This window comes from Ruditapes philippinarum, unplaced genomic scaffold (genome assembly GCF_026571515.1).
Source record: "Ruditapes philippinarum isolate M1 unplaced genomic scaffold, ASM2657151v2 ctg3456_1_1_1_1, whole genome shotgun sequence".
Classification (NCBI taxonomy): Eukaryota; Metazoa; Mollusca; class Bivalvia; order Venerida; family Veneridae; genus Ruditapes; species Ruditapes philippinarum.
This window is the reverse complement of record NW_026864329.1, coordinates 6,264-78,156: the sequence shown is the minus strand read 5'-3', so window position 1 is coordinate 78,156 and position 71,893 is coordinate 6,264. Positions and strand designations below refer to the sequence as shown.

At 33.4% G+C, this 71,893-nt stretch overlaps 3 protein-coding genes across 4 annotated transcripts in view; 1 reads left to right on the top strand and 2 right to left on the bottom strand.

The window, feature by feature from the left end:
* Positions 1 to 11,786: 11,786 nt before the first annotated feature.
* LOC132725231 (uncharacterized) lies at positions 11,787 to 23,004 on the bottom strand. Of its 2 annotated transcripts, none has more exons than XM_060710325.1 (6): positions 22,899 to 23,004; positions 17,196 to 17,286; positions 16,204 to 16,326; positions 15,174 to 15,297; positions 14,307 to 14,921; positions 11,787 to 12,016 (listed from the first exon to the last, which is right to left on the bottom strand). In XM_060710325.1, the coding sequence occupies exons 2-6, from the start codon at positions 17,253 to 17,255 to the stop codon at positions 11,802 to 11,804; spliced, it is 1,137 nt and encodes a 378-aa protein (XP_060566308.1). In that variant the 5' UTR covers positions 17,256 to 17,286; positions 22,899 to 23,004; the 3' UTR covers positions 11,787 to 11,801. The 2 variants fall into 2 exon arrangements, with proteins under 2 accessions (XP_060566308.1, XP_060566309.1); XM_060710326.1 differs by lacking the exon at positions 22,899 to 23,004 and adding an exon at positions 22,827 to 22,850.
* Positions 23,005 to 24,841: 1,837 nt separating this feature from the next.
* On the top strand, positions 24,842 to 68,647 carry LOC132725230 (nardilysin-like). The gene is made up of 33 exons (XM_060710324.1): positions 24,842 to 24,905; positions 27,483 to 27,698; positions 28,214 to 28,362; positions 28,974 to 29,044; positions 30,774 to 30,855; positions 31,215 to 31,315; positions 32,901 to 33,027; positions 34,302 to 34,397; positions 40,286 to 40,412; positions 40,987 to 41,049; positions 41,848 to 41,945; positions 43,273 to 43,342; positions 44,556 to 44,633; positions 45,249 to 45,369; positions 50,030 to 50,143; positions 50,781 to 50,885; positions 51,403 to 51,562; positions 52,390 to 52,440; positions 53,592 to 53,714; positions 54,165 to 54,433; positions 54,751 to 55,994; positions 56,937 to 57,029; positions 58,805 to 58,888; positions 60,217 to 60,289; positions 61,021 to 61,148; positions 62,050 to 62,209; positions 63,194 to 63,268; positions 63,874 to 64,017; positions 64,596 to 64,732; positions 65,646 to 65,736; positions 66,161 to 66,277; positions 66,834 to 66,926; positions 68,442 to 68,647. Exons 2-33 carry the CDS (start codon positions 27,514 to 27,516, stop codon positions 68,607 to 68,609), a joined length of 4,797 nt encoding a protein of 1,598 aa, XP_060566307.1. The 5' UTR covers positions 24,842 to 24,905; positions 27,483 to 27,513; the 3' UTR covers positions 68,610 to 68,647.
* A 2,203-nt stretch (positions 68,648 to 70,850) lies between these two features.
* LOC132725229 (uncharacterized) overlaps positions 70,851 to 71,893 on the bottom strand; it is a 3,941-nt gene continuing 2,898 nt past the window's right edge. The window contains exon 3 of the mRNA XM_060710323.1: positions 70,851 to 71,869. Coding sequence (XP_060566306.1) covers positions 70,884 to 71,636 — 753 coding nt within the window. The 5' untranslated portion in view covers positions 71,637 to 71,869 and the 3' untranslated portion in view covers positions 70,851 to 70,883. The remainder of the gene's footprint in view (positions 71,870 to 71,893) is intronic.

Genomic DNA, 71,893 nt, shown 5'->3' with positions numbered 1-71,893 from the left:
CACTTCACAATAATTTCCATTTAAATATATTTTCAAAATTTTCATGAAAATAAGCATAAATATGGAGGCATGCTGCTAATTAACAAAGATTATACCTGGGGAAAAAAATAAGATAGCATGATTTTATAATTTCAGCCTAGCATTTGTTGATATTCATGACATGAATATCTCAGATGTAATAAATTAATATACATGTACATTGTATATATGCCCAAGAGCAACATGTCGAGCCCCCAGTTTAGTGTCACATCTGACCTTGAGGTATGACCTTGAGCTTTGATCTAGTCAAACAGTTCTTGCGCACAACATGCCAACATTTGTGCCAGTAATTTCACCAGGTTAAAAGTGATAAAGTTATGGCTCGGACAAGGTGACAGATCATTTTTTTGCATTTGACCTTAAAGTAAGACCTTGAACTTTGACCTAACCACACAATTCTTTCATGTGACACGCTATCCCATGATACTGAACATTTGTGCCAGGTTATTTGAAATTCCTTCAGCTAGTGATAAAGTTATGGTTTGGACAAGCTATTTGAGACAATTTTTTTCTGCATTTTACCTTAAAGTATGACAGGCCATCTCATTGTTGTTAACATTTGAGCTAAATTATTTGAAATTCTGCCTACTAATGACAGAGTTATGACCCAGACAAGCATTATATCCAGACGGACGGACGGACGCACACACACATAACCGCCATTGTGACATCTATGTCAAGCTCTTGGCAAGCTGGCTCGACAAAAATATTCAACATGTCATGATGATATTTGTTAGTATGTCACATTCTGTAAATATGATTGAATCACAGACTGGAACCATTAAACATAATTATGTAAGTTTTGTTTTGGACTATCTAAGGATATATTTTGTGAAGTTTGGTCAAAATCTACCATCATTCTGGTTTTGGATGAGAAGATGTTTTAATAAAATAAAGAAATCCCAAATAGCACATGAGGAGATGCTGTCACAAAAACATAGTGCTCAGGGATCAAACTAAAAAAAGATGACCAATGCTTCTTTATTAGATACTTGTAAAAACCTTGAATCGTTGTCAGCCAGGTATTAATAAATCAGTTTTGCAGAAATATGATTTTATTTTATCTTTGTAAGATTTCATCATTAAAACAGAGGTTATTTAAGTCTAAAACCATTCTCCTATTAATGGTTCTGTTCCCCTGCTTGAAGCTCATTAGGGAGGGCATCAAATTAGAAATCCAGAGATCACTGGTTCTATATTTTGGTCATTTGTCTCTCTCACCACTGATTCAGAAATGTTCTGGGATATTAGTAACCATTCAGTTGCCTAGAAATTTGTAATTACTGATTAGTTATCCAGGAAAGTCAGAAGGATCGACTCAGCCAGAATGTGACCTTCAAAATCATGTGTTTAAATCATGGTTAAAAAAAACCAAAACAAACGAACAAACAAAAAAAAACCCAGAAAAACAGACAAGGTTCAGTTGTATATAAAGTAAAGGTTTTCTGAGCCTTGCTATCATAGAACATTCTTAAAAAGGAAGATAAAACATTACAAAAATAAAATCCTATTATTTGGAAAAATTAAAAAGTTTTAACTCTAAAGGCTCTTTAAAACTGCAAGTTTCTGTAAAATTTTTATTAAAGCAGTTTCAGTTAAAGTGTGGCATTTTTTCCTTGGGCTAAGGAAACCTCGACAGTGTTTCCCTAAGCATTTAATTTTTATTTCATTGATTTTTCATGCAAATATATGTTCCCCTTCATCGCACAGTAACCCCCAAAGGGGATTATTTTTTTTGTGGTTTAAATTAAAAAGCCAGTTCCATTCTTTTCAGAGCAATGATGGGGAAGCAGCTTACCGACAAAACAGGAAACCGGCATCATTTTATGTGAAAAAACTTGGCTTTTTTAAAAAGGGCTGACCTTTATCATCATAGTAGATTCGATGCTTGATGTTGCCGTCATATGTAACATACTGTACTTGCCAGTCTGGCAGAGAAAAGCTTGTTGGTAGAAACACAGAAATTGCCAAACCGTTGTCAAACTCCGCTACACCGTAACAAGCGCCGCTCGTTGAAAAAGCTTTGTAGTGAAGCCAATCATCTTCACTATAACATGCGTATTTCCAAACTGATGACACCTTTGGCATCGTTAAATAAATCGCATTCTTTACTTTGTTTTGTCTTTTATTTCTGGTGTCATTTGTAAATGAATTTGTTGTGCAAAAGTCATGGGCTGAATTGTCATATCCAGAATTGTGCATCATGTATGAAACCTCCATCTTTCCAGTCTTAATATCTTGGTATCTGCAAGTTAAATGTACCTTGATTTCTGTGCTCATAGCACGTTTACATGATTGAAGAATACATCCTATCTCTCGAGAATCTGGTATATTTCTAGACGACCCTTTACATATGTTCTCCCAAACAAGGAATATGTTTTGAAATTAAACAATTGTTTGACAGCCACAAATTAGTGTTTGAATTGGGAAATAGAATTTTACATCTTTGGGAAATTTCCCCTTTTAAAAATAACTTTCTTTTCTTTATACATGACTATGCTAAGTGGAATTCTTTTTATGATTTTTTGAGCATTAAGACAATAAATTTTTTACAAATTTTTTCAAAATTAAAGCTTTCCTTTTTAAGCAATGGTATTACATATTTACAAGAGTTGTAAAATAATTTCAGCAAGAGTCAATCTGTTCAGGTAATTTGTTTCATCTCTCTGTAAAACTTTAACTGCCCTGTTTGGATAGCTTTTCGATTTCTTTTGGGACAATTTTGTTTGAATACTTTTGATTTCTCTGAAAGTTTTAATTTTTCTGTTTGAAATGGCTTTTGATTCCTTTGGGCATTTTTGTTTGGAATAACTTTTGAAAATTCCGTTCATGAACAGTTTTTGCCAGTTTCTGTTTGAATGGCTTTTGATTCCTTTTGGGTAGTTCATTCTTTTGAATAATTTTTGATTCTTCTTTATTTGATTTCCATTCTTTTTATTTACTTAATTTCACTGATGACTTTTGCTAATTTTTCTGAAGTTATAGAATTATAAATTATTAGTTTAAAAACCTAAAAAATCCAATGTCAGTAATCCACTAGAACGTGAATACCTGTGTCGTTTCAACATTTTTGAGCTCTTAAAAGAGAGTTCCCCTATGTATAACATGCTCAAATTCCATTTAATTAAAACTTTCTGGGGCTAAACACTGAATTCAGAATTCACTTAAAAAATTTTTTAAAACTTCTTATCTTGTATTTCAATATTAAAATATAAGTACATTACATTATATATCAAATGGCAGTAAAAGTATTGATTGAAAAATCTGTTGTAAACATTCATGAATTACATTTACAATCGATCATATATTACCTCTTATCTATGTTATCTGTAAGTGAATAATTTATTTGAGAATTTTTTGTGTGTGTAAAATTAAGATTTATAATGCTTAAACATTAAATTTTTTGAAACAAATTGCTATTTCATTTTTTTTTATGAAAGCGAGTGGTTACTTGCATGAAATCATCGCCAATTTTTACCTACTAGAAACAGCAGTGGAATATTTTGTTCAAGAATTTTATTCCAGTTTTAACGTACATATTAAACGACACCATAATATTATGAAAACATAATATAATTTTACCATTTTTAAATGTTTACAAAATATTTCATCAGTTTTAACACATTTTAAATGGATTATTCCAAATTGGGCAAATTGACACCCCACAAATATTTTTATTTCCTAAAAACAAGAGTGACCACAAAAAGGGTTCTAACCTGACTAATTTGTTATCAAATGCAAAACTTTGATAGTGGTCTTGATAAGTAAAGGTCTGTCAGAGATCAGCAGTAAGGGGCAAGTGGTTTAAAGTCAACAACTTCAAGCCACATACAGCATACATGCCATGTTCATATAAAGGTTAGAGTTAAGTTTGACCAAGAACATATTGTTTTAACAAGGCTCACTGGTTATGTCCAAGAATGAATATAATACATCGATTTAATAACAAAAGCAACCCCCAAAGGCCATCAGCAAACTTTAATGGGAATTAACATTGAAAGGTCAAAGACAATTATGGGGTCAGTCATATCCTGAACATAGGTGCACGAGCATACACTCAAGCCATTATTTCCCCTGCAAGTTTTATTACACTGGTTGAGCAGTTTAAGAAAGAGCACACAGATGGATTGACTTCCAGCCTCAAACCTAGTTAAAACACTCCTTTGAAACTTTCGTTGGTGCGGGATATATAAATAACATACATATATCATCCTAATTGGGTTGCTCTATCCACACACCAAGTCTCAAAAAACCAGCTTTTGACTTTCTGTTATGACCAGATCAAGATTTCTTCAAACATGAAGTAAAACATATTTTATTTGACTGTAAAAAACTTCACAACAGAAAATCTAGACACTATGTACATAAGTAGGAATAGCTCTTCATGTAGCTATAAAAGATAAAAAGGACAACACTTCTGTCCAAACTTTTATTCTTAATATAAGCTAAATCAAACTGGTGAAAAAAAAAAACCATTCTAAACCCAATATTACTAACTACATGTATTAAACATTTAACTTTAATCCATAATGAAAATACATTCCAAACAGTGTTGAGATTGAGTAAATTTTTAGCACCACAGTTACTTATATTAAACATGAAAAACTAATTGCTGGCACAAACAATGTTAATGAATAATTTTTGTTGGAGAAAAAGCTAGCAATTAAGTAATTATGCTAGTAACTGACTAGAATCCCCAGTGTGATATATCAGAGTACAATGTAAATAAACAAGAAGATGAGCAACTCTGATAAAACTAACAATTTTTGTAGCTATGTGCCACAATTTAAATGACATGTAGAATTCACATACATTTTTCGTATGACGCTTATATAGATCAAGGTCATACTTAAGTTACATCAAATAAAGGTTAATATGTTTTTATATAAAAGTTTGAAGTATCTAAGATATGGGCCTTCTAGTTCTCTACATAAAACTTGACAGTGATTTCCTCGGAAAGATCATTTGAGCCCAGGACCATGACTTTTATAAGTTTTGTTGAGGCCCAACATCAGATAAGGCTACGTCCTAAATATTCAACATAACAAGTTCTATTATTAAGTTCTATATTGAAAATGCTACATGCTGGGTAATGGTGTCAGAATGAACTTTTAGTTATGCAAGGCTATTTCCACAAAGGGACCCAATTTTGACTTCCTAAAGTCATGATTTATGCACTTTTTTTAGGATGCCACTAGGAAATGCTGCATTTTCAAACATTTATACTTAAACCTTGCAGTTTCTAATATTTAATTTTTAAAATATGTTTATTTGGTTCCTGTGACCTACTTAATATGCATCAGACTGGGACCAGTAAGATCAACTTTGTAGAGATAATACTAATAATAATAATAATAATCAATTCAAAAGGATTTGCCACTATCCCACTATGAGGTTTAAGAGGAGATGCTAAGACCATTGTTGACAATGATGTTAAAAACACAGTGGACATGGCTTTGTACCTCTCAACACTTGGTGCTACTTATTATCAATAATTGTACTATTACACACGTATAGAGATAGATTTAAAATCTTAACCAAATTTTTATATCTATAAACTGCCAAGATGGAAAATATTTTCATTTAAGGATATAAAAGTGTGTAATTGATATACCAACAAAAAAAAAGAAAGCAATGTATATGCATTAATAAATTAATAATAATAAAATTAATAATAATAATAATAAACAAGCACATGCCTACTTTACAGTGGGAAAAAGTCTCATTCTCAACAAATTAAAACGAGTGATACTTTGTTAAACAAATTAACAAGATTACAAGAAGTGGTAAAGTCAAAGTTTCAAAGATTTTTTCCGTAATTATTGTTATATCAAACAGGGATTTTTCAGCGGCAAATCATCGATGTATTTATTTTCCATTTACAAACATGTTTTATAGGTTGTGGTTAAAGTTAAACATTCACAAATCATCAACACTTTACAGCAGATGTGTTAAAGTCTGCCGTAACATCTTAACATTCACATGTCCCAAAATATATATCATTTAACTATGGCCAGTCAAATTTTTCACATATCAACAAGAACTTCTTAGTATAGGTAAAAAGTAGATCCGTGTCCTGTTTGGGATGATCACCCTTGCAGATCTTTTGACGACTGTTGCATTTTGACGCTCAACTTCACAGAACCTTGTCTGCAGACACTATTGTAAAAGACACATTTGACGAAGTCGCTCATCATCCACTTTCCCACCTGAAAATATATAAATAATAACACTACACATATAATTACCACATTTCTTTTAGCTAATAATATTATGCTCATATTTTGATACTTGAAAAAAAACTTATATACAGTGTAAAATTATCATTTTTAACCATTTGTTTCCCTAAATGAATGTCTGAAATGAAAAAACTGCCTTAAAACAGAAGTAAAAGTTCTAGCTAGTATTTCTTCAAATTTTGAAAGGTTACATTGACGTAACCTCTTTTTTCTGCTTCTTTAACCAAGATATCAAACAAAGATCTGAAAGACAGCTTGCTTGACTTTCTCATTGCTTGACAATATAGAAAGGGGCATAACTCTGTAACAAGGTAATTCAAAAGTTTATGTGACATGTACCCATCATGTTAGATAATCTAAGTATTTTGGACATACCAATTTGCACACAAAAACTTAAGTTTGACAGTGATGTTGACGCCAACACCGGCACACAGGTAAGTACAATAGCTCACCCTTTTCTTTGAATAGTCTGGCTAAAAGTCATAATACAACAATTGATTTACATATTAAGTCCGAGTGAATAGATAGATTGTATGAAAACATAACTATTAATCAGAAATTAATTTCATTCTTCTTTCTTTCTGTGTGTAAAAACTAAAATAAAATAATATTCAATTAAAACTCACAGTCAAAACCAGAGCAAAGTCTGCAGCATCCTTTGGTCTGTCACATCTATCACTTATATATACTTGACCATTTTGTTTTCATTTCAAAGTAAATTTCATTGAGTGTTTTCTGTCCAAAATTAAAATTTACCACCGTAGAATGCCCATACAAACATGTCTTCAGGAGGACTGTGAGTAACACTCTAAAAAAGGTGGAAAAGTTGTCTAAATCCAAGAAAATAATGTTCCTCTTCTTCTTCAAGTTTTCTGTTGAGATCAGATTTACATCCTGGGTATTCAGAAATAACTCAGGATTCTTCAGCTAAAATAATATATAAATAAACATTTTGAAGGTATAACACATGTCAAACAAGAGGGCTATGACGGCCCTGAATCGCTCACCAGAAACAACTGTTTTCCAGTGTTAGAAATATTTTTCAAATGAATTTGTCGAAAATCAAGTCCAGCTGAACTTCAACTTGCCCCTGTAGTTAAATAGTTTTAGCTGCCCCTAAAAGGAGAATTCAATCAAATTAATATGAAAAAATTTGATAAAGACTACCTAAGAATGCTACAGACAAAGTTTGGTGACAATCCATCAATTAGTTTAGTAGAGGATGTTTTAAGGTTTTCCTTTTTTTAGCTCTGGTCACCCCTTAATGGGGCCAATTAAAATGTGACTGTCACAAAGATGATACAGACCAAATTTGAAGTAAATCTGCCATGCAGTTTTAGAGGAGATGAATATTGACACCATTTAGACGGACACCAGAGCATCCTCCTTTGATACAAGTAACTCACCCTGAACCTTCGGTTCTGGTGAGCCAAAAAAATAATTCACTATCAGTAAATTAGTTTAACTGCAATGGGCTATATTCATATACTTGATGAAAACAAAATTGCAATTATTTTTCAAGCCTGAGGATTGAATGTTAAACCATTGCAGCAGAATTAAATTGAGCAAGTAAAACCATAAAGGTTGAATTAAATTGAGCAAGTAAAACCATAAAGGTTAAGAATTAAATTTTGAGCAAAGTAACACAATAAAGGGGTAAGCGTCACTGCACAAGAATTAAATTATACAAGTACAAACATAAGGTCAATCGTGATTTATTTGACGCAGTCACAAATCAAGTAAAGAATTATAATTCTGGCACTTAAAATGTACAAGACCACTATATGCTACTTTGTCTAGGTGCAATCATTCACTGTCAGATACCAAAAATTAAGGGTCTCCCTCCAACTTAATCTCTTCTTCACTTTTATCATCTTTTTGTATATGAAAATGAGCCAAACTTCAAAGCCAGTTTCCACATAATAAGTGTAATATAACATTTTTCTAAAGTTGATTATTGTATATTTAGTTACTTTATTTTTTTTGAAATAGGAATAAAATTTATTTTTTACAAGTTTCCTAGATCTTTTCTTTACATTTTACAAAAAATCTCACAAAAACTTCTAATTCATACCAGGTACAGTTTTATACTCTAGGGTAGTAAATCTTCTTGATACTATCACTCAACCTTGGTATCTGCTATTATTTTCCATATAAAATCATACAAACAATTTTCTAAAAGGAATGTAATATAAAATTAAAAAAATCATGCTCTATTACTGCTTTTTGGAGAATTGGCCCACTGACAGGTTCCTTTAAAAGCACATTTGAAACATGTGCACCAACTTTTATAACTTTTAAGAATACTGTCATCCCTTAACGCAGAGCTCTTTCAAAGCAGCCCTCTTTTCTATTTCTTCCTGTCTAGCAGGCTTCTTTCTCTCTGCATTTTTTTTCTTTGCTGTTCTTCTTGGCTTCTATTCTCTCTGCATTTATTATTCGTTGCTGTTCTCTCTTAGCTTCTATTTCTCTTGCGATTTTTTTTTTGTTGCTGTTCTCTCCTCTGCTTTTTTATTTGTTGCTGTTTCTAACATACAAGTGCCCTTTTCTTTTTTCCTCTCTAGCATATTTATTAGCTGCAGCTTTTTGCTTGCCTCGTTGGCATTCTTCTGCACTCAGGGTCTCCATTTTTTTTTTCCTCCTCTTTATTTAAGAATTTCAAAAGTTTTTCACATGCTGATACTTTTGCTTCTTCTTTCCGCAAGTCTCCTCTGTTTTTTTTTGTCATTTTTTTGCCTTGTTTTCTCTTCTTTTTTTTTTTTTTCTTCGATGATGATTATAACATACCCAGACTGTGGTTTGGTATTTTTTCTGATCATCTTCGACCACTGAAATCACTATCACTAATAAGAATTCTATCTACACTGATCATCAGGATCACTGATTTCTATAAACTCAAGGTCTGAATCAGAAGTCGTTAAGGAGGTTCCAAAATTCTTGTGTCCCAGAAACTATACCAGTGCTTGTTGATGGTATTTCTTCCATAATATTAAACTGTTGTGCTCCTTTAACTTCTTGTTTTACTCTTTCAAGTGCAAGGTTTCTGTGGCACCCTCATTCTTAAAGTGACATCTGGGTCCTGTTTCTTTAACTTTTGATTTACTGGTTTCAGTTGTCCCTTCTTTTTTTTTACAGTGCACAGGTATTGTTTTTTGAACTTCTAGTTTAAAAAAATTTAATGAATGCATTGGTTTGTGGTCTCTCTTTTCTTAACATTGACACAGGTTTATAGTTTTCATGAATTCTTGTTTTAATTTTTCCCCCAAAAATTGGTGGGCAGTGGTACCCTTTTTTAGAGCTGGCACAAGGTAATTTTTTTAATTTTCTTTTTTTTATTTTTCATGGGCAGATTTCTTTTTGCCCTAAATTTCTTTATAATCAACACTGTTCTGTTTAATTTATCAAACTACAGATAATTCAGAATCAATATCAAGGGTCATGTAAAGAACAACTTATACTTGTCTAGACTATCATCGATAGCTACCTTTCAAAGGGCTTTTAAATTTTCACTTTACTAAAATTTCTACTTGGATTCCAGGGCTATAAAACCCAATTTTTTTTTTGGACTTTTTTTAAAACCATTTGGGGGGTTTGAGATTTATATTTGCCCCTTATTCATTTATTTTTACTATTTGTCTCTCTCGGGCTTGGTTTTTGGGCCCAAAAAAACCTCTTCATCTTTTAAATTTCAAATAATATCTTAGTTCTAAAAGCGTGCCCTTTTTAAATTTTTGTTAGGGAAATCAGGGTTTTATTTTTTTGTTTAAACTTTAAAAATTTGCTTTTAAGCCATTATGTCCCTTTTTTCCCTTTTTTACTGAAGGTAAAGACAGGGGCGAGTAAAAAATTACTGTGGTGGTTAAAAAGGGTTTGGGTTTAAATATTACCCAAAATCCCCCCAGCACAAAATGTTTTGGGAAACCCCTTTGCGGGTGTTTTTCAAAAAAACGAGACATCTGTACAAGAAAAGAATTTAGTGTATGTAGAAAAAATAATCACCTGAAAATTACAAAATATCAATGATCAATTCCTTTACAAAGTAAATACTTATGGAAAAAATTCATTTCAGACTGCCGATAAAGTTGATTAAAACCTTTCCTCCACTAAAATATTTCTATTTTATTTAATTTACTACGCTGAACAAATGAATTGACAAGGATTATAATGAATAAGGAATTGGACATAATTACAATTTTTTCAAGGACCATTATTGTTTCATTTTTCACAAATTGTCTTTGAACATTCTGAAATAATATTATTAGATTATTTGTGTTGATATCTTATAAAATGACGTAACATAAGCATAGCATTAATTTCTTAAATTGATATCCACATCACTTGATATTGAAACTTAAAGTGACATTTATGCCACCAAGTATAAACGATGGGAGTACTGGTCAAAGTCAAAATTGGTTTTAGACTTTGCCGCAGTTTCATTCAAATTTTAGTCTTTTCATGTGTATAATCAATAAACTCATGTTACTAGCAGAAAAGTTCTATATATGATAATATATATTGGAATGAATTGTAAACATTCAATTGATATAAAGGACAGTCTTTTTGATATTTAAGGCATCTGTTTTATTTAATCCTCAATATTTTTTCATTATCAATTTGTTGGTCAATTACCAAAGTAATAATAACATTATAATACTTAATCTTTTTAAATATTTAGCCTATTCTGCTCAACTTTATACAGGCATCGAAAAATATTTTCATAGTCACTGGTCCTTCAGGACAAGTAGCTTTTAAATCCAATGTGCAGGCAACATTTTGCTACTCATCCTGCAATGAGTTTTCTTAATTATGAGCGGACCAGCACAATTTTTTATCTCTGTTAGCCAGCACAATTTTTTATCTCTGTTTACAACGAAAACTAGAACTGTGTCCAAAGGACATGGATGCCCGCACTGAAAACAAAATCTGCCATCTGGTTTAAGAGGAGTTGCTTTCACAAAATTTCTACATAGTATATAGTGAAAAAATCAACAAAGGGCCATAATTCTGTTAAATTTGGTCGCAGCGAAAATTCCTTCCTTTACTACCATCTACACATTAAGGTTGTCCATCCCTGGAAGTTTAAGCAAAATCTGCCATCCGGTTGAAGAGGAGTTGCTTTCACAAGATTTCAGGACGTACGGACAGACAAGTGCAACGCTATATGCCCCCCGCTTTGTGGGAGCATAAAAATAAGCATGTCACTTTAAGATTGAATTTTTAAGAATTAATATTTTATTTAAAATCCATGTTAGATTTTTGGGTGGAAAACGTATGAATAGAAGTTGAATTGAATACCTTTCCATAATCCCCAACATAAAAGCTTTTATCAAGTGTTAAGCAGACACTAAGGTATAGGTCAGTATTTAGTACAGCTCAAGAATATATGTCTTCAAATAGGTAAGCGTTCAGGAGAGATCTATTTTCAGTACCCTACAATAAATTAGCAAGGGCATATCTCTTAAATGGGAAGGTAAAAAATATCTGATGCTTATGGCAACCATGACATCTGACTAAACATAATAGTCAAGCTAAAAATGTTCTTACCAAATCGTTATCAGTGAGCACACATACTCTATGGAAATTTGGGTGTTGCTTTAAATCAGCTGGCGACAAAATGAACATGCTACACTCTAAGCACTGCACTTGGAATGGTATCTTTTCACACTCTTTGATGTAATCTTGAACAAATTCCTCTGCTAATGCCACTGGTAGATTAAAATCACCATCTGTTACATCATCTGCAGTAAAAAAAAAGATTTACTAAATTTTTTTCCACAGGTTACATGTAACAACAAAAGAAAATTTTGGTTTTAAGCCATGCACTGTGCATTAATTTGATTTTACAAAATCTTTTTTCTTTGAGTCTTTGCAAATAATTTAAATAACTAATTTTCTTACCCAAGGGCAATGATAAAGCTAATATCTAAGCTTAGGACCTGATAGTTTCCGATAAAACTCATCTTTCAGCTCCTGTCACCTACTAATGCCATTATGATTATGTAAACCATTATACACTGATTTTTAGTGTCACTTTGATGCTGATATTGGGCCTTATTCCCCACCATCAAAAGTATATATTCAGTCCCAATTATAAAACAATTTTTCATCCTAAAACTTTTATAAAATAAAGAAAACCTTTAAATGTTTATGAGTGATTATATAAGGATAGCTGTATATATATGTGCAGGGTTACACTAATTTTCATCACTTTGAAAATCAAATTGATTAGCAAAGATTGTCCGAAAGCTTGCTGATTTTTCCCCCCCCTCTAAAATGCTGAAAATGACAAATGAAAATTTTTCTCACGCTGATGGACCCTGCTTGCAACTTTCCCAAAAATGTGAGAAACAAGAGGGCCATGATGCCCCTGAGGTCGCTCACCTGTATATAGGCCCCCAGAGCGGGGCCAGTTTAAACCCCAGGGCTTTTATTTGAGCAAATTTGGAAGACACCCATCACCCATTAGAAGATGTTTCATGATGTTAAGTTTTTACTACACACATATAATGAAAAACAATGACCTCCGCCCCCCTCCCTTTGGCAGGGCCAATTTAAACCCAAGGGCTTTTATTTGGACAAACTTGGTAGACTCCAACAAAAAGATGTTTCCTGTTTAAAATCTAACCTCTAGCTCATTGGGTTTTTTAAAAGAAGATTTTTTAAGTTTTTACTATACACATATAGTTAAAAACAATGACACCTCTGGGGCGGGGCCAGTTTTAACCCCAGGGCTTTTATTTGAACAAACTTTGTAGACACTTACTACAAGATGTTTCATTCTTAATATCTAAACTCTAGCTATTTGGGTTTTTTCAAAGAAGATTTTTTAAGTTTTTACTATATGCATATAGGGAAAATCAATGACCCCCTGGGGTGGGGCCAATTTTGACCCCAGGGCTTTTATTTGAACAAACTTGGTAGACACTCACTAGAAGATGTTTCATGCTTAATATCTAAACTCTAGCTATTTGGGTTTTTTCAAAGAAGATTTTTTAAGTTTTTGCTATACACATATAAGGAAAATCAATGACCCCCGGGGCGGGGCCAATTTTGACCCCAGAGCTTTTATTTGAACAAACTTTGTAGACACCCATTAGAAGATGTTTCATGCTAAATATCTTAGCTCTAGCTCTATGGGTTCTTTAAAAGAAGATTTTTTAAGTTTTACTATATGCATATAGGGAAAATCAATGACCCCCTGGGGCGGGGCCACTTTTGACCCCAGGGCTTTTATTTGAACAAACTTGGTAGACACTCACTAGAAGTTGTTTCATGCCAAATATCTAAGCTCTAGCTCTTTGGGTTTTTTAAAAGAAGATATTTAAAGTTTTTTCTTTTGGTTGCCATGGCAACCAGAGTTCTGCATGGAATTAAATTCTTTGAACAATTTTTAAAGGTGACCACCAAAGGAACATTCCTGTGAAGTTTGGATGAAATTGGCTTAGTGGTTTATGAGGAGATGTCATTTAAAGAAAAAGTTTACGGACGGACGCCGGACGAAAAGCGATTACAAAAGCTCACCCTGTCACTTTGTGACAGGTGAGCTAAAAAAACACTGATCAAGGCAGTGTAAGACTACCAAATGAAAATTCCTTTGCAGTTTGGCCAAAATCCACTGGAGGTTTTGGAGATATTTTCTAAACCTTCATACACTTTTTCATTGTGTGTTTAAGACATAATGGTCATTAAGTAACAGTTCAGATTTACTTATGAATGAAGAATTTTGCTTTAAAGCAGCAGGCATGAGTGGGCAGCGTGGTAAATATAGAACCATCAGCCTTCTGTAAACTACATGTAAATATAGATATTGATGTACAATAGCAGACAGACTATTATCCAAGCTCATATTTGAACACATATGTGCTTACCTAACCTTGTACTCCCTACAGGTGCCGAGCTAAATATGAATAAACTTTGTACATATGTAAACAAACTTAATATTTCAACTCTGTGCCAAATGGTTTCTTATATCTTTAGATTTATGCAATATGTACTCAAAAAAGCCAAAAATTATGCAATAGCACTTACCTTTGAATGGGAACTTGAAACTGTAATGCCTTGAACTTTCCATGTGACTTAAACATGACTGTAGGTTCTTGAACAAATAAAGGCAATCTGGACATTGATAAGCTGTTATAGCGAGTGGGGGATAAAACACCAAGTGATTTTCTCTGTCCATATGTTCCCTACACAAATCTTTGCTTTCAAATTCTAAGTCACAATCGGGACATTTGAAGCAAACTGGATCTGGTAGCAGCTTTGTGTCTTCAGCTAACCGTAAAGGGTTGCAAGGGGAATGTTTAAACAGATTCATATGCTGTCCTAGAGATCCTTCGGATGAGAATTCAGCATCACAGAACAAAACAGGACAAATATATTTCCCCTCAGATGATGCACTTGCAGCTGAACCAAGAACTTGCGCAGTCTCTCCAGCTTTGTTTCTCAAGCTTAACAAAGATACATTTTCTGGGGGAGAAAAGTCATTATCACTAGTATCAAGCCATGATCGACTATTAGCTGATGCATCAGTGTTGGTACTTGATGCTTTCTTCTTCTTCTTTTGCCTTTTCTTTGCTTCATTACCAGGTGGCCTACCACTTTGACTAGGCACAGTTGATAGTGTTGATGCTGTATCTTTTATACCTGAAGAAAAAACAAGAGATGTATACTTCAATATCTATAAACATAAAACTCCAAATTTACTTGCTCTACATAAATGTACTTTTGATGGACAAAATTTGTAAAAATCAAACACAAAGCTCTAATTTACTAATTACCGGTCTATATTGGTATAAATGGGCTTTATTCAATTACATTTTAGTGGCATTCAGTATAATATTTGTTCATAAAATTCATTTTTAAGTTATTTTAATTTGACAACTTTTATGAACTTACCATTTTTCTTAGCCCAGTAACTGGCAGCATAATTTGCTCTAGCTAACTCTTGATGATCTAGATTTTGTTTCAGATAATTGGAATGGACTTTTTCAATCTCACGTTTAGATCTCAGCAAGGCATTCTGCAATAAAAACATCATCACTTTATGATATATTTGTACAGTCAAACTTTTACTTATCAGTCGGACAGTTTTGTAATTTGCAGATCTATACTCAAACTTCAATTTCAAAGGGTCAAATGGAAAAAAAAGTGATAAATATGTTGACTTCTGAATATTTTTACGTCATAAGAAGTTGTAAATGTCTAAATACAGACATTTTGGGTGCAGAAATATTTTTAAAAGTACTATTTCCGGAACTCCCATCATATAAGCAGGCTTATGATAACAATTAGATAATTTAACACCACTATTTCATGTAACCAGTACAGAAATTGTATTCAACCAAGATTCTAAATTGTTTTAATAGTCATTGATTGTCACACAATTGCCTGTATGAAAGTTAAGTCTTTTGTTATAGGTGATGCCATTGGCATGTGTTATTCATACTTTTAACAGGTGTGACCAGCCAGCTTTTTTCCATGTATTCAAAGAAATATAATGTAAATGTTTAGTCTGATAACAGTTAAACTTATTGAGAATTTTTTCGTTATAATTTCATGTTGTGAAATATTAAATGAACATTAAATCATGTTATATGTTTGTTTGTATTCAGTGAGATGTAAATTTTAATGGGATCTATCTACACAATAACCGGTGTAATGGTAAAATGATGAATGGCCACTGAAGACTTTACCAAAGTTTATGTAACTTTTACGGCTCAATTATTTGCGACTTTTTGATTCGCAAAAATACAAATATTTCCACGCTGAAAAATTTACCATTTTACAAAGTATTTATTATATTTACATACAGGAACACATGAATTAACCTTAACAGTACCGGTATAATGAATTGAAAATTTCCTTCAGCGGCTGGCTGCATTCAGGTTTTAAAGTATAGTAAATAACATGTTGTATTCTTACTGACCTTTTCTTCTCTATCTGCTCTATTCTGTTCAAATCTGCTGGTGATTGAGTCTAAAAGAGGATGTTTTGGCGCTGCTCCGACATTATAGTCATTTTCTGAACTGTCACCATGATCACGTTTTCTCTATATCAAAAAGTATTGAATATAAATTACACATTTTCTCAATAATAACCACCAATTACATCATGGAAATATAAGCAAACAATCAGAAAACTTAGTCACAAAATATCATTCATCTTAAATCTTTTTGTTACTATTTATATAAGACAACATGAACCCTTTTGCTGCTTTTATGCATTATTTCAAGCATAGGCTCCCATCTGTGTAGAAACTATCTAGTTCTAGAACCATCAAACTCTGCAGGTTGAAACAAGCACTAAGTTCAAATGAATGCATGCCACCCCTGGTTGGTGACCTTAACCTTTGACCTGAAAGAAGACTAGTACTGAGGTATAACTTAAGGTGCATGCACCTGTGAAGTTTAGAGGCTGGAGATTAAAGGACTTTGACTGAGTTGGTGTCAAGAACAAATATTTGTGACAAACAGACCATAAACAGTTCTTTGGGCATGGTATGCATTAATCTTTTATTTACCAATAACAGACATTTTCTTTATGTCGTCCTCATCACTGAGTTTTAGGTCAAACTTAAACAATGAAGTAGTACATGTATGTCATGCAATTTCAGTACAAGTATTAATACTAACACTGCAAAGATCATATGGGGGCTTATCAGCATTACTAGTGGAGGAAGCTCTGAGGTCTACTTATATGTATTATTGTAAGTATGACAGGCACTTGAATGGTCACCAACTTTCCAAAATCTACGAGGACAGCTTCCTTACAACAATGAATTCAAATTCTTTGGTGAAATTCAAATTCATGAAAATGATTTTACTTTACAGACTTTTACAAAACAGGAAAATGGTACTCCCATAACTGTCAATATGTAAGGTTTTTAAAAAGTTGCACAAGTAATTATGATAAAAATACCTTTGTGCCTGTTACTTCAGGGGAATCTAGGATTTCTATCACTGAACGATTCCCATCCATACTGACAAATATTAAATTCTTTTTACATCACCTGAAAAAAACAGAGCAAAACACATAATGTTGTGAATTTTACACAATGATTTTTATCACTGAATGGTTTCCGTCCATGCTGACAAATATTAATTTTTTTACATCACCTGAAAAAAAAAGCAAAAACATATTATGTGGCTCTTAGTGTGATTTAATTTGAAAGCATTTAAACAATTTTCATTTCCATTTTTTTGTTTACCATTTTTAAGAATTAAAAATTTAAATGAAACAGAGTGAAGGAATAATCTGACATTTGCATGCACATCCAGATCACATCAAATTGTAAACAATGGCTTAAAAATCATTTCCTATGCCATCCTGTCAAAAACCTCAGTGGAGTCCTTTTAATTTGTTTTATAAATTTATTATAATTTATTTTATGTATAATTTATCAAAAGCTTAAGACTCTCTCAGTTAGGTTTGTGTTAGTTTCAGTGTTCACAAATGCATGCAATTTATAATTTGTAAGTATTCAAGTTTAAGTCTTTACTTCTGAAAAAAACAAAAACAAAACTGTTGGCATGGCATGACCATTGCTTGACAACGATAAAGCATTCTGCATTGTGAGAATTACAGTCAATTCAGCCCCAAGTTACCAGCTACCATTGGTGGCTCTTGGATGGTCTGTTAAACAAGGAAGTCAAAGACTACATCTGTATATTTAAAAGGAAATCAAATAAAAAGCAATAAAAAGAATATATAGAATTCTATACCTTTCAATGAAAATTTCACTGTTCTAGTTGGGGCAATAACTCAAAAAATAAGAAATGCAGAGCAGCAGTTTCTGTGCATGCCACTTCTTATCTATAACATCTATCAGCCTATGAAGTTTCAAGTCTATAGCTTTCATAATTTATGAGAAATGGCCTGGACAAAAATAAAGTATGAAAATTAACAAAGGGCAATAACTCAAAAAATAAAAAATGCAGAGTACCAGTTCTTGAGCAATGCACTTCTTCTTAATGAGATCTATCATCCTATGAAATTTCATGTCAATAGCTTTTATACTTTAGGAGAAATGGCCTGGACAAAAATAAAGTATGAAAATTAACAAAGGGCAATAACTCAAAAAAAAAGAAATGCAGAATACTGGTTCTTGTGCACTGCACTTCTACTTAATGAGATCTATCATCCTATGAAGCTTCAAGTCCATAGCTTTTATACTTTAGGGGAAATGGCCTGGACAAAAATAAAGTATGAAAATTAACAAAGGGCAATAACTCAAAAAATAAAAAGTGCAGAGCACCAATTCTTGTGCAGTCTGCACTTCTTCTTAATGAGATCTATTATCTTATGAAGTTTCAAGTCCATAGCTTTTATACATTAGGAGAAATGGCCCGGACAAAAATAAAGTATGAAAATTAACAAAGGGGCAATAACTAGAAAATTAAGAAGTGTAAAGTAACAGTTCTTGTGCACTGCACTTTGGGTCATTATAAGAAGCATGCATACCAAGGCTGAAGGACATGCTTAAATGGTGGCCGACACCGAGGCCGACACCGCCGACAAAAGTAACCCCTATATGTCGCCTTTTTCAATTGTTTTAACCAACTTCACTGTTCATAGGCTTTGCCTAATTTCATATTAGTACGGGGCTTGCCTGGCTATATACAACACGTGTATATTTAAAAGGAAATAAAATTTTTACAAAATATTAAAAATATATAGAATTCTATACCTATCAGTGAAATTTTCAGTATCATTTCTAATGTTGGGCGCCGTAACACAATGATAAAGGGCAGGGTATTTCGATAATGGAACAAGTGCAACTTTTTGACTTATGAAGGTAACAATAAAAGCCAAAGGATTCTGATTGAAAAAGGATGCATAGACTTGTTCCCCTGCGCACTTCTATAAGACAATAGTAGGACAGGGAATATGATTAAACGGAAGCAGACAGTGCATAAAAACCTAATGACACATTTAAAACACAAAATGAACTAGAACTGTGTCCAAAGGACACGGATGCCCCCACTGACAACATATATAAATTATGGTATATAGTGAAAAATCAACAAAGGGCCATAATTCTGTTAAATTTGGTCGCAGCAAAATTCCTTCCTTTACTTCCATCTACACATTAACGTTGTTCATCCCTGGAAGTTTAAACAAACTCTGCCATCCGGTTTAAGAGGAGTTGCGTTCACAAAATTTCTATATGGTATATAGTGGAAAAATCAACAAAGGGTCATAATTCTGTTAAATTTGGTCGCAGCAAAAATTCCTTCCTTTACTAACATCTACACATTAAGGCTGTACATCCCTGGAAGTTTAAGCAAAATCTGCCATCCGGTTGAAGAGGAGTTGCGTTCACAGAATTTCTACATAGAATACAGTAAAAAAAATCAACAAAGGGCCATAATTCTGTTAAATTTGGTCGCAGCAAAAATTCCTTCCTTTACTGCCATCTACACATTTATAAGGTTGTTCATCCCTGGAAGTTTAAGCAAAATCTGCCATCCGGTTGAAGAGGAGTTGCGTTCACAAGATTTCGGGAAGTACAGACGGATGGACGTATGGACAGACGTTCCGACATTTTGGCTTAAGGGGCTTTTTTCTTTGTTATTTTCTTTGTTTTCTTAAGGGCTACTAGCCCCTAAACCCTTTGATCACGGATTAAACCTATTGTTCTCTTTTGTTCTCTTTACTGTTATATAGCCCCTAAACCCAAAATGTTTGCTCGGACGGACGGACGGACGTTCCAACATTTTGGCTTTAGGGGCTGTTTTCTTTGTTATTTTCTTTGTTTTCTTAAGGGCTACTAGCCCCTTAACCCTTTGATCACGGAATGTACCTATTGTTCTCTTTTGTTCTCTTTACTGTTATATAGCCCCTAAACCCAAAATGTTTGCTCGGACGGATGGACAGACGGACGGCCGAGTGCAACGCTATATGCTCCCCACTTTGTGGGGGCATAAAAATAACAATATACAGATTTCTATACAATCAGTGAATTTTTCAGTGTCAATTCTAATTGTGGCGACTCCATTTTCAATGTAATTCAATGATCATATGCGGAGTATTCCGATAACGGAACAATTGCGACTTTTCGGCTTAACAATAATTGTCGAGGTATTCCAAGTGAAAATTGAAGCGCAGTATGAAATACAGAATGCCACCTATAAAACAGAAAATGTAAAGTAAAAAATGAACGACATCGATCCCCATTCATAGGCTTTGCCTAAATACATATTAATCATTGAGTGTTCTGGGTGAAAACTGAAGCAGTGCACAGCGACACGAAATACCCAAATATAGCAATATTCATTTTTGTTTGTATAAAATATAGATTATAATGAGAAAATGAATAAATATTTATAAAATTAAATTATCTTAGTGGAAGTGTAACTTGTATTCATAACAAAAACATTTATTTTTAGTAAGATTAGGCAATATTTGGATATATCTGGGAATATTTGGGTGTATTTGGGTATTTCCTGCTGCCCCCACGGTGCATGAAATTCTGAAGACACTAGGTCTTTAAAACGGAAAAATGTTCGCTTTTTTAATAGGCTTTATATAACTTCATATTAATTATAAAAAGACAACATTTAAATACCGAAAATGTTGATAATTTCTATTACTAGTCCTAGACAACGCGGGTTCATAATTACTTTTACTTCTGTATCAAATTATGGATAAAATTTAAAAAATGAAATTTAAGTTCGACTTGGCCAAGTTGGAGGGGGGCGTCTTAGTAAGACTATGCCAAAAATTTTAACACTAAATTATCCATATAATTCAATAAAGATAGGTATGGTAACTTAATTAAAGTGTAACAAGAGCTGTCGATAGGACAGCAACGCTCGACTATTCTTAGTGCTTGATAGTAAAAGAGCCTTGAAAATGTAAAATTTGCTAAGTTAACAAAAGGGCAAAAATTTTCTTTAATTATAGGCCATGCAGAAAGTCCTATTATGCTCTCAAAGAAGAGTATAAAATTTCAACTGGTTTCTAAGCCATATGTCACATACATGTGAACTCTCCCACTTTCTGCACCCATATTTTAAAAGATTTTTTCTTAAAATTAGGGGTATTTTCACAAATCAGGGCTTTTTTCCTTCTATAACAGGGGCGGATATAAGGCCCCTTCACAATTCAAAATTACACTTTTTTTTCACAATGTGGCAGAAAAAAATTCACAATTTCAAAAGGGATTTCACAAAAATAGGGTCTTTGTTTTCAAAATGCACTGTTTACCTTCCTGTAAAACTTGATTAACACCAATTGCAATAACACAGAAATAGTTAAATGGTTAACAACATGCAAATGTTAACCGGGTTAATGTACCGACTTGAAGCAGATTTTTCACAGGTCAGAAATTATAATCAGCCGTTTCTGAAATTTTTATGACATATTGCGCTTTTTTTCCCATAAAATGAACAGTAATGTAAATCTTTAATGTAAATTAAAGAAATCTCCCTATTTTCGATGTCAGAACTTTCTTCTTTGTTAATTGCAAATTCTGAAATCTCCCTCTTTTTGAAGAAAAACTCCCACTTGATCATCAAAAAAAGTTCACATGTATGATGTCAATAGAATATGAAAATATCTGAGGTGGTATGCAAACTTACATTGTAAATGCAAGTTCTAAGTTGAAAAAGGGGCATTATTCTGCCAAATGCTTGATAGGAAGCTGTCTACAGAATAGGGTCATGATGGTGAACAAGTGTGCAAATTTTCAAAGCCATATGTAAAAAGACTTTGAAAATATTTAAGGGATTACAAAAACTTTAATGTAAATTCTAAGTCGAAAAAGGGGCAAAATTCTGTCAAAATGCTTTATTCAGTTACCTCCCCCTGTCTACAGGTTAAGGTCATGATGGTGAACAAGTGTGCAAAGTTTCAAAGCCATATGTCAATGGACTTTGAAAATATTTGAGGTATTAAAAACACTTTAACGTAAATTCTATGTCAAAAAAGGAGCATAATTATGTTAAAATGCTTGATACAGTTACCTCCCCTGTCTACAGGTTGGGGTCATGATGGTGAACAAGTGTGCAAAGTTTCAAAGCCATATGTCAATGGACTTAGAAAATATTTGAGGTATTACAAAAAATTTAACGTAAATTCGAAGTCGAAAAAGAAGCATAATTCTGTCAAAATGCTTGATACAGTTACCTCCCCATGTCTACAGGTTGGGATCATGATGGTGAACAAGTGTGCAAAATATTTGAGGTATTACAAAAACTTTAACACAAGTGGTTACGGTGAGGCGGACGCCGACGCTTGGGTGACTACAATAGCTCTACTTATTCTTATCAAATAGTCGAAACATTTTTTTTTTTCCATTTAAATTTTAATACTACGAAAAGGTCACCTAGTCGCCGTAACGCTATTGTGCTTTACTAGCACACGCTGTGGAACAACAATCTTAATAATAACACTCAACCCCGAATCTAGTTGGTTTATTTTGTTTGTTTGTTTTTTTATCAAAAAAAATTGAAGTTGAAAAAAACAACAAAAAACAAAAAAAAAAATGTTTTTTGTTGTTTTTTTCAACTTCAGTTTTTTATATGGGCACCAAGACTGGACGAGCACCTGTGAATAGCTCTACTTATTCTTATCGAATAGTCGAGCTTAAAATTACATCATAAACGAATCCATAAATACCATAAAATCGCCAATTTTCCGAAACTCTACTTTCGGTCAAACCGGAAGTGGAAGCAGATGCAGATGCATTTCAATGAATTCGGTGATCCTTGAACCAAGATTTTCCGGTAATAGGACGTTTCGGACCATGGACGTTTCGGACCAGACATTTCGGACCAGATTTTGGGACACTTCGGACCAGATTTAGGGACATTTCGGACCAGATTTTTGGACATTTCGGACCATGTGTTGGACATTTCGGATCATGCGTTAGACACTTCGGACCATTGTTTTGGACATTTCGGACCATGTGTTGGACATTTGGGATCATGTGTTAGACACTTCGGACCATTATTTTGGACGTTTCGGACCAGAATAAATATTTTTTATATGTTATGCATCAATTATTCTATAAACTAAAGTGTAACTTTAGAATATATGAGACACCATAGAACGATTTTACACCTATCCCGATTTAGATTTAATATATTTTGCACTATAAATGAAGAAAATTAAAAAAAAACAAAAAACAAACAAACAACGTTTTAATGACACGTTTGCAAACAAATTTATTATAAAGTATATACAAAAGTACATTTTTATATATGTTATTTTTATATTTTTATTATGCGAAAATATAATATGATTAAGTATTGGAATAAGCTAATAACTCTAGACAATGATAGTATCGTAAAGAAAGTATATAATAATTTGAAACTAGATGATCAAAATAATTTAACATATAAAAACAGAAATTGGGTATCTCAAATAAAACAAATTTTGAATGAACATGGTTTTGGATACGTTTGGCTGTCACAAAAACTTGATAACACAACACTCCAATTGATAAAACAAAGAATATTTGATAACTATTACCAAAAATGGTATTCTGAAATAAACAACTCGAGCAAATTAAAAACATATGCAATTTTTAAACATGAATTCAAAAGAGAAAAATATCTAGATACTATTAAAGAAAATTACTTAAAAACAGCTTTAGCTAAATTCAGAGTCTCAGCACACCAATTAGCCATAGAAACGGGAAGATACACTAACATACCCCAAAATGAGCGTCTCTGTAAGTCTTGTAACATGCAATCTATTGAAACAGAATACCACTTTTTACTAGTTTGTCCAAAATATAGAACCATTAGAAGTAAATTTTTTAAAAGTTATTATTGTCACTGGCCTTCTTTAAACAAATTTGAAAATATCATGTGTTCATCATCAAAAAATACTTTATATAACCTAGCAAAATTCATTTTTTCTGCAAATAAAATTCGCATTGTTTAAGGTATCATATTTTGATAATATTGTATTGAACTTCTTCTCTTTGTATGTTTGTTAAGCTCTTGTTAATTGTTTACCTCATGTCTTATCCATTGAACATGTATATATGTTTATGTTGTTTATATGCTATACACATTGTATAATGTTTCAGGCAATAAAATTTGAAATTGGAAAAAAAAAATATTGCAGTCTGGACATCAATTATAATCAGTTTGTTTATTGTTAATTAAAACTGTACTTTAATCGCATTCCAATCAAATCCAATCAATTTAAATATTTGTTGTCAAATTAGGTGAAAATTGCATACATATACTTCTTTAATTGAGTGAAACGTAACTTAAACGAGTTCTATACAGCAATTAAAACGTGTGAAAAACTGCATTGTGAAAATCTCGTCGGACAGGTCATTACTGCATGCATTTTGAATATCATAAAAAATAACAATGTCAAATATTTGTTGCATTTATTATTAGAAAATATATTTAAATACATCCTGAAATAAGAAATAATTACATATAAAAAGGAATATATGTGCTGGTCCGAAGTGTCTCCATCATGGTCCGAAATGACCATCACATGGTCCGAAATGTCCCAAAATCTGGTCCGAAATGACCAAAAAATCTGGTCCGAAGTGTCTGGTCCGAAACGTCCGTGGTCCGAAATGTCCGTAATTCGATTTTCCTACAGATAGGATTTCATATCTTGGACAAATTGCAGACCATACTCATATTTTGGGTTGTAAGCACAATTTTCTTGTATATTTATCCATGACATAACGTGCAATTATTAAGCGTACTAAAATGACCCAGTTTAGATTCAAGTAGAAATTATCCTACTTAGATTCAGTTAAAATACCCTGATAATTTTGAATGTCATACGATTTCGCGATCAATTGATAGTGTTATAACGGTAGGCCTAGCAAGACACAGACACTTGGGGTTATGTGCGTGGCTCCCCTCCTTGATCCGCACTTGTATACACGTTGTGTATTTTTATCGTGCAAACCGTACGTCCAAATATTTTTGCATATTATTACGACCTGGTCACATGTCTTGAACATAAAACTTGTTTTCTGCTATTTTAACAACGTTTAAAAAAGTCCCTAAAATATCATAATTTCAGGAAATTGAAGCGTTGGTAAAAAAATTGACTTTTTTAAAACGTTATGAAATTCGGTTGAAACTTGTTCACATAGAAAGGGGTTCATAATTGTGTTGTTCGACATTTCTTGTTATTTGTAGAAGTGTTCATGAAACTAACAATGATTTATTTAAAATTATTTAGAAAACAATTCTAATCAAATAAACTATCACAATAATGTGACTAGTAATCTTATAAATCTGACTTTTTCTCAAACTCAAACAAGGCTTTTTAAACACATCAACATCAGTATACTTCTTTCTTTTTGTGTGTTGCACCACAGGTTGTAACTGAAGCCATGGTTACATGAAGTTACTTGTTATTACTAACTTTGGACATGACACTATCTTACATGTTGCTTTGTTTAATTCTGTACCCTCGCGAAACACAATGTGTTCCCACACCTTTCATTAGCTCACCAAAACCAAAGGTTCAGGGTGAGCTATAATTATCAAAGGGAGATACTCCGGTGTCCGTCGTCATGCGTCAACAATCGTCTTCTTCCCTGAAACTGCTGGCAGCTTTAATACTTAAAATTTGGTCTATAGCAGCCTTTTGACAGTCACACTTAAATTTACTCATTTCAATTGGCCCCTTTTTGGGGTCAACAGATCTAAAAATAGAAAAAACCTTTAAACATCTTCTACAGTACTATAGAACTAATAGATGGATGATCACCAAACTTTGTCTGTGCCATTCTTTGGTAGTCTTTTATCAAGTTTGCTCATATTAATTTGATTGGCCCCTCTTAGGGGTCTCTAGAGCTAAAGGTAGAAATACCTTTGAACATCATTTCCAATGAAATAATTCATATATGATCACCAAAATTAATTTTTGTCTGTAGCATTCTTCACAGGCTTGAATATCGGACCTGGGAAGAAAATATGACCACATTGTCTGATAAAAAAAACCCTCTTTTTTTTTCAGGTTAAATATGTGAAAAACCAAAAAAAACAAAAAACAAAACAAAAACCAAAACAAGTGAAATATGAGCCCCTTAAAAATGTACTGTAAGTAAAGAGAAGGCCGGAAACTATAGATTCGACTCTACAAGCAAGGAGTTCAATATATATGTATCATTTTTTTTATTTTTGTGTGGGGAATGTAGGAAATTGAATTAAAAGCATATATCAAATGTGAAAACATATTTCAAAATGAAAAATACAGCAGTTTACATGGTTTTGGAGAATTAGGATGGTTGTAAAGTGGGTTAAGGGGAGGGCCGGGGGGGGTGGGGGGGGGGGTTGGTGACCAATCAATGTGATCTGGGCTAGGTACTTTTTCCCAAAAAGGCAGCATGAAAAGGCCTGTTAAAAAAGTAAGTGCTTGAAAACATGCTAGAATAACTAATTATTCATAATCATAATGTTGCTCTGACAGTGAAATAGGTTAACCCAAGAAGATTTAAACTGAAAATAAAATCATACTTTAAAAATGAAATGCAAGAATAGATACAATTCCTAAACGAATGTATAATTTGTAAGGGAAACAATAAAAATTACTGACTCACTAAAAAAAGATGGATTAGACATGAAGAGAATATGAAACAGAATTATTTCATTTAATATTTTGGCACATTTGTATTGGATTGTCATTGATGATATAACATTTCTTAATTATTATAATCAAAATATTAAACTTGTTTGGAATCATAAAATTCATATTCTAACACCACCCGCATTTTTCCCTATTGAACATAGAAGAACCGAAAGTGTGTGTTATTATGCTATAAAAATCACTGTTTGACGTTCTATATTTAGACATGTGACGTAATCATTATACACGTAACGTAAACTGCTAAAAATATGACGCGCTGAAAATAAGTACGGAAACAAAATCAGGCGCAATTAAGCTAATTATAAGATACGGCAGCATTTATTTGTTGGTGTCGTGTTTAGAATCGAAATAATATATCCAAATCAGTGATTTTATTGCGTGATAACATCACTGTTTGTAGTTTAGATGCGCATCATTATATCACACGGGCTACGCCCTCATGATATAATTCCCCGCATCCGAACTCCAAACAGTGATGTTATTGAGCAATAAAATCACAGTTCTGGATATATTATTTTCTTAAGTATATTGATTTGATTATGCAAGCAATATATTATGAGGATATTATTCTTTAGAAAAATTTATACTAATATTTTTTCTTTATGTATATTTTTAAAGGCTAGACAACAAAGATGAAGTATCTTGGAGTATGATTATCGGGCATTTGTTACGCAGAACTAGAGTTATAGCACAGGTCATTAGTAAGGGAATAACTTCCAAAAAAGTAGAAGGCATAAGAATATCCAAATATCAAAGACTGTTCTACTCCAGAGAAATGGCAAGTCCATGTACCACAGACATTGTGAAATCTCTGAATGACAAGAGGGAGTACAGGTTGGTGTAACTTATTTTTTACACTTCAAAGCATTTTTAACAATAGAGTTATAATAAGAATATCTTGATGTTTATCTTGATGATCCTGTAACTCTATTTTTTATGGTTTTATATCATGAATACATTTGCTCAAATGAAGATTTATCAATATTGTAAGTTCAAAAAGCATTAAATTTGTATATGACCGAATTTACATTTCATGTTATTAAAGGGAGGTAATTAGATTTTTTTCCATCAAGTCTAAGTCAATTTTTTCAATTAGAAATTAATGCATATATTTTAACTATTACATATAATGTAGACAAATATTTGCAGCACATACTTTACATATTCTTTGATGTTTGAACATAATTATATACATATATATATGAAATTTCACTTATTAGGTACATGTAAGTGTGGTAACAACCTTAATTACAATATACAGGATGTTTAAAGCAGCATACCTCTAGATTCATACTAATTTTTGTAAAATTTTGAAAGTTAATAAAGTTTTGATTTTATGTTTTATGCAGATTATTATTCCTGGAGAATGGTTTACGAGCATTATTGATTTCTGACCTTGATGGTGAGGACCAGTCTAGTGTTGACGATGGGAACCAATCAGAATCAGACGATGAGTCAGCAGGGTCAGATAATTCTGGTAAAGGGTCAGATAATTCTGGTAACTACATGGAAATTTCTATTATTAAAGTAAAATCAGATTTAGAAGTACTAAAACCAGTTTAAGTGTTAAGTTGCATATTTTATTTAATTTTTTAACATCTCCCTTAGTCAGTACTAATTAGGGGTGTGGTTAAAGCGTCTTTTTCTCAACCCAGGGATTTGTAGCACCAGTACTGGTTTAAGTTCTTTACAACAGAGTCATAGGGATCAATTTGACTTGCAACAACTTGTTTCATTAAAGATTTTGGTAAATATGTTTCATATAAATTTATATATATGTCATTCACTTAATTTATCTCTCATTGTTAAAGAATTTTCATTTCATCACTACACACAAACGTATGTATAAGAAAATGTGAGTGTTAAATATATAAGTTATATATAGTCCATGTGTTGACAAAGAGAATACAGTGGAACCTCTAAAGAATGACCCTATGCAGAGGATTAACCTTTTTACAACAACAGTTAGATTTCTTCCCAACGTAAGATTTCACAATAGTTTCAACTTCTCTACAGTAACACCTCTCAGTAACAACCTGCAGAGGTTGTACTGTATGTTTGTTTTTGTGATCATTTTTTTTATCAAGTGAGTGTTGTTTTTTTTTATAGAAGATGAGGGAAGTGATATGGAAGTGGATGACATGTCTGATTCAGAAAATGATCTTGGCCAAGAAAAAAAGGTTTTATTTAATAATTAACACCTTAAAAAAATGAATTGAATTATATTTTAATATAAAAGGCACATTGTACGTTGGAAAAGAATAGAATAAATTTGTCCTATTGAAACTGCAAACATGAGTTTTAGAATGTTTAAACAATAGTTTTAGAGCATATTAGATGCACATCATTTGAATGTGAAATTATTTGCCATAATAGTTGCAAAATGTAAACTAAGTAGTACATGTATTTTACTACCATACAAAATTAGCCCTTTGACATGTTCTTTCCTTTATTCCTTTACATCCAAAATTTCTTAAATGGACTTGTCCACCTTCCATTTATGGATCTGTCCAATATAAATTTTGGGGGATTTACAGATGAAAATTTAGTCAACCAACTGGATAGAGCCTGGCCAGAAGCGGCATGGATATGCTGGCTGGTAAGGCTCTACACTTGTCGCAAAGACTAATCACTTTGGATGGTTAAGCTTCAGAGTTAACATGAGAAAACTTACTATCAGAGTCCTAATTTAAATTCATTGATTGACCTTTTGAAGAAATTCTCTAGTTCAGGAGCTCAACGTGTCTTCAGTATCCTTCAATATATTTAATGCAGAAAAATTTTGAACCTTCAGGACTATGTTTTTTTTTGTAGAAAAATTGTTGTGCTGCCTTTATTTACCATCAATTGAGAATGGACATAACACATTTAAAAAATCAGTACATATTACTTTTTAGCTCGACTTTTCTATGAAAAGGGGAGCTATCCTACTCGCCCCGGCGTCGGCGTCGGCGTTAGCGTTAGCGTCGGCGTTGGCGTCACACCTTGGTTAAGTTTTTCGTACCACCCCACTTTATTTCAGAAGTATTACAAGTATGGCTTTGAAACTTACCATACTTGTTCACCATCATAACCTCCATCTACAGACAGGAGTACATAACTCTGTCAAGGTTTTTGACAGAATTATGGCCCTTTTTTGACTTAGAAAGTGTATTGAGCTTGGTTAAGTTTTTTGTACCACCTCACTTTATTTCAAAACCATTGGAGGTATTGCTTTGAAACTGACCATACTTGTTTACCATCACGACCTTCATCAACAGACAAGAGGACATAACTCTGTCAAGGTTTTTTGACAGAATTATGCCCCTTTTTGACTTAGAAAATACATTGAATATGGGTAAAATCCACTTATTGCCTTAAACCCTTTGAGATATTGCTTTGAAACTTTTAATGCTATTTCACATCATTACCCCCATCTGTACGCAAGAGAAGGTAACTCTGTCAGGGATTTGTTTTAAAAATTAAGGCCTTTTATCGACTTAGAATCTTGGTTAACTTTTTTGTACCAGTCAACTTTTTGACTGAACTGGTTGAGATATTAAATTGAAAGTTGGAATACTTGTTTACCATCATGGTCCCAAAACATGGGCAGGAGAAGGTAATTCTGTTAAGGATTTTATTTGAATTATGGCCCTTTTTGACTTAGAAACTCAGTTAAAATTTTCATTCTTGTCCACTTGTTGACTTAACCATTTGAGATATTACTTTGGAAGTTGGAGTTCTTATGTGCCATCATGAGACCTATCTGTAAGCAAGAGAAGATAACTCTGTGAAAATGTTTCTTGATTTGTACTTAGAAATTCCTAGTTAAAGTCTTGTGTGCCCTTAACTGTCAAAGTTTTGTTTTATAGGCAAGCACTAAAAAAGTCGAGCGCGCTGTCCTTCTGACAGCTCTTGTTTATATTTTAGTCGGCAGCTGCTCTGTGCATTGGTGTGGGGAGTTTCTCTGACCCAGACAATATCCCTGGATTTGCTCACTTTCTTGAGCACAGTAAGTACAAAAGTTATCTCTGGTTAACACATCAGACTAGTAATCTAAGGATCTCAATCTGTGTGGGTTCAAACCCCATTATGATCAAGCCATTGTATCCTTGAGCAATAAACTTTAGTTTTATTGCTCAGTACTGGTTGGTTCCTTGAAGTGATTCAAGAGAGTGTCTATAAGCTTATAAACACAATTAAACTAACATAAATTCTGTATAAACTATAGAAAACAAATATTACCTTTTCAAACATAAAATTATTGGATGTTGATATAAATGAATTTCAATGAGCACCTATGACCCAGCATCTCTGCTTAATCTTTATTTAGAAACTTCAGTAAATGATTAGTTTATGACAATATTTCAGTGGTATTTATGGGAAGTGAAAAGTACCCAGAGGAGAATGCCCTTGATGATTATCTCTCAAAACATGGTGGTTATACAAATGCTTGGACTGATCATGAAAGGGTAAATGCTTGTTTAGTCTATTGGAATGAAGAAGATATATATTTTAGAAAATTTTGGTAAACATTTGCTGAAGCATTCACTGTAGTGTAAAGATTAAAGTTTCCTGTGAAAAATATGTTTGTTTCACCTCTAACTCTGTTGAATTGATAAAATGAACTTGCCTGCTTTGATTTGGAACAAATTCGAACAATCCATTTGAACTAATAAGGGGGACTTGTATCATACACGTATTAGTAAAATTGAACAGCCAACAGTGATTGAAATAAGATATTGTTTAAGTAATAGTTATAGTATATGAAACGAGTTAGTTATAAGGGTATAACACTGGCTGGGGCGACATCAAGGGGTGTTTCTGCTAAAAAATGGCGAGGCCGTTAGGCCGAGACATTTTTTTGCAGAAACATCCCGAGATGTCGCCCCAGCCAGTGTTATACCCCCGTAACTAACGAGTTTCATATACTATAACTGTTTTATCGCAATGGCATAATGTTTTCTTTTTTGTATAGAAACAAATAAATAAATTAATCGTTAGCTACATTACAGTTATTTATCATAAGGCAGTTTTTCAAGTTGTTTTCGCTGCCGCAAAAAAAAAATATACAAAAGACATCCAATATAAGAGGCGGATTGTATACTGTTACCAAGATTGATTTAAGATTAAAGGGCTTTTTTCATTTCGTTAACTATCTTTGTTTACATTTTTCATTGTATTTATATATTTATTTTATTTTATTTTATTGATTTCATTTTTTATTATCTTATGGTGTTTTTTTTTGCTACTGGGAATGGTCGTTACCACTGCCCCATTGGAGCCTCTATGAAAAAACTGTATTGATATATACAAGGTGCGAAAAAAACTAGACCGATATATAACAGTACAGTTTTTTTTCCTATATGAATCAATGAAAAAACTGTACTGTTATATATCAATACAGTTTTGAAATGCTCATTGAACTGTACTGAGTATAATGGGTTGGAAAGAACAAAGGAAAAGCTCACAGCCATGCGATAAAGTAAAGAATAAGATGAAATTATGAATGAAAGAAATGTTGCTGTGGCTATATCCTAGAATAGACACCAAAGTCTAACCGAAGGGTAGTATGTTATTCTTTTGATGTTATACTTAAGTTTTACTTCTGAAATATACAGCCGTGTCTTATCCAGAAGGTTGCTATTATTGCTATAATTTACAACTAAGGGATCATGTGTTGGAGCCCTATTTGCGCCATGACCTTGATTGCTCATATGGCACCTGTAGTGGTTAGGTCCGTTAAGTGGACTTGAAAGTGACTAAAATGAGTTGCAAGCCCTTGTTTCGCAATCCAGCTAAAATAAATATGTTTAAGCTAAACTGTTACGTTTACATACTCTTATCTGAAAACTGCTGTATATGCAGTGAACTGTAACTTTGTATGTAGGGTGTTAGATTTTCTACCTTTCATTATCCCTTCTAAAAAAAGACAGGTTTTTGTAGCACTGGTGTAAACAGTAGATAATCCTGTCTGATATGCCAGAATCATTTCTTAACTTTCACAGAAACTTCAGTGATAAATATCTTTGTTCAGATTTACCTATTATATTACAGACATGCTTCTATTTTGAAGTAGAGCAGGATGCCTTTCGTAAATCTTTGGACAAGTTTGCTCACTTCTTTGTTGGACCATTATTGCTGCAAGATAGTGTTGATAGAGAGATAGAAGCTGTCGACAGTGGTGAGATGCTATTTTTAGCCTGACTTGATGGGTCTATCCTTTTCTTTTGTGTTGACTTAACACTTAAGTTAAAAATTGCTGTATACAGTCTTCACGAAAAACTTTAAAAAGCACAGGACATTCGGGCCAGTAAAATTTCAAATCTTACTGGACCTGGTGATTTTTAGCCAGACCAAATACATAGATAGGTAATAAATTGATGGGTAAAGGAAAACACTTTATCATGCTTTCCTTGTTAATTTTGAGAGAAGCAAAATACTTCTTGTATTCTGGACCATAAGTTGATAGCTTTATAAATTTATAAGGACCAAATGTTAAGGCAAAACTGACTAGCATTGAACATGAACAACGCAGTTTGCTTCAAACAAATCACTTTCATACAAAATATTAACTTAACTCAATTATCACAAAATCATAGGTAAATAATGACCATTATAAACAATGGTTTAATTTCCGTAACTGTATGGTGCGGTACGGAAAATATCCAAGAAAAAAATGGCGGCCTCCATTACTCAATACAATTTAGACATCTCTCGCTGTGTTTTGAATTTTTAGGACAGAATTGATGGGTTTCATTTGCAAAAAAGGCAAAAATATCAATCTTTTAGAGAGCCCTGCTTCATTATTTTGTTGAATTTTTCTTATAATATTTTTTTCATGGCCAACATCTACTGGCCCGTCGGACCACCAACCTTGCAATAATCAACGGACCAATGCTAAATTTAGTGGCCTCGGGCCTTGGACTGTCGTTAATTTCGAAGACTGTGTATATCTTCATATTACCATCACATTAACCATGAAAAGTGTCATCAGCATCATAATCATCTTGATAAGTGTTTTTGTTTCACTACCATTTTGATGCACCCACCAAGGGGTTGGGGTATAAAAAAATTGTCATTGTCCATCTGTCCTGGTGTGGTGGCTGAACTGTGCTCTGGTAAATTCAATGTGGCTTATTGCAGTGATTCGAAACGAAAACTACTAATACCACCACCACCTCTGTCCTGTCAAATGTCATGCTGTCAGGCTGTAGACTGACCAAACAATGGAATGTGCATTTTTGTCCTATTAATGCCTATCTAGTTGGCCTTAATTCATAAAGGTATTGCTTAGAAGCTTGAAATTTACTTAATAATAATCATCAATTTAATTTAAAGGCAAGGGTACAAGAGACTATAATGGATTTTAATAGAATTATGTCCCTTTGTAGTTTGCTGTAATCTAATGTCTTGAAAATCATATGTGGTTATACTTTATGTTGTTTTTTTCCACAGAATTTCAAGAAACAGTTTCTAGTGATAGTGACAGACTTCACCACATCTTGATAGCTACAGCTAAACATGGAAACCCTATGTCCAAGTTTCTGCTAGGTAAAATCACTTCACATTTTATGTTATATAGGAAATATTTGTATGTCTGAGTGTCTGTTTCTAAAACTGAAATATATTGTATGATGTGAAAAACAAGTATTTAGGTGTAAATTTCTGTTGTATATAATTTCAGTTATATCGTTATATTCAGTTAAAGAATATAATTTGTAAAATTTTACTTTTTCAATAAGTCCAGTAAGTATGATTGATATTAACTAAAAACTTGGGAGTAATTGATCACTTGCAAAATTCTAAAAGCCATTTTCACTTTTGAAGACTTTATTGTAAGTTTACAGTTAGTCTGTGAGCTTAAAAGCAGCATGCCTCCAGATTCATACTGATTTTCATGGAAAGTTTGAAAATGTATTTAAAAGAAGTGAACAAAGAAAGTAATTTACGCATTACAAACATTGCTTTCAAACCACGTAAATTACCAAAAATAAGGTCAAAATTGCGAAAAAAAACAAAACCTTTCTGCATTAGTAACACAGTAGAAATATAGTGATAAATATACCAAAATCACTTATTGATTGTAAATAACATGTAAATTATTACATGTTGTACTTGGCTCTTGAATCTTTACATTTCTTAAAATCTTAGAAAATATATCTCAAGTTTCATTTTCTAAAAATATTTTGAATCATCTGGAGGCATGCTGCTTAAATGAGATTTTACAAACAGCCCAGCTCTAATACAAATTTTACAAACAATCCAGTTCTAATAAAAAAGAAGCATGATTTCAACAATTCGGTCTTTTTTAAAAAAAACAACACTTTTTTAGATATAGAGATAAATGCAAAAAAATGAATGTAATAAATGGTATTGTAATGGTTTTATATCAAATGAATTTAGGTCAATTTTGTTGTTGTAAGCTTGATACTATATTTGTTCTCACTAATGATGCCAGACCCAACAGAACTGACCAGTTTTAAAATATTACTCTGTCAGCATGTAACAGGCTTTTATATGTAATTATACCCCCAAAAACGAAGTTTGGGGGGGTATATAGGAGTCACCCGGTGGTCGGTCGGTCGGTCGGTCCAGACGTCCGTTGCATTTTCCTTGTCCGGAGCATAACTTGAAAACTAATGGTTGGAATTCAATATAACTACATACAATGGTCAAGCACATTGAGAGGAAGTGCAGTGCACAAGAACCATAACTCTATCTTGACTAATTACAGAGTTATTGCCCTTTGTTACTTTTCCTTGTCCGGAGCATAACTTGAAAACTACTGGTTGGAATTCAAAACAACTTCATACAATTGTCAAACACAATAAGGGGAAGTGCAGTGCACAAGAACCATAACTCTATCTAAAGTAATAAGAGAGTTATTGCCCTTTATTGCTTTTCCATTGCTTTTTTTTTTGTCCGTTGCATTTTCCTTGTCCGGAGCATATCTTGAAGACTAATGGTTGGAATTCAATATAACTACATACAATGGTCAAGCACATTGAGAGGAAGTGCAGTGCGTAAGAAACATAATCTTTTATTTTATGCTTTTCAGTGGATTACTGATTTATCCGTGTAAATTATATTTGATAATTTCACAGTGAAAATTATCAAAATATAATTTCACTTTTTTCAATGACGAAACTACTTTTTTAAGATTTTCCCCATGTAGTACCTCAATTTTATTTTTACTGACAATTCTGACAATGTCAGGCTATTTAAAGAAATAGCAAAGCTGAAATAGATAAATAACTTAAATGTCAAAAGTAGTAAAGAGAGAAAACTTACTTCTATTCCTTCAAATTCCAATCACAAAATTTCGTCTCTAAATTTTTTTTTGTTTCGTTTTTACAGTCTGAAAAATACATTCATTCCCCATGCAAAACTGCTCTTGATGACATTTGGGCATATTAAAGTATCCTACGAGCAATAACTGCAGTATGCTTTATGAAAAATTGAAAAGCATTGACAGCCATCACTCGTAAAATAAGTAAAAATACCCAGCGTTCCTTTGCAAGCTTCCAAGTTTTCCAATTTCCTAGCTCCTTTTCTGAATGTTTTCACTTCTGTCAACAGTTATTTGTTGTCTGTTACAATCCTCAAATAAGTTTTCTTTCTTTTAAAAAGGTGTATGACTAACAAATCCAAAACATATCCTTCTGAATCTTACACAATTATTTTCCTCCCATGAAATACACAACTTTAAAAAATGGCTGCCGCTTACATTTTACAAAGCCAGGTCTAATATAAATTCGCAGTAAGTAACAGAAATATGGATGGATGGTTGGACTTTTTCTCCTACAAGATTTGTTTCTTTTTATTATTAAAACAAGCGATCATTCATATTTTTTGATAAAATGAATAAATATCACCGTCATTTAACCTTGATTGGCGGACTTTTTTTCAGCTCAAGACTTCTTGTTTTAAATGAGAAATTCCGTCTAAATGGGGCTCTCAATGGGGGAAACAGATTTTAATATTAACGTTAAAATTATGGAAATTTCGTTTTAACTTGTTTTTAAGCATAAAATAAAAAGAAAATTTGTCTGTTTGTTGTGTAAGATGTAATTTTATTTCATCTCGTGAACTTTAAAAACAGTATTCTCACTCGTGGCTACGCCACTCGTGAGAATACTGTTTTTAAAGCCCACTCGATGAAATAAAATTTCATCTTACACACAAACAAACAAATATCCTCTATATCTTGACTAATTACAGAGTTATTGCCCTTTGTTACTTTTCCTTGTCCGTGGCATAACTTGAAAACTACTGGTTGGAATTCAAAACAACTTCATACAATTGTCAAACACAATAAGGGGAAGTGCAGTGCACAAGAACCATAACTCTATCTAAAGTAATTACAGAGTTATTGCCCTTTGTTGCTTTTCAATTGCCTTCTTTTTATTGTCTGGAGCATAACTTGAAGACTAATGGTTGGAATTCAATATAACTACATACAATGGTCAAGCACATTGAGAGGAAGTGCAGTGCATAAGAACCATAACTCTATCTAAAGTAATTACAGAGTTATTGCCCTTTATTACTTTTCCATTGCTTTCTTTTGTCCGGACCATAACTTGAAGACTAATTGTTGGAATTCATTTTAACTTCATACAATGGTCCAGCACATTGAGAGGAAGTGCAGTGCACAAGAACCATTACTCCATTTTGACTTATTACAGAGTTACTGCCCTTTGTTTCTTTTCCTTGTCCAGAGCATGACTTTAAAACTACTGGTTGGAATTCAAAACAATTTCATACAATGGTCAAGCAACAATAAGGGGAAGTGCATTGCACAAGAACCATAACTCCATCTTGACTAATAACAGAGTTATTGCCCTTTGTTACTTTTCCATTGCTTTCTTTTTGTCCGGACCATAACTTGAAGACTTATTGTTGGAATTCATTATAACTTCAATACAATGGTCAAGCACATTGAGAGGAAGTGCAGTGCATAAGAACCATAACTCCATCTTGACTAATTACAGAGTTTCTGCCCTTTGTTACTTTTCCTTGTCCAGAGCATGACTTGAAAACTACTGGCTGGAATTCAAAACAACTTCATACAATGGTCAAGCACATTAAGGGGAAGTGCAGTGCACACGAACCATAACTCCATCTTGACTAATTACAGAGTTATTGCCCTTTGTTACTTTTCCTTGTCCAGAGCATAACTTGAAAACTACTGTTTGGAATTCAGTACAACTTCATACAGTTGTCAAGGACATTCAAAGGAAGTGCAGTGCACAAGAGCCATAACTCCATTTTGACAAAATACAGAGTTACTGCCCTTTGATACTTTTCCTTGTCCGGAGCATAACTTAAAACATACTGGTTGGAATTCAAAACAACTTCATACAATGGTCAAGCACAATAAGAGGAAGTGCAGTGCACAAGAACTATAACTTTATTAACCAGGTTTTCAATTTTGAAAATCCTGGTTATTAGATTGGGGTATGGCGGGCGGATGGGCGGATGGGCGGCTGGGCGGATGGGCGGGCGGGCGTCAAACGAAATTGTGTCCGCTCTGTAACTCTTCAACCCTTTGAAGAATTTTGATGAAACTTCAGACAAATGTTTACCACATCAAGATGACGTGCAGAACGCATGTTCCGCATGGCTGGCTCCAAGGTCAAGGTCACAGTGACATTAACATTGAAAATCCTGTCCGCTCTGTAACTCTTCAACCCTTTGAAGAATTTTGATGAAACTTCAGACAAATGTTTACCACATCAAGATGACGTGCAGAACGCATTGTTCCGCATGGCTGGCTCCAAGGTCAAGGTCACAGTGACATTAACATTGAAAATCCTGTTTACATGATTTTAACTTGAAATTGTGTCCGCTCTGTAACTCTTCAACCCTTTGAAGAATTTTGATGAAACTTCAGACAAATGTTTACCACATCAAGATGACGTGCAGAACGCATGTTCCGCATGGCTGGCTCCAAGGTCAAGGTCACAGTGACATTAACATTGAAAATCCTGTCCGCTCTGTAACTCTTCAACCCTTTGAAGAATTTTGATGAAACTTCAGACAAATGTTTACCACATCAAGATGACGTGCAGAACGCATGTTCCGCATGGCTGGCTCCAAGGTCAAGGTCACAGTGACATTAACATTGAAAATCCTGTTTACATGATTTTAACTTGAAATTGTGTCCGCTCTGTAACTCTTCAACCCTTTGAAGAATTTTGATGAAACTTCAGACAAATGTTTACCACATCAAGATGACGTGCAGAACGCATGTTCCGCATGGCTGGCTCCAAGGTCAAGGTCACAGTGACATTAACATTGAAAAATCCTGTCCGCTCTGTAACTCTTCAACCCTTTGAAGAATTTTGATGAAACTTCAGACAAATGTTTACCACATCAAGATGACGTGCAGAACGCATGTTCCGCATGGCTGGCTCCAAGGTCAAGGTCACAGTGACATTAACATTGAAAATCCTGTTTACATGATTTTAACTTGATTTGGCAGTCAAAGGTCATATCATCTTTGGAGGTAATTTAAAAAAGATATGATATATTATTTCATGTCTACTTTGTAACTTGTTTTTCATTATACAGAATTATCAATATAATTATAGTGAACAAAATTCTTCTGTGCTGAACTCGTCCTACATTTCTCAACGGATTTTGTTCAAACTTTCACAGAAGCTTTGTCATCAAGCACCCTGGCACATATTGTCGGGGTTTTGTGATTGGATAGTTTTTGACCTAATTATGGCCCTTTGTTTTTTTCCTTATACATAATATTATAGTGAACACTTCTTCAGTGGCAATTCCTCCTACATTATTCATGTTTTACATTGCACATAGTTACATTGTTTGTTGCTTGTATTTGTATTTCAAATACAACATATTTATCTACAATGGTGATAATTGAAAACCTGGTTTCATGGCATTGCCATGTTTCTTGTCTTCAGTATTTATAGAGTTATTGCCCTTTGTTCTTTTTCTTTGTCTTTCTGGACTTATTACAGAGTAATTCAATTAAACATCATCAATGGCCAACCACATTGAAAGGAAATGCAACATACATGAACCACAATTATCTTTAATTGCCCACAACCATAACTCTATGTTTCAATTCTTTTACAAGGTATTCTGTTACTAGTAACATCCTCATTTCCGAAGCAGACTTGTGGGGGTATTAATCACATTTAGTGATAGTTCTAGTTTGTTTTAGTTTTTGTTGGAAGCTATAAGCTTATTGAAACACTTTCGAATCCATTCCTGGAACCAACCAATACTAAGTAATGAATGTTAAGTTTCTTGCTCAAGGAATAAAGGCTTGTCCCTGATTGTGTTTGGACCCATGCAGCCACCAAACCTAAGATTACTAGTCTGATGCATTATCCCCCAGCCAGGCCACCACTCATCTTATATTTTATTGTCTTAAAATCAACATAATTTGTTATCTTTATCTACAGGAAATTTGAAAAGTTTGAAGACTACGCCAGCAGAGAAAGGCATTGATGTATACGGGCAGCTTAGAGACTTCTTCAACAGATATTACACAGCACAGTATATGACTCTAGCTGTACATTCAAAACGTAGGTACCACCTCCGTGGCCAAGGGGTTAGAGTCGATGACTTCTAATTCAGTTACCTCTTTGGCGTGGGTTTGATCCACAAAAGGCAAAAGGCGTAAAATGAAACAAACTAACAAAATCAAAACATATGTCTTGTATCTGTTAAGACACTTTAATAAGGCTTTACCATCGTCAGATATTTGGCCTGCTTCCGGCAGCTTATTTTACCCATGCAACCAATGGAGACCTAGATCAGCAGAATGATCATTGTTTGCATTGCTTGCAATTTAATCAGTGAATGTGTTTTAAAATTTTCCCCTCAATTTTTTTTTTTTGAAAGGGAAAGTCAAATTTAGAATATTTATATGGCAATTCATTTTTTTTTTGGGGCAGACTTTTTAATGTAAGAGGAGGTTGAAAAGTACTTGTGAAGAAATAGAAAAAGCTCTTGGGGCAAAGTCTTTTGAATTTCAAAGTGGGGTATTTGCAAAACAAAGATATTAAATTAAATCCTCCCCAAAAACTTTTTAATGAAAAATTTAGATTAAAAAAAAATTAAAATTGAATTAATTTTAAAATTCCATTTTCTTTTTTTACAGACAGTCGGGGATACCCCTTGAAGCCTGGCGGAGAAGAGTTTTAGGGGGTTTAACAAAAAAAGGGTAAGTACTTTCCCACTCAAACAGCCAGGAACACCCTGTGGGAGACAAAGGTTTTAGTTGTTGCTTAGGGGTGTTGCTCTAGAGGGGTTAAATTTATTGTGTAGTCTTACTTTGGGAAGAATTGATGTGGTTGTTGTAAAGAGGTGATTGCTCTACAGAGGGTATGCCTACCGAAGTTGTACAGCACTTAAAAGTATTCCTTGTTAAATTTATTGGTAATAATGTAGTGCCATGTATGGAGGAATTGATAGTTTTAAATGCAAGAATTATGACTTTTTCCTTCTTTTGCAAAGTTAATGAACATATTCCTTTGTAATAATTTCTTTGCAAATTATGTTATAAATGTTAAAACACCATGCCTTTATGTAGAAGGTTATATTGTATTAAAATGTTAGTTAGAGGCCTACATGGAAGATTGGGAAACCAAATGTGTAGCATGTTACTTTACTTACTTTACTTTACTTTACTTTACTTTACTTTATACTTTACTTTACTTTATTTTACTTTATATTTTACTTTACTTTATACTTTACTTTACTTTATACTTTACTTTAACTTACTTTACTTTACTTTAACTTTACTTTACTTTACTTTACTTTCCGTCTCTTGACCGCATTGTTTATATTACGTTATGATAAGGTGATCTCATTCTTAAATATATACAAAGGTGACCTTTAAGAAGATTTTTTCCTGGGGTCAAATTTTAAGATGTTTTTGCGCAAAGGTAAGATATTTTATGAGATTAAAGGGCTAAGTTTTAAACTTTGTTATTCAATGACATGCATAAAACAATAAATGATACTATATTTCTTTTTTTTCCAGTAAGGAGGCCCCAGTTTCTTTTACCAAGTTCAAGGACCCATTTGATACTGATGGTTTTAGAAAATTATTTAAAGGTAATATGCATGCTGAAAGTTTATATTATTCAAGGTTTACAGTCCATTGTGACCCTTGATGCTGCATGCCTCAAGATGAACCAAATCTTTCCAGAAAATTTTCCCTAAGAAAACTGTACTCAGACTTTAAGAAAAGTAGAAATATTGACCATTCAAGTAATAATTTACATGATAAATGTAATGAACTACTGATTTTAGTATTTATCACTATTTTTGAGAGCTATTTGCATATATTGACATTTATGTGGTAAATGACGTGGATTGAAAGTGCCATTAACAATGTGTAAATTGCTTCCTTTGTTTACTTGAAAATATTTAACTTTTCAATATATTTTCAAAGTTTTAATGGAAAGTAGCATGAATCTAGAGGTATGCTGCTTTAATATACTTGCTTAGAATGTAATTAGCCTTTACCACCAGTATAGAGCCTGGTCAGCCTATACTGGCATGGAGCAGTTCCCGTACAGAAGCAGTACCCGTATTTTTCATTTAAACGCTTGATTTTTACTTGCATTCTTCAAAAATTCAATTCAAATCAAGCAGATACATAAACGAGACAAAATCTAAGTGACAGTTCGGCAGTACGTATAAAAAGTCTCATTTTAAATCACTTTCACCTGTGCGTCGTCAAAACGTGACCCTGTTTTCTTTGGGGGATTCCGTCCTTAGGCGCATGCGCAAAAATACTTACACGTGAGGCTTGTTAAAGGGTTTTCCACTAATACCACCTGTTTACAGATAAGTAGGCAATGTGATAAAAACTTGTTTAATTATCAGAATTTGGACCAATATTATTATATAAAATAATTTTATGGCTTTGATGCGTAAAATATCATGTATACAAGCATGCTATTGCATGTGAATGCGTTGGGGTAACGGTACCGGGTAATAGATACCCGCGTTTAGTCTACGCTCTATTTCCTGAATTACAGCTATTTATCTCTTAGATAATGGTCTGTTCAACAATTGTAAATGAAAAATAGGTCCGATATAATAAAATTGTATAATTATAATGGGTTAGATTTTATGTACGGGAACTACTTCTCTTAATACAAAATAATCGATAATTTCAGTACCCCATATGAGGCCTCATAAGTAAGGGTTATTCTATGTTTAGAACATGATGGAATTTCCATGATTTGTGTGACGAGCCGAATATTGATGTGTAAAATTCAAACTTTGGTGAGTGAGCGTAATAAAAAATAATGTTTAAATAACTTTGATTTTTGTACGGGAACTGCTCGCACGCCAGTACATCTGTGTAATATTTTGTATAACCTTTAGAATGATAAAATGAAAAATACTTCACTGTTTTTATTTATTTTAGTTGTGCCAATAGAAAAGACGCATAAATTGTATATCACTTGGCCATTGCCGCCCCAGCAGCGACACTACAGGTTTGTGGTTTATATGTGATATTTTAATGTTCTATTTTGTCAGTTCAATAGTAAAACCATACTGTCACCTTAGTGCAATAACTGATTAACTGCTATTAAATTTAGAAGGACTTATTCTGTTGTTGCACTAAGGCGACAATACAGTAAATGAATTGTAATTGGTATTCAATGTGTATATAAAACTTTGATCATGCGTTACACAAGCTACAGCTGAAGGAATGAGCCTTTAAGAGATGTCCAGAGGAGCATATAGTCTCAGTTTGTCTGTATAATTCTCTTAACTTTCATAATGCCTATAGTTGGTTTATACAAATTTATTTTAGTTTGATTGTGTTGGAAGCTATAAGCTTATTGAAACACTCTCGAATCCATTCCTGGAACCAACCAGTACTAAGCAATGAATGTAAAGTTTCTTGCTCAAGGAAACAACAGCTTGCCCCTGACAGGGTTTGAACCCACACGGTCAGCAATCCTTAGATTACTAGTCTGACGCGTTTACCACTCGGCCACGCCGCCACACTTTAGGCATTAATAACTATAGACAATAACTAATGCCTATAGTTATTGATGATATCTTTGTATATTTTATGTGTAGCTATCTTGAGTTAGGACTCCGGGGTGGTGTTTGAGGTTGAATGTGTTTGATGGTCAGGGCTGCTGGGGCTAAATAAATATTCGTACTCTCATGAGAGTATGGCAACATTTTATAAATGTGTCACAGAGACATCCATGAGAGCTCTCACAGATAACTGTATTTAAAGTACAGCTGCATTTAAGGTTCTTTGAAGCATGCTAAACGTTCCAAAATATTCTTAAACCACTGCTTTGTTCACATAAAATAAGGACTGAATATAGAAAATTGAGAAAATTCTTGAAAACTCCCAAAAATTAGATTTCACTATCTACCATGCTTAACAATCAGGCTTACATTGTTTGTGGCTATTTTTATGGTTAAATTTACCATTTAGACATGTCTATGTTAAGTATTGTCTATAAACAAGTGAGTGTTAGATTTTTTTATTTTTTTCTTCAAATTATCTCATGGTTAGTGCAAGTAAATTTCCCAATTTCAAAGGGATAAATTGTTGTGATAAAAACAAAACAAAAACATTATTAAAAAAAGAAAAAAAAAAACAAAAAAAACTGGATAGTTTAAAGTTTATGGTAACGGACATCCCTCTTATTTCAGGATTTTATGATTGATTTTTTACAGGACAAAGCCTATAGAGTATATTTCAAATCTGCTGAACTATGAAGGCGAAGGAAGTATTTACTCTTATCTTCAAAAAAGGTAAAAATTTATCTATGTAATTTGAATAGAGAAATATTTTTTAGGGTTTGGTTTTACGCCCCAACACAGTATGGGTCACATGGTGACTTTACAGTTGTATCTGATGGAGGAAGACCTTGGTGCCTTTCTGTGCATTATTTCAGACATGAACAGGCACCTGAGTATAAAAATACTGATGCTTGTAAGCTAGCTGGATATCCTCCTCACATGAAAGAATCCAAAGTCCCTGTCTGGATTCAAATCCACAGCAGTTGGGGGAAGTAATTTGAAGAACTGTCAAAAAATGCTATAACATGACAGCTCTGAATTTTGTATACATGTAGAACATATTATTGATCATGTGTTATAAAATAATGTATTTAATGACTTTAAGTGTAAGATATTTCCAAATAAAAAGATAAGCAAAATTTTTACAAATACATTGGGTTGACTGTAATTCACCTATATAAAATAGAAAAAACTTTTATAGATATTTAGAAAGAAAACAACGACAGAAGAACATTAGTAGGTTGAAGGGACTTATGTAAAAACTTTGAGACATCGGGACTTCGACTAATGTATGAGAACAGGTAAATAAATTGTGAGACACTTTTCACTGGGAGTGCTATATTTTAGAATGTGGGCAGTGGAGCTACTGGGAGGAAATACTGGAGAAGGATATGATATGAACCAGATTTGGACAGGACTTGACATCTGTATCACCTTAACTGATGAGGGTCTTAAACATTGGAGTGAGGTGAGTGGTAATTTTTTTCTTAACTTTTCAAATTTTGTGTTCTTTATGGTTGACACCTTTACTGATTTAGTTAAGGAAATTTTGTATCTTGGATTCACAGACATCAATCTGACATGAGTATAGTTTACTGTTTGTGCTGATATAAAACAAAAAGTAGATCACCTTTCGTCTAATTTTGTCATTTGTATTTTGTTGTCAGTGTCTTTAAGCTAACTCCCTTTTTCAGAATTTTATAATCAAAACAGCAGGTGTCAAGTGTTGAGAGGCAGCTGTCAAAAGTTTGTCCTGTAGTGTACTTCATCTCAGTGTTGTAATGTTTTCTATAGTCCTAATTGTTGTCAGTTATTCAGTGATCAAGATAGAATAGTGCTGAAGCCAGTGCAAGGGTAAATAGACAATACATGGTTGATGTTGGAGAGGAGTAGGTTTATCTGGTGAGCGAGAAAGTGTATCTTGGCGAGTTTTAGTAAGCCAAGATTCGCTTTTGCAGCGAACTGGATAAACCTTTTCCATCCTGACAACAACCTTGTATTCAATTTATTCTGCTTTTATCTAGTTTAACCATGTTCTAAGATTGTTATAATGTTTTCATTTCCCTGATAAAACAATGCCTATATGTAGTGTTTTTTATTTGTTGCTAACCATGTGAAGTCATCATAGGCTAACCATGTGACGTAATGACTGGAGATAGATCTATAAGTTTATTCGGCAAGGCTTTATCCAGCTGATAATATAGACAGTAGCAGGATAAATGTTGCACTTTTATCTCTTATGAATAGATTCTATCTTATAGACAGGACTGATTTTAAGAAAATATGAATGCTAGAGGCATTTTATAGTACAAGTAATATCTTGAGTTTTTAACCTAACATGGGTATGCTGAAGACGATGAGGGCGGATACCAAGAAAATAAAATTGACATTGACCTTCATAAGGTCAATTCAAAATGGCTGCTTAAAAATACGAAAATAGGTCATTAAAACTATGATACAATATGATGCAATTAATTATTCTTGTCAAAATCAAATGAATATTCAATATGATCAGATTTTAATGAGATTGGCCACCAAATATAGCGATTATAGCCCAATGGCTCAATAAACAGTATATACAGTACTGTTTTACTAGCGCGTTAAGGTATAAGACTAAGATTGAAAACAAAATCACTTTTAATGTTTTGTTTACTTGACTTATATCTAACAATAAACTTAGTTTATAAATATTACCAAAGAATAAATATTTCGTAATAACAAATTAATATTTCGTAATTACGAAATAATATTTCGTAATAACGAATTAATATTTCGTAATTACGAAATAATATTTCGTAATAACGAATCAATATTTTGTAATTAAGATTTTATACTTCGTTAAAACGAAATAATATTTCTAATAGGGAATTATTTATCTCGTAAAAACGAATTCAATTCAGGGAAAAAATGTGGAAAATGTCACTTCAGGTGTTCTGTCATTTTCAGTGTTTTAAAGAAAGTGTTTTAAAATATATACTGCGCCCCCCCCCCCCCCAAAAAAAAGAGACGATATTTGCTGATTGGTAATTTCTATTCTTCAAAATTACCAATCAGCAAATATCGTCTCTTAATTTTTTTGTTTCATTTTAACAGTCTGAAAAATACATTCCTTCCACATGCAAAACTGCTCTTGATGACATTTGGGCATATTTAAGTTTCCTACGAGCAATAACTGCCGTATGCTTTATGAAAACTTGAAAAGCAATGACAGCCATCAGCCCGAAGAATAAGTAAACAACCCAGCGTTCGTAAGGCAGCCTTTCAACAATTCCAAGTTTCCAATTTCCTAGCCACTTTTTAAATGTTTACACATCTGTCAACACTTATTTATTGTCTGTTACAATCCTCAAATAAGTTTTCTTTCTTTTAAAAAGGTGTATGACTAACAAATCCAAATGATATCCCTCTGAATCAAACACAATTATTTTCCTCCCGTGAAATACACAACTTTTAAAAATGGCGGCCGCTTACATTTAACAGAGCCAGGTCTAATATAAATTCGCAGTAAGTAACAGAAATATGGATGGATGGTTGGACTTTTTCTCCTACTAAAATTGTTGTTTTTATTATTAAAATAAGCGATCATTCATATTTTTTAATAAAATGAATAATATCATCCCAATTAAAGTAGATTGTCGAACTTTTTTTCGGCCCAAGAATTCTTGTATTTTACGAGAAATTCCACTTATACATGTAAATAATAAGATAATAACAGAATGACGGCATCGATAGAAACAAGAGAAGAAGACCTTAACGGAACAGGAAACAAGTACCTAAAGTACAAGACCGAAGACAACGACAGATAACAGAAGGAAGAACCGAGACAAGAACTGACAACAAGCGAACAGAGACGAGGACCGATAACAGAAGAACTCACAACAAGCGAATATATACGTCGACCGCTAACAGAAGAACAGAGACAGGGACCGATAACAAAAGAACTGGCAACAAGCCAACAGAGACGAGGACCGATAACAGAAGAACTGATAACAAGCGAACAGAGATGAGGACCGATAACAGAAAAACAGAGACGAGGTACGATAACAGAAGAACTGAGAACAAGACAACGCCGTTGAGACGAGGATTCATAACAGAAAAATAGAGAAAAGAACGATAACAGAATAATATAGACGAGGATTGATGACAGAAGAATGGAGACGAGGATCGATAACAGAGACTGGAACTGATGACAGCAGAATTGACAACATGAAAACGGAAACCAGGACTGATTACAGAAGAAAAGATACGAGAACCGATGACAAAAGAACGGAGACGAGAACCGATAACAGGACAGAGACCGATAAAAGAAGAACTGACAACAAGACAACGGAGACGAGGATTGATAACAGAAAAATACAGATGATGACCGATAACAGAATAACATAGACGAGAACTGATGACAGAAGAATTGAGACGGGGATCGATAACAGAGACGTGAACCGATGAAAGAAGAATTGACAACATGAAAACGGAGACCAGGACTGATAACAGAATAACAGAGACAAGGACTGATGACAGAAGAATGAAGATGTCCCTCGATACCGATGACAGAAGAATTGACAACAAGAAAACTGATTACAGAAGAATAGACATGAAAACGGAGAAGAACAAAGACGAGAACCGATAACAGTAGAACGAAGACGATGACCGATAACATTAAAACAGAGACGAGAACCGTTAACAGAACATCTAACAACAAAAAATCTTTAATACTTCATTGTTAGCTCGCCGAGCTTACACTGCTAGGAAATGTAGCATAAGGTTTTAATGTTGATTTATATTCAATTAGGTATTAACGTTTAGCCCGCTGGCCCGCCAGCCCGTCCAGTTCACAATGCTAGCTTGCTACACTGTCAGCCCGCCCACTTCACACTGCCAGGTAATGTATCATAACGTTTATATGTTCAATCAGTAAAGTTTTAGAGTTTAGTCTGCTGGCCCGCCAGCCCGCCCACTTCACACTGTTAGCCCGCCCACTTCACACTGCTAGTAAATGTATCATAACGTTTTAATGTGGATTGAATTAAGTATTAAAGTTTAATCCGCTGACCCGCCAGCCCGCTCAATTCACACTGCTAGCCCGCTACACTGTAAGCCCACCCACTTCACACTGCTAGGATATGTATCATAACGTTTTCATGTTGAATCAGTTAAGTTTTAGAGTTTAACCCACTGGCCCGCCAGCCCGCCCAGTTCACACTGCTAGACCGCTAGACTGCTGGCCCGCCCAGTTCACACTGTTATCCCGCTACACTGCTAGCCTGCCCATTTCATACTGTTAACCCGCTAGACCGCTCAGTTCACACTGTTAGCCCGCTAGACTGCTAGCCTGTTTCCCCGCGTACTTCACGGCCATAAACGAACACCAAAACCCAAGAGTACTCAGAGAAAGGTGCCTTTAATTAATGTATATTTTGCATGCACACGTTTTAACCCGCTCACACATAGCACGCTGTGTAAATATAAGTAGGCATCTGAGTAGCCACTCTATATGCTTGCATAGAGTGCCAGATAAAATACATGAAAGCTCTTTATCTAGCAGATAGGGCAGGAAAGAGTGTAGTGTAGTTCAATCTTATATTACTATATTACTATTATATTGGCCTATAGAAAAATGTCTGCCATCTTGGATTTTTCGGCCCTTTTGGATTGTTTTGTTTTTTTTTAATTCTGTTTTGGTGTCTAATTTTTTACCTAAACATGCTTTGTGACAAATTTCAGGCTTCTCCTTTCCTTAAAAGTTTTATTTGATCTATCATTCATTTATGATAAAGAAATTTGGCGGCCATTTTAGTGGTCATTTTAAATGGCCATTTCAGTGGTCAAGATCAAGTTTTTCAATTTGGTATCCACCTTTATCGGATTCAGCATACCTTAAATAGGTAAATTACACCAAGATACCATTTGTACTACAAAATGCCTCTAGCATCATATAGGGCGCCAAATTCTCAAAATCAGTCCTGTCTATTAATATAAGTCTGCAATTTTCATGTACTTGTTTTGATCTGCCCATTTTAAAATTTCCTAATGGTGAAATGTTATTCATTTTCATGTTGCATATATTCTGTGATGTATTCCAATAGTACAACTAGAACTGACAATATGCATTTTCTATTTTCTGTAAACAGGTTGTTAAAGTTATATTTCAATACCTCGACCTGATGCAACGAGAAGGACCGCAGGAGAGTTTCTATAATGAACTTAAAGTTATTGAAGAAACAAAGTTTAGGTGGAAAGAGAAGGTATATTACGTTTTATTAAAAGGATTTTTTTAAAATTATTATAAGATTCATTAACTTGATTTTTAAACTTGGTTATAGGAAGAACACTCTGGTTCCAACTAATCGTGGAGTCGTTATTTACTACACACTCAAATAAGATTTTAAGTGCAATTTTGTATTGAAGGAATTCTTTTGAAACTTCAAACTTGTCTTAAAGGTCATATATATGTTGTTGCTGAATACCATCTATGTCACTTATGTATGAAATTTTACTTAATTATTGCTTTTTAAATTTACAAATGACATGCAATTGTTTTGTCTGGATTGTTAGTGTCTATCTCCACAACAGCTTAAACATATTCATCTGGAACTTCACATCTGCCTTCTGGTATGTAAATGAAGGTCACTTCCTAAGAGACAGCATTGATTGTCACTGAAATAATCTCTATTGTGATCTTAGCAAATAAAAATGTAGCGCAATTTTATAGAATGGCATTAACAACTAGTCCTCAATACCTGGCCCAGTGTTAACAAAGTTTTAAGGATTAGGATCAAGATCTAAAACAAATTTTTAAAACTCAAATATTCTCCATTCTTTATCCTGGTGTCCATGATAAAAAGAATTGAAATTATCTAGCAGTTATGATTGTTATTTCAGGGAGATCCAGCTGAATATGTAGAAAAGGTTTCTGACAATATGCAGTTGTACCCTCCAGAAGATTATCTTACAGGACACAAATTCTTGTACAAGTTTGATGAAAAGGTTTGTCAGTTTCTGACAAATATTGTCAGATGTTTGTTGGTTTTAATGATGTTCATGGTCATTTTTTGACAGTTTTATACCAAGAATGTGAAACACTTTGTAATTTTTGGTGTCAGTTATACAATATTTACTGATTTAAATTTTTTATATCAGATTAACAGAAGATCAGTTACTGTAAAGTCAGAAAATATGTGCGAGAGGTTAAATTTTTGCTGATTTCATTAATTGAAGATTTTTGTGGAAAAGATGTTTGCTTAGTATCTACCTGTTCCATAAAAGTTTGCTGAACTGACAGTAGACATTTGAGAAATATTTAACCTCGCCAATTAAACTGACATATTGATTTGACAAATTTTAGGCCTCGAGAAAATATCTGTTTTGAAGGTAGTCTTTCTTCACTATAGTAAAGTTTAGTGATTTACCCATGGTTACCACTTTGTTCAGCTATAATAGTGCTTAAAATAGATTTGTGTTGCTGTGACATGTAGTATTAAGCTTTTATTTTATGTTATTTCAGGTTATAAACAATTGTATGGAACATCTAAGGGCAGACAACTGTAATGTAATGTTAACCTCTACAAACTTCACAGAGAGTGATTGCCCCTTGAAAGAACATTGGTTTGGCACTCATTATTCTGTTGAAGACATTACTAAAGAACAACTACAATCTTGGACTGGTAAAGAATTATTTTTAGACGGATTTCTGTGTAATGATTTATGGATACTACTGATTGTAGTACATTGTATTCAATTTTAGCCTGACTTTTTTTTGTAAAAAAAGGAAAGGTATTGTTACAGTCCTGGCAGCATTGCTGTTACCGTCCACAAACTTGTACCTTGATCATAACTTTTTAAGTCCTTGTTCATTCCTTGTATCAAAGCATTCTGAGTATAAAAAGCAAGTTAAGACTTTTTACATATTAAAGAAGAGTTGAGCTTTGTGAATATTATATTCAGTATAGAGAAAATTTAAACTGAGTCAAATGGTCATTTGTCTCTCACTGCTGATTCAGAAATCATATGGGATTACTAGTCACTTGTGGAGGAATAGGTAATTGTTAGTTATGGAGAAAGTGTTTTGTACTCATTTGGGGTCTGAAATTTAAAAAAAATAAGATTCTTTGAAATACATGTAGCATAAAAACTGGCAGTTTCATCAACGCTGATAAATTGATAAGATTTCAGCAGCGAAGTGGTTATGTTCTCTGACCCTTGTACATATGTATGATAATCTTTGAAACATACTATTCCTACCAAGGAACCAGCTCATGTTAATAATAAACAGCACTGGGAGACTGCCACTTTATTAAACAAGCAGTTTATGAATGACCTTCAACATTTTGATCATTGTTGTGTTGTTTTTATAACAAAAAGAACAGAAACTTGAGTAAATCAGGTTTACTGAGTCAACAATTTTCCCCTCGTTACCGAGTTTTTCAAATCTGTTAAGAGTCTACATAAACATTGGTGTAGTCGGTTCAAACTTATTTTCTTTCTATTGAAGATTTTGAGCAGAATGCTGAGCTGTTTTTGCCAAAGGAGAATCATTTTATTGGTAAGATGTTCAGAATATTTATTGCAAATTTTATTACTGCTATTTATTACTAATTCATTTAAGTGACATTGTACCTATTCAAGGGTATAAAGTGAGTGAACAGGTAAAAGTCATGGTAAAAGTTTATATTTTGCCACAATTGTTTTCAATGTTATATTTGACTTCGCATGAATGATAAATAACTCATTTAGGGTTAGGAAATTTATGTTAAAGTCAGTCAGAATTTAACTGTAATGTCCTAATTATAAAAAGAGTATATATTTTAGACAGATTTATATTTTATCATAAACATTTTTCCAATATCTGTTTTTTGTCAGTCATTGCGATAGCAGTCAATCTTTTGAAATGTGATGTCAATTCAGCTCAACTAGATGATAAAAATATGAGTATAATGTCACTTATAGAGTTACCTTATACTAAATCTTTTTCATAAACTTGTGTTTCCTATTCTTTATTTCAGTCTACTGATTTTTTTTTCTGTACCTTATTGATACAGGCTGGTTACATAGCATATAATTATGTAATTATGATAAAATAGGACATGATTATTTACTAGTCAGTTTTAAATTATATGTGTAGAATTTTTATAGATTTTTTGTAATCTTGTACAAATCAGGAACAATTTTCATCAAGAAATTTTATTTTAATCCATTCTAAAGTATCCAAATACAGTGGTTTTTTTCACCAAAATATTCGGCGAAATTCGGCCCCATTCCCCCCCTCAAAATGGTATGTTTTTTCCCCCCTCAAAGCTGAAATTTCCACTTATAATATGGGGGCCCAAATTTGCCAGCTATGAATATTAATTTTTTTGCAACTAACTGCCGAAAAATGCTTTATTTTATGTCTGTAAGACTTACTGTTAAGCAAGGTTGTTTACAAATCGTTCTCATATAAGTAAGGGGAGCTACTCCTGGTGTCCCAGCAAGTTTATCATGTGACACATCAATATTTTAGATCTGTATAAAAATCCCCCTCCTATTGCATTTTTCCCCCTCCAAAGGGCACCGACCCCCTTCCCCCAAAAGTGAAAAATAACACTGAAATAATAACTGGCTAGCTAGGGGATTGTCCCTAGTACCATTTTCATTTTGCTGCTTAAAGATGTTAAAGATGTTCATGATATTACAATTTGCTGATTCTATTTTTAGCAACAGATTTTACATTGAAAGACCTCCCAGCAGAAGATTTAAAGCCAGTGCCTATGATGGTGTCATCATCTAGTCAACATAAATTGTTCTTTAAGAAAGACACAAAGTTTAATGTACCAAAAGGTAAGATAAAACAGCTGATGTGTATATCATTTATAAATACAGTTAAACTTCGTTCGCTCGAACTCGGATCGCTTGAACACCTCCCTTCGCTCGAACTCATCGTCCGGTCCCGGCAAATTCCCTATATAACATATATTGTTCTACCTCGGATCGCTCGAACACTGATCGCTCGAACTCTCGAACAGGTTGTTCGGTCCCTCCAATAGAAATATAGTGAAAATCACACCTTTTCGGTCGAACACAAAAAAATTTCAAAAGCTGTGAACGACCCGCTAATTAGTGACAGTCGGCGTCTCGTGTTTTTAACACCTTGTGATAAAGGCAATTAAGGTTGAATTATACAAAATGACAGGTGATATTCGCTCATCGATTTGTTTGTTTTGTTTACCGACCGTCTTTAATTAAGATGCAAACAAAATGCATATTAATGGTAATTAATGAAATTAAAAGAAATGAGTGAAATGTGCCCAAGTTCTTTAGCTTGTATAAAGTGGTTTCGATTTAGTATCATTCTCATATCTCAAAACAGTATGTCAGAGAAAACAACTATGAATAAACAAAGTGAAGGACCCGGAAACGGGGGGATAGCTTTGTCGGCTACAGGAAAACAAGGCACTAAAAGAAAATTAGATCAAAAACCATTAGAGATCAAGTACAACGCTATTATTGAGTTTGAAAAGGGTCAGAAATCAAAAACTGAAATCGCTAAAATGTTCGATGTGCCGAAAAATACATTGTCAGGGTGGATAAAAAAAGCTGAGACAATTAAAGAAGGGTTTACCAAATAATGGACCAAAATGTCGAAATATGAGACAAGTAAGTTAATTTCCATATGAAAGAGTAATAATGTTCTTAAAATAAAGATTTCTATATGTAAGCTTATTTTGTAGAGCTATACGAAAGCATTTTGATTAATTCATGCAACATTAAAAAAATTCCATTTCGCATTAATGCATAAAATATATGTTTTTAACTTAATAACGCTATACATGAACGTTAATGCTTAAATTTTAATTATTTTTCATTCTTTTTCCAGGGATGCTACGAAGAATTAGAGACCGCGCTGTTACAATGGTTCAAACAAGCTCGTGACCAAGACATCGCCATTAGTGGCCCGATTCTTTTAGAGAAATCTAAATTTTTCGCAGATCAGTTGGGAATTGAAGAATTTAAACAGTCAACTGGATGGTTAGATCGTTTCAAAGAAAGACACGGAATAACATTTAAAACAATATGTGGTGAAGCTAAATCGGTAGATCGTAACTCGACAGATATGGACGCCTGGTTAGGACATCTAGAAACAATTCTGAGGAATTATTCTCCTATGAACATTTACAACGCCGACGAAACCGCGCTATTCTATAAACTTACACCAGAAAAAACACTTGAATTCAAAAATGTCAGTTGTCAGGGTGGAAAGAGAAGTAAAGAACGTTTAACTGTACTTGTGTGCTCCAATATGTCTGGTGATGATAAGGTTCCGTTGTTAGTGATAGGAAAGTCAGCGAATCCCAGGTGTTTCAAGAATGTTAAGACATTACCCGTAGAATATAAAAATAACACAAAAGCATGGATGACAGGGGAACTATTCACATCCTGGTTAATGAAACTGGATAAACAATTTCATCGTCAGAACAGAAAAGTGGCTATGGTGATTGATAATTGTCCGGCGCATCCGAAAATAAAAGGACTTAAATCTATTGAACTTGTGTTTTTACCACCAAATACCACCAGTCATACACAACCTATGGATCAAGGAATAATCAAAAACTTAAAAGTACATTACCGTCGTCAAGTGATCAAAAAACAACTGGAAGCTATAGATAATCGTGTAGATTTAGTGTTGAATGTGTTGGACGCGTTGCGTCTTTTAAGACAGTCATGGTCAATGGTTACTGCCCAAACAATCAGTAACTGCTACAGACACGCAGGCTTCAAATTTCAAGACCAACAGCCCGTTGAAGATAAATCGGACGACGAGGACGACAACATTCCTATCGCCAGACTTGTCGAATTATTCAAGATGGAAAAAAATGACGTTAACTCATTCATGAACATTGATTTAGATATCCCTGTGTGTGCGGAAACATGTGATAGAGACATTATTGAGGACTTAGTTTCGGCACGGAACTCAACCGAAAGTGACCCAACCGAAACGGAAGAAGATGATGAACCAATACCGCCAGCGCCACCATCGATTGGGGAAGCTATGAAAGCTTGTGAAACATTAAGAACTTTTTTTGAGAGCCAGAGCAACGCTGACTCTGAATTGACAATGATGTGCTCGATTTATAAATCACTTGCAAGGAAAGACTTTGATAAAAGCGCTGCGAAGCAGACATCTATAAATGACTTTTTCTGATAATTGTGTATTGACATGTGCTATAAAATCATGATCTATTAATAGATTGATACTTGTATGTGCTATTTTTAGATTGTGATCCATGATAAATGAACAGACTTGCCTGTGCTATTTTTAGATTGTGATTCACGATAAATGTTAACTCTGTATAATTTTGTGTATAATAAAATAAGATAAAGAAGACTGTATTATTTTTATTGAATTCTCCGATCATTGTTACAATGTAATAACAATACAGATGGATAAAAACAAAGGTAACATTCAAACAGGTATATGTACGATCTTATTATACATGCAAATATTTCAACCTCGGTTGGCTCGAACTACCGATCTCTCGAACAAATTTTCACGGGCCCTCCGAGTTCGAGCGAACGAAGTTCGACTGTAGGAGATATTTTCTTTGAGGGTGTAATAGGCCTTGTCATGTAGTTATACAAGATTGAAGTTCTGATATATTTTGATAAGATTACAAAGGCCATAAGCCTGAGCCCGTATAAACCATCTGAATGGATTTTAGTGCTATTCGTTAACCAAGATTTCCATTGGAAGGCGAGATCGCTGTTCTAATCAAGTGATCAAGTGTGTATGGTCCAAATTTTGTACATTTATTATTTTTGACAGCGTTGTAACCTTTTTGTTGTTTTTTTACCCTATGTGTTATATTAGGGGAAAATTTCACATAATTTTAAGTTATATTGGAAGAACAGCTGATTTTATCACATCTTCCAGTCATTAATTCAATATGTTGATAGCTATTTGCAAGAGTATCTGTCGGTTGGTAACCTGGTTGGTTAAACTAACTTCTCCTTCTTTCTAACCTATCAAGTATTTTCACTGTTTTAGAGTAGGTTTAAATGAAGGAATGTTTTATTAATATCTATTTTTTCATTATATCCTACAGGATACTTATATATGCATTTGAAAAGCCCTGTTGTTTGTGATTATCTGAAGAGGTAAGGCTGGTTTTACTCATTTATGCTTTACATATACATACAAGTTCCTTCACCCTTTGTGGGTGAGGGTTTGCCTTTAATGGTTGAGGCATAAGTATTGCATCCACCATTCATTCCTGCATGATCGTAAGAGACAACTAAAAAGGGTTCTAATAATTGGAGTTTATGCATCTCTTAGCTCCAAAGGGTGAGGAGTCTTTGCCTTTGCCATAATCATCTTTCCTGTTTTTGTACCATATGACCTATACTGTGTTGGTGCACTGTAAAACCAAACAGAGCCACCAGTTCCATACATTTATAGGTAGTCATTAGCATTGTTATGCCCCAACAAAGTGGGGAGCATATAGCTTTGCACTTGTCCGTCCGTCTGTCCTTACATCTGTCCGTACGTCCAGAAATCTTGTAAACGCAACTCCTCTTAAACCGGATGGCAGATTTTGCTTAAACTTCAGGGATTAACAACATTAATGTGTAGATGGTATTAAAGGAAGGAATTTTCGCTGCGACCAAATTTAAAAGAATTATGGCCTTTTGTTGATTTTTTCACTATATACTATGTAGAAATTTTGTTAACGCAACTCCTCTTAAACCGGATGGCAGATTTTGCTTAAACTTCCAAGGATGAACAACCTTAATGTTTAGATGGTAGTTAAGGAAGGAATTTTTGCTGCAACCAAATATAACAGAATTATGGCCCTGTGTTGATTTTTTCACTATATACCATATAGAAATTTTGTGAACGCAACTCCTCTTAAACTGGATGGCAGATTTTGCTTAAACTTCCAGGGATGAACAACCTTAATGTGTAGATGGTAGTAAAGGAAGGAATTTTTGCTGTGACCAAATTTAACAGAATTATGGCCCTTTGTTGATTTTTTCACTATATACCATATATATGTTGTCAGTCCTTTTGACACAGTTCTAGTTTCCCTTAAAATTAATTTCATAATTTTTCAGTGCCACAACTTGGATTGATAGTTCCAGGGCTTGTGTAAAAGAAAAAAAGTTTATATATATTATGCCTTACTGTTTCTGGACATCTTCAGTCCTTGTTCAGTTGTCAGTGTTTGTTTTTAATCTGTTATATGTACATCTAAATGAAAGCATCAATTTGACTTGCAAAATAACCTTGACTTTAAATTGACCTTATAATTCAAGGTCAAATTCAAGGTAAAGTTTTCAAAAGTAAAGTTAACCACAACACTGTCGTTTAATATGAGCACTGTGAGCAGCTTTGTGTTTTAGGATGATTGTTTGAGATAATGAAATGTAATGTAATGAGTGGATGATTGGTAATTATCTACAAAATAGATAAAAACGGAATCCTTAAAGACCGCCCAAAACAACAAAGGAAATGTTGCAGACTCGATTTGATTGAGCCTGTTAATGGATTAAACTGGAAAGTGCAAGTTACCTTCCATGCCCCAAACACTGGGTTAAGCATAATTCAACATTTAAACATGAATATGGTGAAATTTTGAATTTAGAAACAGCTGCAGATGTGATCATACAGGGGTTATCATGGAACCTTCAATGTGTCAATTCTGTGCCTTTCCATGAAAAGCGGTGTATGGTCCTTGTTTTAAAGTCTTGTTTTAAGTTTTTCATAATTGTTAGCCAGTTATCCTTTCAATCGAAGCCTTATAGTATGATATATGTCTAAATCATTCTTTTGTTTAAAAGAGAATGATAAAAAAGTCAAAGATGTTATAAATAAAGATTGCTGAATTTGTATTAGTTTTCATAGTCAATGAGCATATGTTGTTTTTTTTCAGCTCGGCTTTGTTTGATTTATTTATTGCAATACTGAATCAGAATATTTCTGAGCCGACGTACCCTGCTGTGGTAGCAGGTTACAAGTAAGTTAGCAACAAGTCTTATATATTATACTGTAAACACTTATTTTTTGCGAGAACCTTATTTCGCGAATTTGAGGCAAAATGTCCAAAATAATTATTTCGCGTCAACAAAATTTCGCGTCTTCCCGAAAAATGTGAAATATGAATTTGTGTCTTAGAAAACTCGCGAATATTAGCGAAAATAAATTTCTCACGAATAATAAGTGTTTTACAGTATATATTATAAACTAGAGCCTTGCAACTTCTGATGACTATTAACAATCTTTAGAGGCTTTATTTTATGTAAAAGATGAAAACATTTCTATATGAAAAAGGGAAGCTTAATAATCTATGCTTACTTTGATCTGCTGGAAATAAAAGATATTATACTTTGCCATAGGTATAGAGCCAGGCCAGCCTGCACATCACTACAGTATAACCAGGTTCTTTTGCAGTTGGTAGCTCAACTTTTGTATTATAATATTCAAGTCTCTCAGTGTTCAGATTGCTCCAGTTTTAAAGCTGGGCATTGCATAAATTCAGCATGTAAAGGGCTTAAGTGACCCATTTAAAAAAAAAAAACTTTAAGGTTCTTAGTCCATGACATGATAAAATTTAATGAGCTAAGCGTTATAGTAGACTGTTTATATGTCCCCAAAAAAATTGTGCATGTCCTTCCAAAAATCAAATAAGCTGAAATTAAACAATCAACAGTGTAGTAGGACATCACAGATAAACCTTTACTTTAATAATTACTTAACCAGGCATTATTATTGGGTTTTGTTAAAAATTTCTGGACAAAAAAAAAAATAACCGTCAAAATTGTCAGACTGCATTGGATCTCACTTTAGATTAATTTAGTAATACACTAATGTTTGGTATGATTTATCATACTAAGCTTCATTTTATCACACACCCATACCGCTTTTGAGACTACATCAAAATGGTTTTGCACAGCTGTGCATATATTTTGACATGACGTCATTTGAGTTAATATACAAATATAGAGTAAGGAAGCACTAAATGTTACCATTAAACTTTCGGTGTGTCAATGAAAAATGATTCTTTTTCACTTTAAACAGTCTTGATTTTGGGTATGTGATAAATATAATGTTATATTCGTATAGGTTCATTACTGAATTTAGTGAACTCGTTGAATAAAGTAATATTTTGCTTGCCAGAGACTCACATAATATAATTTTTATTCAACTTGTTCAAAAAATTTAGTATTAAATTTACACTCATTTAGTATCCTCTATATTATAATAACAATCTGACCGGTGCCATTGAATGTTGAAATTGTTCGAAAGAACAAATGAATGTGTTATAAATTATTTGATGGTATTCAGGATTGGATGTATGTGTGATCCAGTTCAGACAGGTATGGTGGTAGAAGTGGATGGCTTTAATCATAAGATACAGGTACGTAAAACACTGAGTCATCCAATTTGTGTTCATTGTTACAGAAATTTATGAATTGTTCTAACGAGTGAAAAATTGAAAATGTATTAAGTTATTTAAGATAGCCTGAGTTACTTACTATTCACAAAAATATCCTGTACCAGGTAACTTGTTGAAATATGCAGAAATTTCTCTTACTCCATAAGTAAAGGGAAAAATTGGAGGGGAAAATTAAATTTTGGTGATAAAAAAGTAAGTTATGGCATATTTTGCTGATACATTTTCTCCTGGGTTGTGAAAATTTACACTTGAATATATTTGTCTAAGATTTGATTTTTTGACGGTTTGTTTCATTAACTACATTTGTACATGTACTTTGAGATTTCATTGTGATGAAAAACCGTAACTCTCTTTTGTATAAATTTGGATTTCTTGCCCTTTGTAAATTTTCAAACTTTATTTTTATCTAGAGTCAACATGATAAATCTGCTCACTATCATCATATAGTACAAATGTGTTGTGCAGGGTTTCTTAGATAGAACATGACAGTACTAATTGATATTTTTGTCACATATTTTGACCCTTATGTTATTTAATAGATTAAGCCATAATGCATATATCTACATGTAGGTGACCTTCATGCATATTCTATTAGTTTGAGCCATAACTTCTATAAAATGTATAACTGTTTTTTCGAAATTTTGTCAATGAATTTGATGCTGAATTACAAATATTTGAATTCTTCTAAACAGGAAGTACTTCTGCTGACCTTTGACCTGATTAAAAATTTCTCCTGTGCTGATGACCTGTTTCATGCAATGAAAGCTGAAGTAAAGAAAACCTACCATAATGAGATTATGAAACCCTCGTCTGCTGCAAGGTATGCCCAGTTTTATTATTGTATGTTATAATACTAATACTTCACTTCCAAAATTTGCAGAAATGCTGTAATTTTATGACCAAATTTGTGTAAGCGTTTGAAAATTCATTATTTCAAAATCAGGATATAAATAAACTTGGAAAAAATACATCCTTTTCTTTTACTGTATAGAAAATAGTGTCAGTGTCTTGCTCATTCTTTAATTGCCATTGGTGTTACACTAGGTTAGGGTTTTACCTGCAACCACTGAAGATATTTACTTCAACTTTCACATATTGGGTTGAATGATGTGCCACTAGCCAAGGCCAATAACTAAAGAGATATTTACTGAAATATATCTAGATAAGAGTTCCCATACAATTTTTGTCTCCCCAACTGCTGTAATTGTTCATTTCTTGCCAAGTGATTAAGGTCTTTGATTTCAAACCACTTGCACCTCACCCCTGTGGGTTTGAATCTGGACAGGGACTTTCGATTTTTTTATGTCAGAAGGCTATCCTGCTACCTTATTAACCAGTAGTGGTTCTACTCAGGTGCCCGTTCATGCCTGAAATAATGCACAGAGGGGCACCTGAGATCTTTCTTCACCAGTAAAAGCTAGAAAAGTGGTCATTTGACCTATACTGTTTTGATGCTATCTAAAACCCAACAATAAAAGATAAATTAACAAAAACATCTTTACACATTTCTTCTTGTTACTGGACTTAAAACTTTAGTATTTCACTGAAGTTTTTGTGATGATTCCAGCCTCGCCTTATGGTTAATTCCTAAGAATAGTCATATGTACTTGAGTATGCAGTTAAGATTTTTAAACAGGAAAAATCTCATTGTCAACAAATAGCTAGCATGTAATGTACATATCAGATATATTTTATTTATTTTTGCGCTGGTGATATTCTAGAGTTCTACGTTGGATGGTGACAGAGAAGCGTTACTGGTCGCATGCTGATAAATACCGGATAGTAGATGAGCTTACCAAACCAGAACTCATGGATCTGGTGAACCGGTTCCTAAAACAAATTTTCTTAGAATCCCTAGTCATCGGAAACTTTACACAACAGGCGAGTATTTATATTTTACTTTAATGTCCATTCTTCATAAATCTTCATATGATTTATGTGACAGCACGCTGTATATTGGCTTTGAATGATTCGCACCAAATCAGAATTGTTGTGGGCTTTTAATTCTCTTATTTTGGGGAGATATTTAGCCTACTTATGAAATAATTCTGGTTTTTAACCCTTTGTTTGCATATACCTGATGTAACTCCAGAACAGAATTCTGGATTTTCCTCCACTCAGCTTTATTGTAGATGAGAAGTTAAGATTCTTGACATCAAGCTGTTAAAATATTTCTACTTTATTTTGTTCATTCCCCATATTTTTATCAAGTGCACCTATTTCATGTTCAAGTCCTGTTTTATATGTTCCAAGCTGATTTTGAAACTCTAGCCCCAATTTAATTTGGTCTGGAATCAGACGATGGACTTCAGATTCTCTCATGCAAGAAAGCTATTCAGCTAGCTAACAGAGTTTTTACTCTGGTGTCCACTGGTGCCTAGATTAAAATAAACGAGGGGCTCCTGAGGTTTTCCCTTCATCAGTACAATTTGAAAGTGACCAAATGACCTTAACAATGTCAGTGAAACTGGAATCAGATAATATGTTCAAATTGAAAATATGGAAAAAAATTGCCATGTAAAATTTAATGTGATTTAAATCAAAAGCTCTACCTTTACATCCACTGTTATGTAAATTTAAAGTACACGAGAAATGGATAGCAAAGTAGGATGATGAAAAAATGTCACTGAGTGCAAGATTAACGCGTATTAAATCATATAAGGAGTTAACCCATAACTGCACCAAGGTTGTGATATAACCGTGCTTTTTTTCCAGATTCACTGCTCCTTAATGGTGCATATATTTCCAGGAGAGTGTGTAGCAAAATAATTATTTTACAGAATTTCCTTAACATATATCTAAAATATTCATTTTACTGAAATGTATATTTTACAGAAATGTTTATTTATTTACTTCAACTTTCAGGAGGCTGTAAGCATAAATGATGAAGTCCTGTCAAAATTGAAAAGTCAGAAAGCTGTGGACCAGAAGGTGCTAGAGGTTTGTATTTGTGACCATTGTAACTTGAATTTTCTTCAAAGAATAGGGACAGCTATTGTACTCACCCGGTACACTTTTAAGATTTTGCACACAGGTATATCTGACCTTTTTAGCCGACTTTTCGAGAAAAGGGTAGAGGTATTGTACTCATCCATCACACTTTGATTAAGATTTTGCACACATTGGTATCTCCAAAACGACTGACGGGAATGGGTTGAAACTTCAAATACCTGTGATTGTCTAACACAATAGGCACAAGTTCCATAACTCTTTGAGTTACCTTTCTACAGATTTATGCTTTGAAACTGATCCACATTATTATTATTATATATTTTGTGGCTCATTTTCAAAGCACACTGATATTTTAAAAGTTGTTAGCTTTACTGATAAGACCTATAATGCTCCTCTTGTGCAGCACCATTCAAACCATGAACAGGCACATTTACCACCAGCCTCCTTTGGTAGGTAGATGTCTTCCTTGTGTAAAAAGTTGTGTGCCTTCAGCAATTTCTAGACTTGTCAAATGTTTTAGAAAGAGTCCTTTCTTCAACAAATCCTGGGGGTATTAAAATTAATAATAATAATATGATACATTTTCTTTCTAGAACAATCTGATTGCTATTCCACAAGAGAAGCTTTATTGTCAGATCAAGAGTTTCAACCCAGAAGATACGATGTCCTGTGTTCATAATTATTACCAGAGTCAGCCTGGTACCCTGCTGAAGTGTTGTCTCAATGAACTGCTTTGTGTAAGTTATGGGAACCAGTCATCATATTTTTATATAGGTTTTTGTTTTTGTGTATGAAAACTATAAAAAAGGAATAGCTGTAAATTTAAGCTGTATATTAAGAGTGGCTGTTAATTGGAGTAATTCATGAGGAACAGCTATTTACTTACATGTATATCATCAATTAGAAATTTGAAAAAATCGGGAGGAAGAGTGATCTTTCCAGAGCATTAATCACAAAAAAATTAAATGAAAATTGCAGACTCGCTTTGATTGAGTCTGTACTTAAGGGAAAATGAATGAAAAAGTGCAACATCCCTCACGTCCCCTAGCACTGGCTTGAGCGGTACTCAATTTGAACACTTAATACTGCAAATTGTACTCAACATAGTGCAAATTGGACTCAATATTTTGCAAATTGGACTCAGCATTGTGCAAATAGAACTCAATATAGTGCAAATTGGTCTCAATAATTATAGTGCAAATTGGACTCAGCATAGTGCATATTCAAATATCTTTTTAACATCTTGCAAATCATGAAACTTTCTCTTCAATAAATTTATAGTTTCTATAGATTGTTTATATACATTATATTGCAGACACGTATGACAGAGCCATGTTTTAACACATTACGTACCAAACAACAGCTGGGCTACAGTGTGAGTTGTATTAACCATATGACGTGTGGTGTCATTGCCCTGGGGATTTGTGTGGAATGTAAAGCTCAGAAATTCAGGTATTAGTGCCATATTGTTTCTTTAACAGTTAAAGTGATGAGGGTCTATAGAATTTAACCTGACTGTATGCCACTAGGTCTGTGAATCCAGTCTTGTTTGTACTTCATCTCTAATAGTCCTGGTGCAAACGTATGAAACTTTAAATGTTTTTATAAGAAAAAATAGCTGTTCACATTATTGGCTGACATGTATGGCTATGATAGTTTATTTCAGAGTTATGTCCCTTGGTTTTTAAGCAATATATGTACTGTTCAGTCATGACTACAAGTATTTCATCTAAAAATTGTTCACTTGTTTTTAGCTGGACTTTTCACAGAATAAGGAGAGCCGTTGTACATACCCAGGCACTGGCATCTGTGTCACACTTTGGTTAAGGTTTTGCATGAAATTGTTACTTCCAAAACTATTGAAAGGAATCGGTTAATACTTTACACACTTGTTATGTGTGATTATCTTACTTGAGTGACTCAGGTCCCATAACACTGAGTTTCCTTTTTACAGAGTTATGTCCCTGTTCTTACTGTCAGGCACTGTGAATAGTCGATACTTCTGTCTTATGGATAGCTCTTATTTCATCATATGTGTAACATTATTAGAATTCAAAATAAAATGCATTAATCAGCCAATAGAATAAAGTGTCTTCAACAATATTGACCGCTACTAAAACAAGTAGTTGTAATACAGCGCACACATTGTCATTATAACTAGTATCCCCATGCTTCTTATGACCAAGGTTGATATCTCACTAGCCATTTCATATCTGTTTCTACATGGATGTAAATATATTCATTTTTTTGGGTTTTTTTAGATTTCGCAAACAATTAACCTTGTGGAAATTTTTAAAATTCACTTTTTGCAAAATTCTGGTCTTGCCGTTATACCGTAATTTACAGTACGAGATAATTTTTTCAGTATGCAATATGTGGATGAACAGATAGAGAAATTCCTTCTGGAGATGAAAGATATCCTGCAAAGTATGACCCAGGAAGAATTTGAAACCTTGGTAATTTATGAAATTTTCTTCATTTTTGCCTTATGTATTTTTATAACCTTAGGGAGGGAGAGACAAGGTTTGAAATTGTTCAGGGAGTGTCAGCTTGATTGTTTGCCTGAAATAGTTCTCAGAGGGGCACCTTAGGTCATCCTCCCACCAGTAAAACTGGAAAACATTGAATGACCTTTTACTGTGTCAGTACAACTTTAAACCAGACTTAAAAAATATAAGATAAAGAAAGAAAAAAGGAAATCATTATTCAGGAGATAAAATTATGGAAAGTTGAAAAACGATCATACAGTATTGATAACTCTGAGTGTAAAGCTTTAACTATCTCTATATCAATACATTGTATATATGTAAATACAGAAAAGAAGATCAGCCAAAATGTAATAAGATAGATATTCATTTTTTATTTTATATTTATTTATAGATAGAATCTGAGATCACATTGAAGAGGACAGAGGACACTCAGCTAGAAGAGGAGACCTCTAGACATTGGAGAGAGATTGTCGATCAAACCTACGTCTTTGATCGGCTAGAAAAAGAGGTGAGCTGTATAGTACATGGTCTATATGTTGTTACCTTTGATATATCAGGTGCCAGTTTGTGTAAATGTTTGAAAAATGTTAATTGACAGTCTTAATTTTTTGTCCCAGAAATTGAATTGCATGCGTCTTAAACTGAGAAGGGGTATTCGGTTCATATTGCAGTCATATTTTTGATTTTTGAGAAATTAATCATTGTATGCAAAACAGGTACAAGAAAGATATTAAAAATTGTGATTATACTTATTCTGACAGATACTGTGGAACAATAGAAAGTATGATAGAAATTCAGAATATGACAGTGACTTAACATGCCATTCTTAAAAAGTCAGCACTTTCTTTATTGTTGTAATAAATTATCATGATACATATTTTTTGTGGGGTCGCTAGATTAATTGATTTAGCTTACAACATTTAAAGAAAATATTTGTGGCGGTTAGATTCGATCATAACACATCTTCAAACCGTCCGATATTGATAAATATCACATCCAAAAATTGTCATCATTGTTATATAGGAGTGAAATGAAATAAATATTTAAATTATTCCTTTTTTCAGATAGCTGTTTTAAAGAAGCTTTCATTGAAAGATTTACAAGACTGGTTTGCAGATGAGTATTTGGGAGATAAACAGAGAAAGATTAGTTTTCAGGCATGTATTTTCTCATGGTTACAAAAGCCATGCATATTACGTTTCTTTCAGCATCTTTTGGTCTAAAGAATTTAACTTTTATTTTGTAAAATTTGAAATAATTTTCAGTTGAACAAAATAAGCACAAAGATGACAATAACATGAAAAGAGGTATAACAAAATGAAGATTTTTCATTGATGTGGTTAAAAATTGAAGAAAAAAAAACGAATATATTTTTTGTAAGGTCTAGGGTTCATTAGTAAGCATTTACCTATTTAAAGTGGTTTAGATTGGAACCAACCAATATAGTGTTATTATTTTTATTTGTTTGGGTCATCAGACCAAACAAATAAAGGTAGCAAAATTTCAGACCCTGATGTGCTTATTTGCAAAAACAAAGTAGTCCAAACTCCCTGAAGCGGTTACATCCCTTTATATGTACACTAACGCCGAAAAACTCAGGGGAGATCACTGCATAAAGATTGTCAAATGACAGGCGCATTAATTTTAAAGCTTTCTCAGGGAAAAAAAATTGTTCCCGAATGGTCGAAGATTTCTAATATTGTGTTATTCTATATAGATATATATGCTTATATTAAGCTCCATGATTATTTACACCAGTATTAATAAACAACAGATTTAGCGTGATCAAAATATATCGAAATTAATAAGGGTTACGAACCCTAATTTTGAATAATGTGGTTTTCTTCAGGCCATATAACTTCACCGTGGTCGAGGGGTTTACACGCTCGCTTAGGAAGCGACAGGTCTTGAGTTCAAATCCCAGTTAAAGCAACTCATTTTTTTTAATTGTTTTAGTCAAATAAACATTGCATTGAATATCAGTATTGCAATTAGTCTGATAGCCAATTAACTACAGTTAAAACACTGAAAACAGCATTGGTGGCACTATACAAAAACAAATTAGTTTATAATCTCACAACCTTCACCTTTCTGACATTTTGATACCCAAACAAATCCAGCGCCTTTTTGTGCTTCGATTTTATTATTTTATCAACTGTCAATTTACTAAAATGATTTATAGTTTGCTTATAAACTAAAGTCAATTTATTTGAATTCATTTGAAATACTGCAATCTTATTGGACAAAAATAATTTGTAACACTAAATTGTATTATTTCTATAAAATAGCTCTATGATTTTTTTTTTTTAGTAGGTTTGGTTTTATTAGTCTGGAGACTTTTTTTCTTTGTTTAATGACATGGGGGGGATTTAGACTTTTATCAGTTATTTTCTGCTTAACACTCGCAAGCAGCTTTGGTTTTTAAATTTATGAGTGTTGATTATGGGCTAAATAACCTGTTCAGAATCTTTATAATAAATTATAATAATAAACATGTTTGTCTAAAATACAGAAATGTAATGCTTAGTATTTTCTTTGAATGACAGCACAGCATGGCTTTTATAAAATTCAATACTTGGTCTAGTATTAATCTTTATTGTAGGTTTCTATAAGGAGGCACACTTGAGCTGTGTATAATATTGTGCTTAATAATGTAAACTTGTAATTTGCAGGTGATTGGTTGCCAAGAGAATGTTGTTGCCATGAAGCATCTCAGTGACACAGATCCTGAAATCAAGTGTTTGAGAGACCCTGATCAAAGTCTGTCTACTCCAATAGATGATATAAACTCTTTTAAACAATCCTGCAAACAACTTCCACACACCAAAGTAATTTCTTGATAATTGAACTGTTGTTAGGTTTTTCTTTTATCAAGGAATAAAGTTTTATCTGTTTATGAGTTGTGTTCATTGTCATTATTTATGTATATAATGTTGTAAAGTCCTGTGTCAAGATTAAAAAAAACATATCACATATCTAAAATGTACATAGGAGTGGCATATTTTAATTAGTGGCTACAACTTGCTCGATTTTTATGCCCCAACAATGTGGGAGCATATAGCGTTGCACTAATCCGTCCGTCAGTCCGTCCGTCAGTCCGTCCGTACGTCCCGAAATCTTGTGAACGCAACTCCTCTTAAACCGGATGGCAGATTTTGCTTAAACTTACAGGGATGAACAACCTTAATGTGTAGATGGTAGTAAAGGAAGGAATTTTCGCTGCGACCAAATTTAACAGAATTATGGCCCTTTGTTGATTTTTTCACTAGATACTATGTAGAAATTTTGTGAACGCAACTCCTCTTAAACCGGATGGCAGATTTTGCTTAAACTTACAGGGATGAACAACCTTAAGGTGTAGATGGTAGTAAAGGAAGGAATTTTTGCTGCGACCAAATCTAACAGAATTATGGCCCTTTGTTGATTTTTTCACTATATACTATGTAGAAATTTTGTGAACGCAACTCCTCTTAAACCGGATGGCAGATTTTGCTTAAACTTACAGGGATGAACAACCTTAAGGTGTAGGTGGTAGTAAAGGAAGGAATTTTTGCTGCGACCAAATTTTACAGAATTATGCCCTTTGTTGATTTTTTCACTATATACTATGTAGAAATTTTGTGAATGCAACTCCTCTTAAACCGGATGGCAGATTTTGCTTAAACTTACAGGGATGAACAACCTTAATGTGTAGATGGTAGTAAAGGACGGAATTTTTGCTGCGACCAAATTTAACAGAATTATGGCCCTTTGTTGATTTTTTCACTCTATACTATGTAGAAATTTTGTGAATGCAACTCCTCTTAAACCGGATGGCATATTTTGCTTAAACTTACAGGGATGAACAACCTCAAGGTGTAGATGGTTGTAAAGGAAGGAATTTTCGCCGTGACCAAATTTTACAGAATTATGGCCCTTTGTTGATTTTTTCACTATATACTATGTAGAAATTTTGTGAATTATGGCCCTTTGTTGATTTTTAGTTTTCAACTTGTGGCACATGTAGTCCAAAAAATATTTGACCTAGAGTCATAAAATTGACAGAACAGTGGTGTGTGGGGGCATCAGTGTCCTATGGACACATTTCTAGTTAACCATGATTTGTATGTGAAAGTACAAGTATAATATACCCTGGAAAGATTATTGATTTTTCTAACCAACACTCTATATTGGCACGATTTGCATGTGCAATAAAGATTTAGCACATGTACATGTGGTTTTGTATACTGGTTGTAAATATGGCTGAGTTGCATTGTGACTTGAGAGAGGAGCAAAGTGCTTTTTGCAAAATTCGTGGGTTATTGGGTAAATGCCTGTCAGAAATAAACACTGTCTAGATTTAGTTTATGGAAAAATGCCCTTTCATATCGTACAATTGTCGGGTAGGTGTCAAATGTTTAAGGGAGTTAAGGATAATCTTCGTCCTGGCCGGCCAATTTCCGCTACCTCTGAAAAAGGCATCAGCACTGTCAAAGCCATAGGTGATGAAGATGCAAGATATATCGTGGAGGAGATCAGTGAAAATAAATTTATAACCCTACTTGCACTGTAGGCGGACGATTTTTTTTAGCTTTTACTAAAATTTATAAACTGATTGCCACTCTATCATTTGTAGGTCAATTTCATATGCAAATATCTTAGTTTCTTAGTCAAATTTTGGGAAACAAACGTTATTTCACGCTGAATGAAACTAACCAATTGGACATGCATGTATATCAAATTGTTGTTGTTTTCTTTAATATGAGGATTGAAATGACGTGGTTATTTCTATACTTTCAGTCGAATCTTATCACGCCATTGTACAAGTACTGAAAAATATTCACGAGTTAGATAAGAACCTCAATCTTTTATATTCATAATGACCATATTACCTTCGGGGCTATAAGAAGGTGCTTCGCGAATATGTTTCATATCTATACGAATAGCATACTTCCCTGGCCGTATTCATTACTTTTGAAACGAATAATTGCCAAGGAAAGTCCACTGGACAGTTAAATGGCCCCGGCTTAATATTGCCAAACACTTTTATCTTGTATATGTCATAAATGGAATATAAGTTGATGAATAAAGAACACGAAGAATGATATTCAAATATTTATTTTTTAACCTCAATATTACGTGTATAATCGTTTATCTTTGTACTTCTCGAACAAACAAAAACCAAATATGACCAACATCCCTACAGCGCCAAGTTTACACGACCAAGATACCAAGTAAGTCAACCAGCCTGATTTTCTAGGTGGATTTCTTTTCTTTCTTATATAAGCATAACTGCTTGAACTAGGAACGATTACATTTTTTTCTGGATGTTCATGATATAAGTGTTCTGTATCTGTGACCGGAATATATCGAATGGTTTTAAATCTTCGTTGAATTCTGGGCATTTCCATGATGTACGTCGGGGCAACGCTTGCTAGCAAATTACGAGCGTTATTGTCACACAGGGAATTATTGTTTTTGTTGTATTTCGAAAATGCATGATGTGTTAAATTATTGGCCAACTTTTCAATACTATATTCTTTGTCACCAGTGCATATGTTAAATGATAGTTCATTTCTTTTTTCTTTGTTAGATATATCATCCGTGTCTTGTTTGTTTAAACGTGTATTTTCCGTTTCGTTATTTACTGCAAGAGTATTACCATCCTCCGTTTCGTTATTGACAGCAGCGTCTTTATTGACTTCATTACTCTCCAGTTCATCTTCTGCATCTTTTATATAATTATAAATACAACCTTGAGACCTTTGTATTTTCTCTTCTTTTATCAATTTACCATTTTCTGTGTTAAACTTTTTGCTTTTAACCCTCTCGATATTCATGTTTATATCTACATCGGAACCTGGTAATTTATTTGAAAACTCTTCCATACCTGTGTCCACGGATGTTCCAATCTTGATTGATTCCTTTGATAACGAGTTTACAGTTGCGTTTATATATTTATTTGCTGGTTCCTGACAGTCATGTACACGACGCGGAAGAACAAGATTCTTACAGCCTCTGTGTGGGAACCAGATTTTGTTTCGTGCGGTGATCACAGGTTTCCGAACCCAAACCGTGTCCGGAAAAATACGGGTTGTTACTGATTTAGACAATTTGGCTTCTGAAAGTAGAATAAAAGGTTTTA

What these genes read in the sequence shown, in the direction of transcription:
- LOC132725231 (XM_060710325.1), bottom strand. Translation starts at nt 17,255, where the DNA reads ATGGATGGGAATCGTTCAGTGATAGAAATCCTAGATTCCCCTGAAGTA. An exon ending in CTGAAGTAACAGGCACAAAG is followed by an intron (nt 16,327 to 17,195) that starts GTATTTTTATCA and finishes TTTTTGATATAG; the next exon opens with AGAAAACGTGATCATGGTGA. An exon ending in TTACTGGGCTAAGAAAAATG is followed by an intron (nt 14,922 to 15,173) that starts GTAAGTTCATAA and finishes TTTTTTCTTCAG; the next exon opens with GTATAAAAGATACAGCATCA.
- LOC132725230 (XM_060710324.1), top strand. Translation starts at nt 27,514, where the DNA reads ATGATTATCGGGCATTTGTTACGCAGAACTAGAGTTATAGCACAGGTC. An exon ending in GTCTTAAACATTGGAGTGAG is followed by an intron (nt 45,370 to 50,029) that starts GTGAGTGGTAAT and finishes TTCTGTAAACAG; the next exon opens with GTTGTTAAAGTTATATTTCA. An exon ending in TGGACCAGAAGGTGCTAGAG is followed by an intron (nt 63,269 to 63,873) that starts GTTTGTATTTGT and finishes TTTTCTTTCTAG; the next exon opens with AACAATCTGATTGCTATTCC.